Here is a 70,742-nt window from a genome sequence, read left to right on the forward strand (position 1 = left end):
TCTGGCTGACATTCTTTGGCCGGATTGACATCCGGATCGATCCGGTAACTTAGAACCGACTGTTGTGGGTAACCGATTGTCACCAAACCTGGTGATCTATCATCCTTGACCTGGATGCATTCTCTGGCTGAAAGAACTACAGTAGTTAAGAGCGCTAAATTTGTAACTTACAGAAAGTTGACGAAACTTAGAAAAGAACTTAACGACGGTAGCTCCAGTCTATTTACGCCACGCAGTGCTTCCAAGTAAGAGGACTAAAAATTACCCAAAAAATGATCCGCTATAGTAGAGTGAGAACAACACATGACGGTTTATCGCTACCGATACATCTTTTACAGGTCTTGCCTCTACATTTAGCCACGATGTGATATAACCTTGCCAGCATCAATACCAGAAAAAAGGTTCGACAAGGCACTCACCTCGCCACGAAAAGGTACATAGGAGCGATTCTTCTTCTGGCCCTTGGAAGCGATTCTTTTCAGTGTGATCATTCGTATAGGTAGTGTCAGTCCATTCTGTGGAGTTTGCCGTTTGTTTTTTTTTTTTTTTTAATACAAAGACTTTTTCTCTCATTAATTGCTGGATAAAATTATGAATTCCAAAATTAGAATTAATACCGCTTTAGTATTTCTATTTATCGGTGAACAATCAATATCATCTTAGCACTACATATTTTTTCCAACTATGAAATCTAAAAATGTATTTCCGCAACAAATTCACTACTAAAAAACTACAATTCAAAAGCTCTTCTTTCTAAACTAAACCAAGTTTAAAAGCTGAAATTTGTGGGATTAAAATTAGCTAAAAAATTCATTGCAGTGTAACTAGCACGACAGTGTAACTGGACCTTAAGAATGTAGTGCTAACTTGTTAGAGATGAGCAAAAGTACTTACATGAAGAGTCGGGTATTTGCTTTAGATGGAGATGTCGTTTTGAAAATTTGGAATTTGGTTTGAATTTTTTTTTATTCAGCACATTTTTTGCTAACTAAATTACTTGTAAACATTTTATAGCAATGTTATTACTAATTAAAAATGAATTCATGAAAAAATTATTTCTACAAAATTTTGGTTTTAAAGGTTAAGTGTTGATTAGCCAAACCATTTTGTTTTGTTTGTATTAATTTTTGATTCCGCACATTTTTTGCTAAGTTTATGAATAGGTAGTGTTTTTATACTACTATTTTCGTAAAGTGATTGTTTTGTTTCAAAATATCAAGCATATGCTGATATTTTTAAATCATTAAAATTATAATTTTTTCTATGGAATTTTATTTAAATATAAATATTTTTTTTTAATATTACAAAAAGATGCATTCGTGATATTTAGTTTACACTACACTTTTTGCATTTCTAAAGATTATTTTTTTATTTATGCATGGTACTTATATATCGAGTAAAAATTTGTCATAAAAATATATTTATTATTATCGCATTTCCAAATATCTACTTAATGTAAAAGACTACCGCAAAAATATGTAGTTAGCCTTCCAGTTTTTAGTCTAAAAACTAAATTTGAAAAATACTTTACTGAACTAAAGTTAAAAAAGACAACAGTTAAAAGAAATATACACTTAGAAATTAACAAAAAAAACATATACAATTCTTTACATATAAGTATATTCGTGCATATTTCTTAAACATAAACAAACTCTATTTAAATATTTTTTCTATAGGCTGTAGCAAAGCTAAAATTTAAATTAAGCGTAGCAAAAATAAAAAATGAAAACTACAAATATATATAAATGAATATTAAAGAATATATATATATATATGTATGTATAACTATATCTGAGCAGAGAATTAGTACCTAAACAGTTGAATAAAACATATTTCACAGAAAGCATTTGAAGCATTTACTTGAAACTCAAAATGAAAATGGCGTTTAAAAAATATATAAATTAAAAAGAGTAAAAAAATATAAAAAAGGTAAACAAATGTGCTACTATTACTTTAAAACAAGAAAAATAAAAACATACATTTTCAAGCGTTTGTTGCATAAAAACACACAGGGTTGCAAATTGTGGTAGGCCGTCGTATTTTATGCAGAATCGCATTGTTGTTTCAAAAACAGTAATGCAGCCCTGTGAATACTAAGTCAACACTATTGATATAAATTGTTTTTTAAATATTACCGTTATATATAAAAAGAGAAAGCAATTGAGGCTAAAAACTTACTTGCATATACGCTATTGAGTTGATGTTTATAGAACGCTGAGGTTTGGTTGCCCAATAAAAATTAAAAATAGCGTAAATGCACCATTGGATGTTATTACTTACATTGAAGTCTCTATATACGAGTAACGGAAAAATATTATGTTTAGAAAACCATGTGAAAATCTAAAAATAATATAATTGCAAAAAAATTTAAAAGAAATCAAAAACAAAAATCTAAGTAAAACTGTCTCGAAAACTTGACATATGTGCATCTAGAAAAAAATATTAAATATAAAATATTTAAGAAAAGAAACTACTTTAAAGTAATTAAACAAAGTTATATGGTAAGCTCTGAACCGCTAACGGTATTTGCTATAAATAAGTAAACCATTATGTATTTATTTAAATAAAAATAGCTTAGACGAGTTCCTTTCTTATTCAAATTAATAGCGCAGAAGCATACATTTAATATTAAGACATGTTTTTAGTATTGACATTTTGAATTATAGAAATTTTCATTAAAAAGAAAATGTCATAACTTCATGGTATTGATAATAAGGTTTATAGAAATATTTACTTTACATATTAGAGAATTTTTTGTATACATAAAAATATGTCAAATAAAAACGTAAAAAAAAAGATTTATTAGTTTATACTTTTAAAACAAAACATATTTCAAAACAAAAAAATCAGAAAAAAATTTTAAATTAAATTTTGAGCTAAACAACTATACAGAATTGTGTAAAAAATCCACTATTGAAATACAGTATTTGAAATATTAAAAAAATATGCAAAATGTAAACGCTCCAAATAGAGAATTAAAACATAGTAACAACAGAAATTGAACTTAATCAGTGTGCAACATATTAACATTTAAAATAACTATCATATGCTCGAAAATATAAATATAGTATAGTAATGATCAAATCACAGTGAGTGTAAACGTAAATAAATCTCTACAAATTCTACAAAAGCAAAAAATTTAATATCGTATATCATCAATATACACTTTGGTTATCGATTAAATCGAAATCAACTACTGTAGTGAGTCTCACAACTAAAACTACCGTTTTACGACTAAACCTCAAATTCATCAAAAAATAGCTCTTTCATGAAAAAGCTCTCATGAGATCCCATAAAATGTGTGAAAAATAAAACGCATTGGCTCCAAATAAATAATAAACTCAAAATCTCAAAAGTTATTGATCCCATATTAAAAGAAAAAACTCTTATGCACACATACATACAACATTCATACTAAGAAATTAAAGTATAAAAAAGAACTAGCAGTGTTTTGTTTCTGCAAATTAAGTTAAGCTGATGTATGTATATCTCAGAATACTTTATACACGCATACACTTTTCATTATAAGAAATTTAATAGAATAAAACTCAAACTAAGAAACAAAATTTATTCCAGTAATAATAAAATGAACTCTACAAAAAAAATATTGACAAGTGGTTTTAATGAATTCTAAGAGGGTGAAAGCAATAAAGCTGTACAATTCCTAGGTAGCCATTAATGAGGTAGGAGGGTTGAATAAAAATAAATAAAAAAGAAGTGATTAAGCGCAATTAAACAGAGCTTAAAGAGTAAATGAACAAATTGGAGTTTTCAGTGACAGTCAAGCTGCACTGAAGGCCCTGGAGATTGCGAAGCAAACCTCAAAGACTGTTCAAGAATGTAAGAAGAAGCCTAATTCAGTCGCAAGACAGAACAGGTTTATATTTATATGGATTCCAGGGCACTCTGGTGTTCGAGGAAACAAAATTGCCGATGAATTGGTCAACCGTGGATCAACGGCTACCCCACAAGGGCCAGAGCCAATAATCGGAATAAGTTCCGCAGGAATCATGAATTGGATCAGCGATTATGTATGCAATTTACATGCATAAAGAGCGATGGCCCGGTCTAGAATGCTCCAGAACTGTAAAGTGTTTTGTGATAATCCGAACAGAAAACTGTCAAACTTTCTACTAAAATTTAGAAGGAAAGACGTTCGGTTGATGGTCGGTATTATTACAGAACACAACCCATAGGGTCAGTATATGACCACCATTGGAATCATTGAGGACCCAATGTGCCTGACTTGCTTGGAGGAGGCGGATATCACTGAGCATTTTCTCTGTTGTGAGTGTCCTGCCTTTACTAGTGCAAGGCTACGAATTTTGGGTTTCGATGTGAGAGAATGAGTAATATTCGTTCTCTAAAACTGGAAGATATTAACAGTTTTGCCAAAATATGGAAAATTCTCACAGGACTAACTACCTTTGCCTCTGTCTCTATTCTTTCCTATCTTTTTCTCTGATACTTTTCTCCTTTCCGCCTTGACTATCTACCCTTTTCCCAGAGCTCTAAATGCAACGGGCTTTTTAGCCTGAGTGTTTTAGGAGCCACCAAATCTCTTGGTGCTCCTTGGCTTGATCTATTCAAATTGCAATCTCAAGGGTAATTCTGCGCATATCGCAGTACCGCTACTCGTCTGTCAGTGAATTTGGCAGAATCAACTGTTGAGCTGCCGTAATTGTAGATTTTTGTAAACATTTTTTTTTTTGTGTTTACATACATATAATTACAATAATTTTATTTCCTTCTATTCGCTTTGTTTTTCTCAAGATGTATTAAATAATCTTTGAGAACTCAGGGTGGCAGTTTTGTAAGAGACTATAGAGAAGTCTCATGGCCTACGAATAGCGGGAACTGTCAAAAATGAAGTTGAGCGGATGCGATCTCTACACACTTATCTCCATAGCGGGATAAATTGAGAGCTGTGAGTGTTTATTTCTATGTTCCTTTGAAAAGGGAAATTTTATTCATCCACATTTTATTACAGCGAATAAAATATTTATTTCCCAGCTTTCATCCAGCTTTTGAAATATATATTAAGTAAACAAAAGAAATATACATATACGAAGAATAAGATATATGTATGTAAAACAAAGAAGAGTAAAAACCCAATAAGCGTTGGGTTTCTAACTACACACTTTATTTGGACAAAATGTATCCCACACCATTTTAAAATGACTCCCCACGGATCTGTAGAGGGATTAAATGTGAAGGGGGGGCTTTTCTTAAGGTTCGGACTATCCACATTGTAATGGGGCGGGTTGTAAATGCCACGCACCACCTCAAAATCAATGGCTCAAATACGAAACTTTTAATGAGGCCACACGCAACCAGATTAAAAGTTGAACTTTTATATCTAACTTTCAACTCCGGAAGCTTTTGTAAATGTACGAATTATACAAAAGCAAGCCATAGGATGGCGCTGTAAACATTTCATGTCGTCAAACAAAACAGCTGATCGTCCACTTCGCTACCAGCTACAAAAATTGTAAGCAAAAACTTCGAAGACGTTATCTCAAAGGTATTGCAAATAAAAATTCCAAATTTCAATAAAAAATTAAACTGAATTCCTTCTCTCAGATGTCGTTTATCACGAAATTGGGTGCTCATGTATACAAAAGCAGCTTGGGCTTGTTGAACGCCGCACGCACCGTGCAAACACCAGCGGCCATTGCAAGCAATCGCACATATCACATAATGACCAACTGCTGTACTCCGCTCGGAGCAAGTTGGCCACTAAATACCATCAGCAGTGCTACAAACTCCGTCGCAGCATCCGCGATAAATGAAGGCGCCATTCAGCGTCTGCTCACACCATTTACTTCACTCGTAACGCAAGTGGCTGGTTTTAAGGTTAAGGGCCGTTTGAAGCGTCGTTGCCAAGATTGCTATTTTGTTGTGCGACAGCAGCGTGCCTATGTGATTTGTCCAACGCATCCCCGTCATAAACAAATGGCCATGAAGAAGCGTGAGAAGAATACATGGCTGCTAACGCATGCCACACAGTCGAAGATTAGGCCATACTAACTAAGATGGTTGAGTTACAGAAGCGATTTCCTGAAGAATATGCATTAAAGGTGGATTGTTATAAATTTGTGCAAAAAAGAAAAATCAATAATAAAAACATAATTTTTAGCAATACTATGCCGACAATTGTTAATTAAACATAATAACAGCCGCAACAAAAAGTGGTCACTCCCACTATGCAAGGTGTGGCTATTAAATAACGAAACTGATGCTGCCATGGGGGAGGTGCATATGCGCGTAACAGCAGGTACCGCTTGCTATTCAGCGGGACGCCTTCTCTTTATTGCTCCCGTAAGCAAATCACTTCGTTTATCGCGTTTTTTTTATTTCGCGTAAAATATGTGCAGAGGTTAAGTGCCAAGAATGATAAAATAGATATGCATATATGAATGTTCCTAAGCTAAATTCTGCCTTAAGCGGAGCAAGTTTGAAGGCACCAAAGTGTGGCACACGTCCTGAAGAAAGTGGCATACGAATACTCCCAGCATTGTTTCGAACAATCGGAGATTCTCATCGAACCTTAAAGGCTTGCAAGGGAACAATTGCGATCACTCGACAATGGGTTCTACGTTACCGGAACGTCACGGACTATGTATCCGACCAGGACTGCCACTTCAGCAGTTACTGCTACAACAACAATATCACGATTTGCAGCACAATTTTCCCACTTGCGACGATTCTTTAGCGCCCAATTTATAGCTTCGCTCAATCGCGAGTTGGTGCGTATTTCGATCGTTCCCACATCCTGTATATATCAAGGTGGTATATTTAGGGTGATATTTAATAAATACGAGTGTTTGAATGAAAATGCAATTATTTACAACGTCGCTAAAGTAGTTACATAGCCAGCTTTTTTTTCTTTCACTGGTTAAAAAAAAATTATTTCTCAGAGAATACCAAATATCTACAAAATATTCACCAAAATTTTAAAATATTGTCTAATTATAAGCGCTTTTATGTTTATATTTTCATTTTATTTTTTCTTAGCATTTTTTTCCTCCTTTATCTCCTTTCTTTTCTTCTGCCTTCTTGTCCGCCTTTTGCACATGCTTCACCAAGCAAATCATGCGCGATGAATAGGCATACTCATTGTCATACCAAGAGATCAACTTGTAAAATTTGTCCGTCAATGCTATGCTAGCCTTCGCATCGAAAATGGAGGAGCGCGTGTCGGTGGTAAGGTCAGAGGAAACAATCTCATCTTCTGTATAGCCTAGTACGCCCTTCATCGGTCCTTTTTCAGCAGCAGCTTTAATTTTCTCTTTGATGCAATCAAGCGAAGTTGGATTGCCTAAGCTGACAGTTAGATCGACCACTGAAACATCTGCAGTTGGCACACGAAATGCCATACCCGTCAATTTACCATTCAAGGCGGGTATCACTTTACCCACAGCCTTAGCAGCACCTGTAGATGCAGGTATAATGTTTTGCAGTGCACCACGACCGCTACGCCACTTCTTCGACGGTGCGTCAACACATTTCTGCGACGAAGTTACCGCATGTACAGTGGTCATCAGACCGCTGCATATCTCAAAATTATCATGTATAACTTTAGCCAAAGGTGCCAAGCAATTTGTCGTACAGGATGCGTTCGAAATAACTTTCATATCGGGTTTGTAACAATCCAAATTGACGCCCACAACAAACATGGGCGCATCATCAACGGGTGCTGAAACTATCACCTTCTTGGCGCCACCTTTTAAATGTGCACTTGCCTTCTCCGTCGAATTAAATTTTCCAGTGCATTCAAGCACATATTTGACGCCCGCATCGCCCCACTTGATTTTGGAGGGATCCTTTTCAGCCATAACTTGGATACTTTGATCATTAATCTGTAATTTTTTACCGTCCATGCCAATTTTGCCTTTGAAACGGCCATGTGTTGAATCGTACTTGAGCATGTAGGCCATGTATTTGATGTCGATAAAAGGTTCATTGATGGCCACGACCTGGGCCTTCCGACGTATTGCCTCGCGCAATACTAAACGGCCAATGCGGCCGAAACCATTAATGCCAAGTTCTGTCATAGGAAATGCTTTTAAATTTTTTTGCACTACGAATTTTTAACTAACCAAACGACTTGAATGCTGCAAATTTCGAAGCGCTTTCCTAACGAAAAAAATGTATATTGACAATTTATTTTGAAAAGCATTTCATTGCGTTCGAGAAAGATATGGCAGGAATAAAGTAAAGTGGACAAACTCACAGCCTGGATAAAACCGTCTGATAACACTGTGGACAAATTCAGGTTAGCAAAAATTAGGTCCATTCTGAGAGTGGCGGGTGAAAATAGAGGCGAAATTAGAAGACCCGTATCGCGCCGTTTTTTTATGTTAGTTCGAATTTTTTTTTAATCGGCCTTCGAAGTTCGAAATCGGAGCAAAATTGTTTATATGGTTTTTTGGCTATGACTCGTCGACTAATTGATATTTTTTTCAATCTGTAAAAGCCAAATTATTGCTAGAGACCTGTGCAACAATTACAATTTTTGAAAAAATTGATTTCGAAAATTTTTGTGGTACTTATGAAACAATATGCTGAAAATCGGCATTTGACTGCAAACTTCGAAGGCCGATTAAAAAAAAATTCGAACTAACATAAAAAAACGGCGCGATACGGGTCTTCTAATTTCGCCTCTATTTTCACCCGCCACTCTCAGAATGGACCTAATTTTTGCTAACCTGAATTTGTTCCACAGTGTAATAATAACGCTAAGTAATTTCAAACAAGCGCAATGCCAATACCTTTGCATGGATGCGAAAGAAAGCCGCCTCTATCCGCAAATTTTATCCGCGCCGTTTATTACAGAACAACTCGGACTTCTATCGAGTTAACGACCATCGCTTCATCGACTTGACCCAAAAATGACTGGGCAACATTCTATACTGTCACAAGAACAACAATCAATATCAGTCCAAAGTAGCGCGTTTCATTTAGGATTCAAAACAATATTGAAATTTTATTGAAGAAGGAAATATTGAGTAAAGTAAAATGCCGATAGTTTATTTGCCTTGCAATTTTGACAAAAAGTCCATTAGAAAGTGAAAACGCTCTTCTATTTCGTTCACAGAACGCTCCGGCAGCTTGGCGCGTATACATTCGAAGAGCCGCTCCTGCGCTATGCCCGCACTCAATTTCATCTCAATTAATATGAGTTTATCCTCTTCGCGCCGCCAAGGGATAGACGTTTGCCGCGGCGTATGAGTTACATTCGACGTTGAGACAGTAGTGTCCGTCGTTGAGGCGGAGAGTGTAGCAACAACATCCAACTTACAGTCCTCAGTATAGGGTTCACTTGTAGTGGCTTTATCCGGCACACTAGGCGTCAGCGTTATTATTGTTGTCGTAGCAGCTGTAATATTACTCCTATTTGCATCTTCAACAACTTGTGGTTGTTCCAGCGCAGCGAAACAAGTTTGCGAAAACGTATGCGCTACTTCTGAATTTTCTGGTATAAATTCCATATCATCTGAATTATCAGCATGCTCAACTTTAGTAACTGTGAGCAATGGTGGCGTATGCGGCGATGCTGACCTCTGCTCGAGTGCTTGCATTACAATGCTCCCATCCGCATTCTGCAACTCCATGCTAGCATTGCTGGCGTTCTTGGAGCAAGCAACTATTGAAAGGCGATCTTTATTATCAATTTCACTCTCATCAATCAATGATTGCAGTTTCTTGGCGCAAGCGATTGCTGAATTTTGTTCGTACACAACAACCATTGGTTGCATTTGGCCGCTTGCGCGCGCACGCGTTACGCCCACAGGCGATCTGCTCTTTTTGGTAGGTGATTTGCGCCGATCGCGTAATTGCTGTAATGTTAATATTTGTGAATTCGCATTGCCCTCGATACCACCCGCCGCATTATCAGCGGATGGAGCTGTTAACGCGCTGCTAAATCCTGCAACAGTATTAGGCGAAAGACATTGTGTGGGTGTCAAACTGGCGGGGTTTGCGGCGGCGACACATGTAGCACCCGGTGTTGAATGCTTGCGCGGTGATATCACTTTGCCATCGTCGTTGAAATTCATTGATTTCTTTGCGTTGGGATGGTGGGGTGCATGATAGCTATTGGCGTTGGGTGTGCTGGTAATGGATGTAAAGCATGTGCTGCTATAATAGGAGGGATTGAGGCGCATAGCATGCGCGCGTAACGCGGCGTCGTCGCAGGTTTCCACGGATGAACTGCTGTCCTCCTCATTGGCAGTATCTATGATAAGTGCTACAAAAGAATAGGCAAAACAATTTGAAAAATGTTAGAAAAAAAAAATAAATAGGATGTACCTTTAGAAACCTCTTCTTCTTCAGATTTCTCATTGTCATCACTGTTAGCATCTGCTGCGGCAGCTTTGTCTACAGCTGCTGCCAGTCGCTTCTCGCCATGCTCACGTATGCCATGCACGCACTCAGGCATTGGTTGGTCGGCCAACTCTTCGGCATCACATTCATTAATACTATCCTGCTGATAATTGCTGGCCATAAAGGAGAGTTTAGCCGGCAGTGTCATTTTGTTGCCGTAGAAGATACGACCGTTTATGTACTATGAACCGAAATATATAAATTCATTTGTTGTTGTTTTTACACGCAAGCTGTTTAAGTACTCACCCTCAGCTGGCAGTTTTGTGCTTGATTTTGTTGTTGTTGGTGCTGCTGTTGCAGTTCACAGCACGGCGTTGCAGCATCAGGAGGATCGTTTAGAGACTCATACAAATTAGATCTGATTTCAATTTCTTTCAAATTTATTTGTTCTGGTGGGGAGAATATTCTATTCATAACAAAAACAAAAAAATATATATATCTGTAATTTTTAAAGGAAACACACTTATCTTCTCCTTACCTCTCTGGCGGTTGAGCTTCAGAAAACTGTTGCAAAAACCAATCGATGAGAAATTGGTTACCTTTGAGTAGTGGTAATATTTTCGATTCCACCTTTTTTATAGTAACCTCCGGATCCTCCGCCAGTTCCGTAAGACAATTATAGATTTTTCGTATTTGCGCAGGTTGTTTATTGAAATATATATTCAATTTATTGATGAATGTTGTCATGTTGTTAATCATGAAATGCTCGAAGAATTTTCCGATATCCGCTGCTTCAGACGGTAGCAAAAATGTGAGAAATACCTGTGCTAGTTCAGGGTACTCAGGTAGAAAGAGACCTTCTAATTTCTGTGCGAAAATTAAAATAGTTTAAATAGAATATAATACAAGATCTACTCAGAATTAAGCTTTTGAAATCGTCACCCACTCACATAATACAAATCCGAAACCTTGTCTCTTCGCGGATCGAACGTTTTAAGAATGTGGTTGAATTTTTTACAATCTTCCGGACGGTTAGAAGCCTTGAATGTTTCTTCCACTTTCTCGTAAAAGTTAAAAGCGTAAACTGCGTACAAACAACAATAAATACTTTTTTCAAATGTTTCACCAAATCATACTCACTAGCATCTTTACGATTTGCATCCTCAGCGCTATCCGGCAAAAGCATGTGCTTAAAGTTTTCCTCTTGTCGACTGGCTTTTTTGCTGCGTGAGCACACACTCGACTCATCTTCGAGTGCTTGCTGCTGCGCGAGCTGAGCGCGAGTGCGTTTTCCAAAATATCCACAATGCACAAGTTGTTTCGACGTTGGTGAATGGTGCAATGAATTGTAAGCACTGTTTGCTACTGCTTGCTCATTGGCAGTAGAACCACAGCCAGCACCGTCTGTCGGAGCATTACGACAAGCCATTTTTAGTTGATCTAATAAATCGGTATATAATTCTAAAGCCTTAAAATATCGATAAACTTGTAGCACAACTGGCGCACGTTTGTAGAAAAGTTCTTTTTGTTTTAAATTAGCACTATACGTGCTTAATAGATTGATACAACGTTTCTGCAGGTGCCTTCTACTTCTGCGTCTATGCGTATATGTGCTAGTTTTCCGTCTTCTTGAACAGTAACGATAGGTGCTCAATTGGCTTCGTGAGGATAGACCAGGAAATCGTAATTTGCGCCGCAATCGTACGTCCTTTATTTCTCGCTGCTTTGGTATAATTTGGAGATTTGCAGGATTTTCAAATGTTGCATTTCTTTTCGGTTCAATAATAGGTTCCAAAGTTTTCGTATTCCAGTCGTAATTAAATGATATTGATGTTGAATTTGCTGCGGGAGGCGTACTTGCCAATGCCGTGCAGCCTAACTCAGTGGTATTTAATGTGTTTTTATTGGTAGGAGAAGTTGCCGGTAGTGCAGGTGTAGATGTAGTGTTGGGCGATATGACGCCACTGAAGTGGTAATTCACATTTATCGTCACACTATTGGCAAAATTTCTTTTCGAACGCTTTTTATATAAGATATTAGTTTCTTTTGGCGCAAACAACGAAGGGTTCGCTACCTTGTCGTCTGGTGTTGCAGCCGGAGCTGCGCTACCAGGTAGCTCTATATCTTCACCTAAAGCCTCGCGTACGAACTGCAAATATGAAGCGCCAGCTGCTGCGGATGGTTTTACTCCTTTCTTTCTATTTTTAGTGCGTTTCTATTAAATAAAAATTATTGCAAGTGATGAAACAATATTTACACAAATAAACAAAAAATTGAAGTATTTTTAGTCGTATTCTAATTACCTACACAGCTGTCAAAAATTAACAACAAATCTTTTGTGAATAATCCACACGAATTGGAAACTACTTCGCTATTGTGAATGATACGCGAGTTGTCGAATGCAAAGTGTAAATTTACTATCGATAAAAGACCAATCCATGTATTCTAATTGGATATATTTTGATATATATGATTTAGTGAATTTTAATAAACTTTGGTTAAATAAAGCGATTAACCCTTGTATTAATAGGAATATTCTGATATATACGGATTAGCTTGCAGATGGAATTTTTATATATTAAAAATATTTACAAACCCCAAACTATCGATGGTATGTGTAATTTTGAATTATCGATAGTACCATGAAGTGTTTGCAGAGTTCAAACTAGTCAAGTAGAAAGCGAATTTCTAAGCAGACGGAACTCAACAAAGTAAATAACGAAAGTTTTTGTAAGCAAAAATAGGCGTCAAACTTATTTAGAACATTCCGCTATCTAATGTTTTGATTAAACAAGTCTCCCATAATAAGAGTTGTTCTCAGATACTGCGTATTATTAGCTGTGATATCGAGTTATAAAAACTGACCACGTCACAACGCCTAAACGGAGGCGTGTCACCGCATTGAACGGTAATCAGCAGCTACATAGTAGTGAAACCTGTAAAACTACCATCATAAGCCATGAGTTCGAAAGTAACCTTCAAAATTACATTAACATCGGATCCCAAGCTACCATTTAAAGTACTCAGCGTACCAGAAGGCACGCCATTTACAGCTGTGCTAAAATTTGCCGCTGAGGAATTTAAAGTGCCAGCTGCAACTAGTGCTATTATAACAGACGATGGCATTGGTATTAGCCCACAACAGACGGCAGGCAATGTCTTCTTGAAGCATGGATCTGAGTTGAGATTGATACCCAGGGATCGTGTGGGAAGCAGATACTGAATGTTATTGGCTAGAGCAATAGATTTTTTTTTATAACTTATATGATACTAAGCAATTTAAAATATGTTTCAGAAAAAGTCTTGAATCTTTGAAAATGTATAAAATAGAACTTCTGCAAAAGGTTTCGTTTGATAGTTATTTCATGGATGAAGGTAATGACTATTGGCATTAAATCCGCACTGATTGGTTTTTATATATTCGACCAAGGGATGTCATGCAAATAAACTACGCCCAAAATATTAAAATAGCGAAATAAAAATTAATATCTACTTACTTCATCCAAGTGCGTTTGCCAGGCCAACGGCAGCTCTTCGTATCGATTCTTAGGCGGCAGCACTTTATTGTTTTCAAAAGTAATAAGCTTGTGTTCCACGGGCGGAGCACGTTTGTGATCAAAGTAATACTAAAATATTAAACAAAATTAGAACGCTCCCCCTCTTTCTAATCTAAGGCAACTTACCTTTACGGGATTATAATAATCGGTGTTTCTCAAAGCTTTTACACGAGACCATATACGTCTTGCTGATTTACCAAACACTGTGTCCTTAGCTAGACGCAACACAGCAGTCTTTAGTTCTGTGGTTTTCTTCGATACACGCTCACCCGTTTCGCGTATACGTCGTATGTGCTTTTCCAGTCCCATAGCAATAAGTTGCATTTCAGCAGGCGAAAAAACTTCATAGGAACAATGACTGGTTGTGAAAGGTATACGAGGCAAGTATTGTGGATACATGAAGACCTTGCTATTTAGTATTAGATCCATAATACGTGGCGGAAAACGTGGAATTTGGCGGCAATTGCTCTTGCTGCAACGGTAAAGTAAGATTTTCGTGAGTCAAAGGGCAAAGGAAAAGTTCTATATTAGTAACATGCTTAAGCGGCACTTACGTGTGGTCGATTTCGGTGTGTATAAATCTGAAATGAAGTGCAATCCAGTAGTATTACATTGATTCTAAAATAAGCAAAGACTTACTCCATCATCTCTTTATTTTCCAAAGTATCTTTATTTAATTCCTCCTCCCACTGTCTTATAAGTTTCAAGGCGGGTTTAAGATTCCACGCTCGGAACGATGCATCATCTAGTGCTTTTTGTTCCATCTCCTCCAACATTCCTCTCGCTTTCGGTGCAAGCTTCCAATAGTTCGGATGGGAGTAGCTTTGTATGAATGTTTGCGTTAGCATTTGTACATGTATGCGCAACTGCTGCTGCAATATATTATGTTGGAATTTTGTGAAGCCCACTGCGTTGCTTGGCAGCTCCTCTACTTGGGTGGGCTTGCTGGGCAAATTACGAAGATTCTCAAATTTCGATATATATTCAGTATAGACATGCTTCCTTATAGAAATATATTCCACCGTGAAATTTGTGTCATAAGGCACACTGTACCGTGTATCCGCAGGAGGCGGTGGAGTTGGCGGTTGCTGCTGGAGAGGTTCTGGTGCTATTTGTGGCTGTATTTTAACTAGCGGCGGTGGTTCAAGCATGTTGGCAGATGGTACAACTCGTGCCAATTGATAGGAATTATTTTGGCCTGGAATTTTAACAGCTATCCATTCAGGATTCAAATTTAAGTTAGAAAGGGGCAGCGTTACAACATGACTTGCACCTTCATTGGGAGTATCTTTGTACGCCACTGGTACTTGTAGCTGTGTTGATCTGTTGTCTATGCGGTTGGCGGGGCATGGAGTGGACATGACTTCCGGATGAAAGGTGCAATCATTTTGAGTCACATTTACTACGTTACTTAATGTATCTAAGGGAGGTACGTCGGATGGGTATCCTTGCTGCAGTTGCAGCGGATTGTAATCGACCTGCTGTATTGGCATGTCAAAATTGAGTTGTCGCGTTGCTTGACTGCGCTCTTCACATTCAGCGTTACCAACGGTCGCCGGAGGTAATTTGTCAACATCAGCGCTACGATCTTTTCCATCAGTAATGGTTGGCTCCTGCAAGTTAGTTTGCAAAAACTTTTGTGGAGTATCCAATTCGACACTTTCAAGCGATACACCTTCATTCATTAGACCTTCGAAGAGTTCCGCAACCAACTCAGTAAGCTCCTTTCTGGGTATATCAATGTCGCGTAGCTCTTCCGCATCCTCTGCAAATATGCACAAGTTTTATAAAATGTGTATATAGGAACCCATTTTTATTATTTAAGGTAACACACCTGGTATTTTATCCGCTGCTACATATTCGGGGTCATTGATGGGGTCGTCGTCGTCTGTTATGAAACTCGAGTCTGCAAATGATGAATGTGCTTGTTTTACTTTTTGGTTTGTAATCTTTGTTTAAAAATCTTTACTTAATGGCTTTGTAAAATCGTTCAAAAACTGCATCCAATCTTCATCATTCCCTGTCATATCTAGATCTTTTAAGTCGATCTGTTCCACATCGGGCGGCACGAACTCCGATTCGATATCTTCGATTGCCTTTTGTTCCAGGCATAACTTGGAGCGCGTGCGTGCCGCGATACGTACATCCTCTCGCGTATCTTTAGGTTTTTCTAAAGGTATTTTAAAACAGCCATCAGCTGTAAGCTTTACGGGTGAATCCTCGGCCTCTGCCTGAGATAACGGTGTTTGTGGTGTGCGTGGATTGGAATCTAGATCTGAGGCAGTAGTGTTTGGATCGTCATCGGACTGTAAATTAGAAACATATAATGGTAATAATTTCAAGGAAATATATGAAATTAATGTTTGCTTACAACGAAATCCTCTTCCTTAAATACATACTCCTCATCATCTTCGTCAGAATGCAGCTCATCTTGTATAAGCGCTGAGATCTCCGGCTCTTTACTTTCGTGTGACGTGGACAATGTAATTCCAGGAGTTTTATTTAGCTCCCGGGCTTTTGCGCGCGTCAATTTTGGTACAGATGGTGTATCGGTGATTATAATGGCTGGCTGTTCAGTTTCTTCTCGTTCTCGTGCCACTTCGTCTTCAGCTTGAAGAGTGACCAAAGCCAAAATGTGTTCGTTTTTTACAAATTTCTAAGAATGTTGGTATAATGAAACAATTAATTTATAATTTTTAGTATAGCTACAAATTTACCTGCAACAAACGTCGCATCTCCTCATCATTTAAATCATTATCTTTTGCCACTTTACGTAGTTTCTTTTCAAGAGCAATAGCATCTTCAAAATTGCAGTCCTCTAATTCCGACTCTAAATCACTCCCGCTAAACCTCCTGATTTCACAACGCTTTCTTTTCAAATTATGAATATGAATTGAGTTTTAGTATAAACATAACAGATCACTCTGTTTGATTTTGAGTTCCAAACAAACCTTTTGCGCGCCCTGCTACTCCCCGATGAGTTGCTTATACTTCGTCCAGAATTATTACTGCTATTCTTCTGTGCTAAATCGATTCCTCCACTTTGTTTTTTTACACTCCCACCTGGCATATTTCTTTTCTAAACTAATGCAACTTTTTATTACACAAAAACTTCTTAAAACATATTATTTTCGAATAAGAAATGCGACGAATTTTCTATCTATGCGCAACAAATTCTCTTAGCGGCAACAGTTCACAATAAAATAAATAAACGAGTAGTAAACAATGTATCGCACAGCATTCAATGGGATCATTCACAAAATACACTTTAATTATATTTTAGTAAATGCTTTGTTTGTATTTGTATTTGAGTCGAAAGCGCAACTTACGTGCCGGGAGCCATGCCGGAATGCACAAAAGCTGGCAATTTTGTACTTTTGCCGTACGTCAACTGTTCCCACGACTGTCGGTATTACGTAACCGAAACGACGCGGACTTATACACGGCCAAAGACTGCCACTTCAGTAGCTTTCCCGTAGATGTATGGGGAATTTTTATGCTCCTACAACAACAGCAGCTGTTTAAAGAAGAACAATTTTGTATAGCGAAAATTTGTATGGGTAGTGTTTTTTATTATATAAAATTAAATGCAGAAAATAAATGGAATTAAAATTAAGTGAGTCAATTCAAATGCACCATTATCTTTTTTATAAAATCTTGAAAGAGGTTGGGAAGGACAGGCTTAACAAAGTTGTCCTAAGAAATGAATGTGCGTCCCGATTTCGAAGTTATCACCCATAGTATACGACTACCAAAACACATCGACATCTACTGGACCGGACAGTGTTTAGACAGACAATAAACGACATTCACCTTCCTAAGTCGGAGTACAACCACCACCCACAGCAGATAAAAAGCTCCAGCTACCCCGAGACACCCGCGTAACCTTAGCACAATTACGTTCTAGATATTGTAGCAGGTTAAACTCCTACCTATCCAGAATTGACCCCGACATACCAAACATATGCCCACCATGTGGAGGCGGACCGCACTACCAACACCCTTTTCACGAGCCCCATCGAACACACTCATCTAACACTACTGCTACAACAACAACTACAACGTTAAATCGCTTTTTCTCTTCAAGAAGCATTCATTTTATACAAGGTGGATTTAATAAGGTGACAGCATTCACCCAGCTGAATTTTTCACCGTAGGTATGGCTTACGTCAAAATGATATGCTTTGCTTGTTTGTATTTGTATGTTTACATTCGTATGTTTACATTTTGTGGGGGACTAAAACCCAAACATATGCTTTTTATTTTATATTAACACTCTTTATTTGTGATGTTTAATTCAAGGCAGTTAAAATAAAACTAATAACTTATAAAGGAACTCTAAATTTATATGTCTTGTCGTTTGCAAGAACGCTTCTCGAATGATCTCTTTCTTAGAACGCATAACGACGTTAAAATTAAATTGAATAATGAATAATGAATTCAGTGTGGCCAAAAGGATAGGTATAGGTGTGTTCCCGTACGACACTTTCAGCTGTGTTCCCACACGACTCCCCCCAAATGAAAGCCTTATCTGGGAACCAATAAGGTTGAGTTTAATGCTTATGATTAATCCGTGGAGCGGGTTTCCACCTAGTGTTGTACGGGGAGGCTCGTTTTGGCGCAAGGCTGCTGCGAACTCCCTGATCTGATGAGAACGCGTCGGTGGCCCAGTGGTTGGTATTACAGTATTTGACGGAATGCTTGGCTGCCGTGAGGTTGGATGAATTACCCAGCAATTCCGGAAAGGCTTGAGCATGGCTGTAAATTTGTTGGAGGTGAGCTGAAGTTTGCGGGGGCGGTAGATGAGCTTGAGACTGCGAGTGCGGCAGATGAGCTTGAGGCTGCGGGTGCGGCAGATGAGCTTGGGTCTGCAGATGCGGCAGATGAGCTTGAAACTGCGGCTGCGACAGATGAGCTTGAGATTGCGGCTGCGGCAGATGAGCTTGAAACTGCGGCTGCGACAGATGAGCTTGGGTCTGCGGGTGCGGCAGATGAGCTTGAAACTGCGGCTGCGACAGATGAGCTTGAGATTGCGGCTGCGGCAGATGAGCTTGGGTCTGCAGGTGCGGCAGATGGGCTTGAAACTGCGGCTGCGACAGATGAGCTTGAGATTGCGGCTGCGGCAGATGAGCTTGAGATTGCGGCTGCGGCAGATGAGCTTGGGTCTGCAGGTGCGGCAGATGAGCTTGAAACTGCGGCTGCAGCAGATGAGAGTGGGTCGGCAGATGAGCTTGAAAGTGAGGTAACCGAAATATCCGCGCCGGTATCGACGAGCAATTTCGTACCTGTTGTACGGTGATATAGGAATCATCGACGAGGAATTGTCTTGTCACCAGTATCCACCGTGTCTACTGAGGGCGACTGGCGTTTTCCTGGAAGGCACAAGGCTGCGTGCACTTGTTGGCACGTGCGCCGAATCTCCGATGATAACAGCACGTGGATGTTGGTTTTGCATTTTCCATGATGCGTGTTGGTAAGTCGTAGGGGTCACCAATTATGTGGCTTTTTCCATGATGCGTGTTGGTAAATCGTAGGGGTCACCAATTATGTGGCCTTTTCCATAATGCATGTTGGTAAATCGTAGGGTCACCAATTATGTGGGGGACTAAAACCCCCAAATATGCTTTTTTTTTATATTAACACTCTTTATTTGTGATGTTTAATTCAAGGCAGTTAAAATAAAACTAATAACTTATAAAGGAACTCTAAATTTATATGTCTTGTCGCTTGCAAGAACGCTTCTCGAATGATCTCTTTCTTAGAACGCATAACGACGTTAAAATTAAATTGAATAATGAATAATGAATTCAGTGTGGCCAAAAGGATAGGTATAGGTGTGTTCCCGTACGACACTTTCAGCTGTGTTCCCACAATTTGCTTGCTGATTTTGACATGATGCTTGCACCAAACGCAACAACAAATACATGTAGGGTTTTACTTATATGTGTTTGCTGTCACCTGTAATTAACTCGCCTTGATTTTATAATTAATTTTTGCCTAGATTCAAAACGTGGCATCTCAGATTTCTGTTGACAGCTGCCAGCAGCTGCTCACATTTGCGGCGTCGCTTATCTTTTATATTTGGTAATTGCCGAAAAATTGTAAGTTTTTATCCTTATTATTACATTAAGTATGTATATACATATGTGAACAGATATTAATAAAATTCAAAAATTTTATCAGTTTTCAGAAATCAATAGAATTTTACCCTCTTTCGTTTATTTGCAGAAAACGTTAAAAGTTTGACAATGGACTTACCAGCGGCAGACGTGGTGTTATATAGCGTACTTGGAGTGATCTTATTAGAAAATATATTTGATATATACATCACTTTTCGTCAGGTAATAACACTTATTTGCAAGAAACGTTTCCGCATTAATCAGTTTTTTATGCAATCTGGTTGAGAAGGAACGAAAGCTCGGCTGGGGGTGACAATATTTCGGTGATGCGTCACTAGTGACTTCTAACAATATGCATATAAATTATTGTACAAGTTAACAAACTTACTAGATCTATTATTTGTAACCAAATCCCATAATTATTTAGTAAGCGTCGTTTTCGCATCGGCCTGGTTCATTGGAGTTAGATTTGATGCGCAATTAAGATATCAAGATCAATTAACATATCGTGGTGTATTCTTTTAATTACAGATACAAGTTTATAAAACTGCTCTAAAAGTACCCAGGGAGCTGAAAGACTGCATGAGCGATGAAACATTCCAAAAAGCGCGACTGTATGGTCTGGATAGAGCCAATTTCGGTGTCTTTAGTGCCATTATAAAAGATGTAATCCTAATGTGCTTCGAACTCTATACTGGTTTTATTGCCGTACAATGGGCCTGGGCAATAGACTTAGCGAAACTTATGCATTTAAACAGCGAAAATGAAATAATAATCAGTTGCTTGTTTGGATTGGTCACCAGTGTAATAGGGACTTTTAAAGATTTGCCATTTAAAATTTACTCTACATTTGTGCTGGAGGAAAAACACGGCTTTAATAAGCAAACCGGTGGTTTTTTCGTGTGGGATCAAATAAAGGGATTTATTGTGACCCAAGTATTGATGGTTCCTATTATCTCGGCGACCGTTTGGATTGTACAGAATGGTGGCGATCAATTCTTTATCTGGCTTTGGCTCTTCACAGGCGTTACATCATTGGTTTTGCTCACAATATACCCAATATTCATTGCACCACTTTTCGATAAATACACCCCGCTCGAGCAAGGTACACTACGCAAATCAATTGAGGATCTAGCCGCTACGCTAAAGTTCCCACTGACCAAACTCTACGTTGTAGAGGGTTCAAAACGATCGTCGCACAGCAACGCCTACTTTTATGGCCTATGGAATTCCAAACGCATAGTTCTCTTTGATACCTTACTACTCAACAAAGGTAAACCAGATGATTCTGAACTGAAGGAGGAGGACAAGGGCAAGGGCTGCACCAATGAAGAAGTACTTGCCGTTCTGGGCCATGAATTGGGCCATTGGAAGTGTGGTCACGTAACCAAGAATATAATCATTGCACAAGTACATTTACTGCTATTATTCGTCGTCTTTGGATATTGTTTCACTTATGGACCCTTCTATGAAGCCGTCGGCTTCCAGCCAGGCACGCGTCCCATCATTGTCGGCTTGCTAGTCGTATTCACATATGTCATGGCACCATATAATGCTATTGTAAATTTCGCCATGACCACACTTTCGCGTTACTTTGAATACCAAGCCGATGAGTTCGCACATGGACTAGGATTCTCGAAGCAATTGGGTCGTGCTTTAATCAAATTGAATTTGGACAATTTGGGCTTCCCGGTCTATGATTGGTTGTACTCGGCCTGCAACCATTCACATCCAACACTCTTGCAACGTATGGATCGTCTCAAACAGTTGGATACAGAAGATAAAAAGGAAAAGAAGGAGAAGTAAACGTGAAGATGGCATTCGAGCTGAGTTTAATTCGAAATAAAGACGTTGTTTGATTTAAGAGCAGACGCTGTCGTCATTATACTCGGTAGAAAATGCTGCTATCAACAGTTACAGTATCTATGCTGAACTAGTCTCACGCCGATTTCAATTACATAATCATTAAGCATCCTTTATATAGTTTTTTTTATTGTATATTTGTATTTTGCCAAATTTTATTTCATATAAGAAATAAATCAGAAAAGGCACACGCTTTTAAATATGTAAAAAAAAAGGTATTCCAAAATATTTTTATAAAAGTTTGAAGGCGGAATAGTAGTGCTTGGACTGTGGATTCAGCTTTGATGTAGCGTTTTTATGTGTCGTAGACCTGGACATATTCGTGTTAAAAATATTTGGATGCGCAAGTGTAATGCATAACAGATGTATTTTAATTTTTAAGAGATACTCACATTTTACCACATGCACACATAAATGCATATACGTACAAACATACATACATTCAGAAAACATTTATTACATAGAAACACTTGTGTTAACTTTTCTATTAACTTTGGTGTGCCAACATAGTTGTCCCATTAACGCTAAGCATAGTGAAGAAAAATTCAGAAGACGTTTTAGTTAGGTCAGACGTTCGTTCGAGTAGTGTCACCGAAATAATTAAAAATGCGTACGCGTCGATTTTTCTCACTAATTTCCAACTTAATTATTTTATTAAAAATCAATTGTAATGCTTGGGTTATACCCATGGAGAAGTACGATGTCAATGAGGATTTACTTGCTCTGCAAACTCAACTACTATCGGCACAAGTCGAAGGCGCAGAATTTGGGGATGACGCAGCTGCAATAGAAATTCCCAAAGATGTAATTGGCATAAAGATAGCTAAATTCACACGTCAAGATCCAGTCATGCAAATTTTCGATTACGACATGGATTTGGCAAGGGAATTTGCCTACAAGCAGTGGCGGAAGTTGTTCAGCGAGTATATACCTGCATTTGATCTTGATGTTAAGGTCGTAACTGTAACAGTGCCCGTGCAGGATGGAGTACCAGAAGTCGTGACAAAATCATCGAAAACTGACAAAGAAAACAGTTTGGCTAACGACATACATACTGCAGTGACAGATGTTCCCGGAAAGCTAATAAGCCGACCAGTGGCGGCGAAACTAGAGCATGATCAGGATGCACAACAACATAGTGGGTTAAAATAAGACATTGCTTTAACAATCTCAATTATAAAAACACATGCATATGTATATACATATGTATGTTTAAACATTTATTGTTTTTAGTTTTCTAACTTTTGTAGCATATTATAAAAGTGGTCTACCTGCAACACTTACATGTTTACATATTTAATAGATCTCTTTACTATTTACGCTACCCATGCAAATCGTTTCAAATAGCCAACGAATGTCTCTTAGCTTGATGTGGCGCTGCTGTACTTTCATCGCCATGCTTACCATCCTCCTCTCCGGTTTCCTTTCTTCTTCCACTTGTAACGCTAACTTGCAGTGCTAGGTTATCAAATGCATACTCGCCAAACGAGCTCGAACGCTTCCAGGTCACATCCGTAGTCCACACTTCGCACTGTTCATGCGAACCACGCTCACTTCCAAAACCAGAATGATTCGGCATATGTTGCGTTGTTACACTATTCTGCCAGTAGCGACACAAGCTAAAGCCTAGCACGCCGGCGGCTTCGTCTGGCTCAGTATCCCAGTTGCCATTACCGCTATCGCTGAGGGATGCACTGCATTGTTCAACCCTTTTGCGTACACTCTTTCTCGATTCTCTCGGTTGTGATTCACACTCGCATTCTTTACGCGAGTGTGTTGGTTCGCACCCGCAATCCACTTCATCATTCGCACTTTGTTTGTTAACATTTTTCGAGCTGCAGCAATTTCTGCGCATACATCGAATTAACGGCGCCAGGCAAAGTATATTGCAGCAAACATCGGAGGCACCGCGTAAGCAATCGAAGAGTTCGGGCATAAAAGATGGATTTATGAACGCATACACAAGTATATTCATACTAAGCTGAAATGAATTTAGTATTAAGCATATCATTTCCAGTCGCGCCATCACAATGAAATCCACACGGGATATATCGCCGCCAAAAAGTAGATTAACGGCACTTTTACGTGAAGTCATCGCTGCCGGCAATTCGCCGATCAAATAAAGCATGATTAAAATGATGATGGTGACAGTTAACTTCATTTGGTGCTGTGCGCCAGAATAGAAGTGTTTGAAATGTAAAATGTAAGGGGAAACGGAAATATCGATTAATAATAAGACGATGGTTTTAAAATATTTAAATTCGGATCACTCTGTGCTTACATGATAACGTTTCTGCGTTGTTTTTGGGTTGCCATTCCCATGGCACTTTTTGCTTTGCTTGGTCCAACGACGAAAAGCTATAATTATAGCGATGTTGCCGATCACGAGAAATATAGCCGGAAGAAGTGTTAACAATATGAAGGAGGCCCAATTATGGATTTTGTAATAGCTGAAAATATAAAAATTATACTGATGACAAAAGTAAGTTTTTGGGAAAATATTTCAATAATTTTCGTACAAGCCATGTTTAGCAAAAGTAACAAAAGTATACATGTATGTGTATACATTTTTGATATGCACGTATGTATGTATGTGTTATGTATGCATGTGCCTTTGCTATTCATTTTCCCGAAAACTAATTGAAAGGCAGATATTACAACAACTGCAAATCGATCACAATTCACGTCAGTCGAAATAACTTTGTTTAACTATGTTTATAGTTACACTATTCTGCAAACAAAAAAACTTCGAATGTAGAACAAATTTAAACAAAGTTTTTTTAGTAGAAAAACTTCCCCGTACTAGAAGGTGTTAAAGATTTTGAATTCTGGCAAATTCATCAATATTCAAAATACCTAACAGTGAGTACATCTAATTTTTGTGGATCAAATGATTTACAGATTCGTGTGCCCCTTAGTAGCTCTCTCTATTAGTGGAAGTCTTTGCCTTGGCTGTGTTTCCGTCCGCGAACTATGTTTTGGACATCACTGCACTAGAATTAGTCACATTAATCTCACATGTTGATTAAAGTTCGATAAGGGCAATTACATTAAGAATTTTTGTTAAAGTGTAAATGGTTATCTCTCCCAACATTCTCACGTCTTTATTACTTGCAGCTTATAGTCGTTAACCGCTCCCCCATAAAAAATTAACGTCTATTTTATTCACAACTTGGAGAGTGTGGGTAGAGCAGAATCTAGGCAAGGCCCTTAATGACTGGAAGCATAAAAAAAAACAGTTTTCGCAGAGTTGCTTTGGCAGGGAGAACCTCAGCAGACGCCTGATGGAAGCTGAGTTGCCTCCTACATACTGAAAAAGTAAATGAGATCCGCGCAACACTGGCTCAACTACGTTCAGGTTAGTGTAGCAAAACCAACTCCAATGGACTTCCTTTAAAATGAAGTCTCCTCAAATGAAATAAAAGGATGCTCCCTTAAGCACCTTCAAATTTCTTTATATATGTATATTTGAGGCTCTTCGCGGGCATTCAAATGAATGCGATTTGGCTACGCTACCAGTTGCATTGAACGTTTTAAAATTATTATTAGTTTTTCTGTGTTGTAATATTATAAAAAAAATGTAATAAGAATATAAAATTTTAAAGAATACTTTTTTTATTAAGAAAAAAGAACGTTCAACAAACGTTACGTAGATGAAGCAACATTAATTCCTGCGTATCGGTATTTTTGCCATCGAGTAACTCTTTGTTTTTAATATTTAATATTTGGATGTGATTAGCTGCTGTTATTTGAAAAATGTAGCCATATCGTAATTATTTATAAATATTAATATATTTTTTTCTAAGCTGGTTGTAAAAAACCGGTTGTTGTTGTTAATGTTGTTGTAGCAGTCTAATTTAATTACAGTTTATGATAACTCAACTTTAATCCAAACAACAAAATCAATATCTATTAAATAACAGCTTAAGGGGTTAAGGGAGTCAGAATTTTCAAAAAATTGGATTTTGTTTTTATGCATTTTCTTAAAGTATAATATCTTTAAAATATTGTGTGAACATTTGAAGTGAATTCGACAAATACTTTTCGAGTTATTCGACATTTAACAAAGGAGATTTGGGCGCTTCGGAGTGTTCGAGAGCAAGTAGCAAAATTTTAAATGCGTTTTTCTCAAAACTATGTTTTTTGAACTGGTGATCACGGTAACTTAAAAACTGCTTGGTAGATTTCAATAAAATTTATATTGCTTTTGAAAAACATAAAAAACTCGTGCCTGATCGAAAGATTTTTTTTTCAAAAATTTCGATTTTTTTTAAATATTAAATAAAAAAAAAATTAAATAAAAAAACCGACAATTTTTCTCGAAAATCTGAAAAATATTTCCTGAGGCCGCCATATTGTTAATCTTAAAAAAACAAAAAAGCTTTGATCAGGCACAAGATTATCTATTAATAAAACTAATTTGTATTGTCTGACTGATTTTAGATGAATCTTCAAGGACTTGTAATGATCACCGCAAGGGGCTTCTGGAGAAACGAGATCCACTGAAACAGCATTAACTTTTACAGTTATAAATTTTTTTTTGGAATTTTTCTAAAGTCAAGTCGAAACATGATGCAGTCGTTTTTTTTTTTTTGTAAAATAAAGCAAATAAAAATTATTGAAAATCATCATTTTTTCAGGCCTCTGACTACCCCTAATCGCATAATTGCATGTGCAGAATGACAGGGATCAAGAAAATAATAGGCGGATTTGCAATTGAAACGCTAAAAACATGGGCAGCTGTCAAAAATGTGATTGTCCGCCAAAGTTAGTTCAAATTTTCAATTTACTTACGTGCTGTAGTACAGTTTATGTGCCACAATTGTGCCATCGTCATTGACGACGAAAATAAAAAAATATGGAATATTCAGCAGCACCGCAACAAAAATGATCATTACAATCACACGACGTGCCACTTTGCGTCGACAAAACCGTGGTGGGCCTGTACCATTTGCAATCCCATGTCTCAAGTAAATCCAACGGTCACAGCTGACGCTGCCTAGCAGGAGGTTCGCCGCACCAGTGCTAATGCCAAATAGCGGTGTCTGCCACTGGAAATCATACTTCGTCCAGAATGGGCTGTAGAAGAAAATGCTACGCGACAGCGCGGTGAACAAGATGAGTAAGCAGGAAAAGCAGTCAAGGCAAGAAAGTGCCGCAAGGTAAGAGAAGGCAGATGGTGTCATTTTAGGACGCATAAACACTATAGCGTTGATAAAATTGGCACATAAACCGAAGCACGAAAGTACAGGTACGATAAATGTGTAAATCACGTACGATGTATTTGTCGGCCTAAGGCGTTTCCAAACGCAATTTTCGGGCGAAATGTATATCTCATGGATGGTGTGCTCAGTGGAATCTAGCGAAATAACTGCTTCTGCATAAATGGTGGTATTGACGATTCCCGCAATGCATTGCATACTTTGCGGTGCCGTGCAATATGTTAGCACTTTTCCAATCCTTTGCGAAGCTGTATGTGTGATTGTGTGTATATTTAATTTTGGCGATCTTCACTATTTGTTTATTTACTTTCCGTATCGCGTTCGCACACTTTGGGCGCTCTGTCAATCAACTGATTTCCAATGCGTTGACGATGAGTGAGAATGTCCATCACTTTCGAGTAGTACTGTTATCTGCTTGATATGGTTGGCAGATAAGAAGGTTTGTAGAGCACCTGGCGAGCGCCTATTGATATGCTAATTTGATTATAATGACAAGTTATAAGTGTAGTTGGCCGATGGTCGATGCGCCTGTGAGTATGCTGCGAAAATTGTGTTGATGGTTCTGCTATTTCAATTAATTTTGCTTGCATAGTTTTCGCGTGCTTGTTGAGATAGCATACCATTAAGTAGCTAATTATGTATGTATACGCCAAACATGAGAAATTACAAATATATTGGCCTTCCTACGGCAGTCGGTTCTACGTAACCCGGATTTATATTAGGTCAAGGACTGTCACTGCAGTAGCCTTTCCAATATATATGGGAGGGTAATGTTTATGCTGCTGCAACAACAACAACAAATATATTGGCATTAAAATTGTACGTACATGACATTTAAATATTGAAACTTAAAAAAGTTACGCTTTTTTGGTTGTTTAATATTAACATTTATTGCTGATTATTTTAATTACTCTTACTAAATTAATATCAGTATGCTCTTAGTGCTAATATTCGCGTGGCTTAGCGGTAACCTAATGACAATATGTTTAACGGGTTATACCTATACAGTTAGAAGGCCGAAAAAAAGCGATTTTTTTCTGAGAAAACTTTTAAATTTATTGATCTAAAAATTTGTACACATATTATGTTATCTCTTAACTGTATTTTAAGACTCAGTATCAGTAAAAATATTTATTTGGAAAGGAGCTACAGCTGATTTATGGGAGCTCCTCTCAAAAAAGACGTTTTGCGGTGATCTCTATATCTCTGAACTGAATTATCTGAAATTAAAAAACCAAACAGATTTCGTTAAAGTAATGTTAAATTTAGTAATTAATCGATGAAATAAGCAAAATAATTCTTTTTGACAAAATGGCGGTTTCTCAAAAAAAAAAAAAATCGATTTTTGACCAAAATTTTGGCGTTACATTGTTTATAAAAAAAATATTTACTGCTGAAAAAAAATCTTCGATTAATTACTAAAAAATGTATTTAAGAAACTCGTGTTAAAATTTGAGACTAATCGGTTTAGCCGTTTTCGAGTAATGTTGGTCACCGACTTTCAAAATACCATTTTGAGAAAAACGCGTTTAAAGTTCCAAGTAAGCGCTGCCCCTCCGGCCTAGTACTTTCAAGCACTCTGAAACGCCTTTTCTAATTTGCGTGTAACTTCGAAAATATTCACCGGAACGATATTAAATTTTCTGTGTGTATTTTTAAATATATGTATCTACATTAAACGATTTTTTTAAAATTCTAACTGTATATAACCCCTTAATTTTAACAGTATTTATGTATATACATATGCATATTACTAGAATTAACGTTAATTTATCAACTATATTAATTTCTGAAATTACACTTGCATACTTGCATTATGCACATTTTTTAATGCAAACCTTAGTCTTAAAAGTATTAAATTCCCATTTAGTACCTAAATTTCTACAATTGATAATTTTGGCTTTGAGCGGGAATATGAGATTGGCGCTGATAAGGAATGTCATATAATATTTCGTTAGTTTCTTATCATACTTCTGCATAGTATTTCTTCTTTAATGCATTCAAGTGTCAACTTTGCCTTCTCGCATCCTTTCATTTTGGTAGCAGGCGCCTTAATGCGCTAGTCAGGTGACGCGCACGCCCCGCATACTCAAGCAATCAAACAACATTTGAATTACTTTGAAATTGTACCGATGAAATACTCATTACTTCATTGTCTTCACCGTCAATATCTTCGATGCGCACAGAGTCTCTAGCACGGCTTTCGCTGCCACCTAAATTATCAATTTCCTCATCCTCCTCGTCATCTAATGTAGGTGTTTTAATGCGATTGCGAATTATGATATCCCGCTCGGCCGCTGGTTGCAAATGTAAAGGATTTGGAGCTATATCTACAGCATCCATGTCACGTCCCTGTAGTCCTAGTGTTAAATTCACTTTAGATTGTTGTCCTACAGGTAAACCCGCATTTGTCGGTAGCTTAGGTGTGGTAGCAGGTGGCCGTAATCGTGCCGGATCTAGTAGTGAATGCATTTTAGTTTGTTTTTTGGGCGTTCGTGCTGGTGAAGTTTTGCGCGAGCTGATCAAGGACTTCAGTTGCTTAGCGCTAGTGATGGAAAATTCACACGTTATTCATTTATAAGTTAACACACATCAAAGTCTTTTATTACTCACGCTTCAATCAGTTTTAGTAACAAACGATGATAAGATTCATATTCCTCACTACCGAATTCATTAGGGTCGTGACGTGCATGTTCGTACATATCGCAAAATTGATGTATCATGCGTTGCTGTCCGGAGCCATTCAGTGTGGTAGCGGCCAGTGTGGTGAGTAGAAAAGCACGCAAACTGTCATACGGATGCCGCATACTACCATCGCTGCGCATAATCTCGGTTTCTGCATGAAAATAAAGTTTTTTTTGTGAATATCTTTTAGAAATAGCAATTATATTATGTACCTAATATTTTCACATCATCAACAGCTTTCATGCGATAATAGTAGGGTGGGATAGGTTGATCCGTGCGCAAAATATACTTGTCATCATTCCAAAGCAGTCTGGGTTCTTGCGTTATTTTTTGTATACAATCAAGACGGCGTTCGATCTCCCTTCGCAGCGTCTATAAAGCACAAGAAGTGGATAACATAACACACTCGTACACACATTCTTTTCCAATAACCTGCAGACTGTATACCAACCTTCTTCGCATCATTGCCTATAGGTACATGTGGTCCGCGTCGACTTCGCAAGGTAAATCGCATTATTTGGCGTTTTGCAAAAATAAATAGCATCACAAAAGTCAGCACACCACCACCAATTATGATGATAATCATAACACCAGATAGTTGCTCCATTTTACTTTGTGCACCTATGCGGAAATACAAACGGCGTATAAGGACTTTCTGTATGTTCCACGTTATTTGCAGAGTTTAGTTTGTGTTTAAGTGTGTTCTTATTTTAATAATTAAGTGCCAACTATGTTTAATTTACTAAAAATCAATCGTGCAATACTTTTCTCTAATCAGCAATTGATTTGTTTTCGGTGAATCAGCTGTCAATTACCAAACAAATGAAGATGGAGTCTATTGTGAATGGAAATTGACTAACACCCTGAACAGAATTGCAGCAGACAGCAGGTAACGGGTTGATGGGTATCCGCTGTCAAAATTAGAACACATCTAAATCATGAAATTGCATAGAATTGCGGAGGGGACCGATTTCTTGCTGTCAGTTATTTTTACTATTATTTATTTAGACTCATTTTACTTTCTGTGCCGAGTCCAAGATGCAGGGTTGCTTTTCTGATCACTTGCTGTCAATTTGTTTGTTTCTAAGCAACAACAGGGAAATAACAAGCAAATAGTATTCAATTTGTACAAAAAAAAAAAATATCCGTAATTAGAAAGTTGTGTTTTTGTAGCAATAAGCTTCAACGAATGCTTCACAAATATACCAAACGAAAACATTTCACTACAAAATTAATTTTATCATAACCACAAAATTACAGCCGTGTAATTGCAATCGTGTTTTATGTCCCCATCGCAATTGTGTTTAACCGACTGAATTTTCCGACATAAATAGATCAGCATTTAACCTGTTATCTGGTGTCCAATCCAATTTCAGACCTAATGGAGGATTGTATTTAAGTTGGATTTATTGGTAAAGTATCTTATTCGATTCAAATGAAATTTCGAAGTTCGAAATATGAGACATGATGAAAAAATTGTGTATAAAATTTATTTGAATACTATTGTAGCACCTCAAAGAAAAAATGTTGAAAATAGTAAACGAACAGAAAGACAGTAAAAACTTGGAAGTTTCGCGTCGTGCTAATAGTTTTTTTACATTAAAAATTAAATGTTCAATAAGAAAAATTGGAAAATTAAAGAAAATGTTCTCTGGGCACATTCCATAAGGTCCAATGAAGATTTACTTACTTCTTTCATGGCTAAATTCATTATATTATACAAGGTGAAGTCCAAAATAAATAAGCCTAGCCCCATAAAAATGTGTTTGAAAGCTTGTTTACATTCGGTTCAGTGGAAGCGAAGTTATTGCGTCTAAAGTGTCAGTATGAGTTTCGAACAATAAATTTTTTTTTTTAATCGGTAAAACGTTTACTGAAGCATTTGAATTGATGAAAAAAGTTTATGGCGATGATTGTCTATCTCGTGCCAGAGTTCATGAGTGGTTTATACGTTTCAGAGATGGTTGCGAGGACATAAATGACAATGAGCATATGGGCCGCCCACAATCAATAATCACCGAAAACGTTATCGAAATTTTTCGTAAATTTATCAAAAAAGAACCGAAATCATCGTTGAAATTCATGGAATCGGAGTTGAATATCTTCAAAATATCGATTTATCGCATTTTAACTGATCATTTGTGCTTACGAAAGGCTTGTGCACGTTTCATTCCGCACAAGTTAACTGAGTACCAAAAATAGCTCTGAATTCAATTGAATTCGAAAGACCTCATTAAAGAGGCGAGAAAATACGAAATTACAAAATTGGAACTGGTGATGAAACGTGGTGTTTCCAACATGAACCTGAAACTAAGCGTCAAAGTGCCCAATGGAAGGCCTCAGACGAGCCATCATTCAAAAAATCGCATTTGGACAAGTTAAACATCAAGTCGATGCTCATTTCTTTTTACGATTCCTAGGGAATTGTCCACAAAGAGTTCGTGCCAACGGGCCAACCGTCAATGCAGTTTTCTATCTTGGCATTTTGAAGCGTTTTTTGCATTGCGTTTCTCGAACTCGCCCTGAATACCGCGAAGGATGAAGCTGGCGCTTATTGCATGGTAATGGACTATCTCACCATTTTTGACTAGAAATCGCATTTTAACCATCAATCACTCATCGTATTGGCCTAATATGGCTCCCTGTGACGTCTACCTATTCGGAAAATTGCATTTGGCCATGAAAGAAAAACGTTTTGCCTCCATAGAGGCCAACCAAGAGGCTTGTACCGACATCCTGAAGGACATTCAGGTCAATGACCTGAAACACTCTTTCGAAAAGCTTTTAGATCGCGCAAAAAAGGGTATCGAGGCCAGAGGGGACTTTTTTTGAATAAATAAATTCGAAGTTATCAGGTCACAGCTTCTGTCGTTTCTATTTGAGCTCAGTTTTGTTTATTTTGGACTTCATCTTGTATTTGCTATGTGGGAATTTTTGTGTTTTTTTATTTATTTAGAATATTTTTGGTGTGTTGCTTTTCTAATACTACACTACGCTAAGTCCGAGCTGTACAGTAAAAAATCAACTGTGAAATAATACGACTCACTGTTTAGTTTTGGTTTCTTTTATTTAAATTTAAATTGTATGTTTTATTGTTTACATAAATTTAGTTTTATATATTTATTAGTTGTGGCATAATTGTGTTTTCGTACATTCACAACATATCAGCGAATTCAGCATTTGTTTTGTTATTTATTATTTGTAGCACATACATTTATTTATTTATATAATCATACTTCTTTTACTTAAGATTTTTATATTTTTTAGCAGCGCTTATTTGGCTTTTTGTGGTTCTTCCAATGCATACGTGTTATAGTTTTAATTTATTAGTTTATCAGGGCATATTTTTTACCAATTTCAGAACATTTCAATGTCAGGTAAAATTTTTGAGATTTCGTTTAGATTAATTGAATGTATATATGCATATTATATTTTAGCGGTGCAAAGTTAATTGTTTTCGATTGTAATAAAATTTAGTCTAAGGTGTTTTACTACGTTAATTAAAAAGTTCAATAGCGGATAGCATATTTTTAAAGTATGACGCAATATATATTTGTAAAGTTTAGCAAAATGTGGCTTTGATGATGTGACTTTGAAGAGTACATAAAAATATGTTAAATAAAATATCTACTACGAATTTCAAATGCATAACGAGATGCATACATGTTTTTGTGCCCTCATTTGACTTAGCGCAAAGCTAAATTATCGATTGCGCGCGCATCGTGCCATCCCTATTTGTGTATGTCTGCCTGCCTGCCACCTTGCTGTAGAAAGTTAAGTGCAAGCTGCGCCTAATTTCCGCTTCCTATCGTTTGTGAACAATTTCAATTGCGGTTAGCTACAATTTGTTGTAGTTTAAACTAGTTTGGGATCAATTAAAAATATGCGCAAGCTCTTTCAAAGTTCGCATGCAGTGCTCAAGGCACACTGGGTGGGGGCAGCACATGCAATGAGGCTGCATGACAGGACATCGGCATGCCGTCATTTTAGTTATTGCATTTGCGTTAGCAAGCTAAGTCGAAATCAGACGTACATATGTCGGTGTGAGTTTAATAGTTTGAAACATATCTTTGCTGTTAAGATGATAGATAGCACCGTTAGAGATACAGTTCCAATTTACTTTTACAATTTAAGTTTACATATGTATAAGTTAGGTTAGTTTTGTTTTTCATTAGCTTATTGACAGCTGTAGCGTAAAAACTTGTTAATTGTGATTTTTATGGGTTTTTTATGAAAAGAAATAACAACTGAGGAATTATAGATTATTTAAATTTTTTTAATGCGAAGTGGCAACTTTTTAAATGGCTGCTTATTTCAGTTAATTTTACTTAAGTGCAGTAGTTCAAATTATTTTCATAGTTATATATAAGTATGTAAATATTATATCTTACTCTTTAATTTTATAGCGTCATTATTAGCTTTTTTTAGATAAAATAGCATGTTTTGTTATAGCATTAACATTTATAAGTTTTACAAGTTTTCTATATTTTTGTATTTTGGAGGCATTAGTTTAGTTTTGGAAAGTTGTTGTTTATTTTCAACATTATCTATTTATTTTGTGAATATGTACTTGTTGTTTTTGTCACGCAATTCATATTGTAAACATTTTTATTTAAAGTGCCCATTTTCATAGATTTAACTAGTTTTTGTTTAATAGTAAACAACATTTTAGTTATAGTTAAGTGTTTTTCGAATTCCCTTTTATTTTTATCTTTTATATATGAATGTATACCTATCAACATGTATAGACTTGCACAAAAATTCAAATAGTTTTCTTTTTTGTTTTTTCGTTTTTTGGTTTTAACTATAGCTAAATTTAGCTAATTTTGTAAATTGTATTGTTTGTTTTAAATTACTTTAAGGTAGCTTTCTCTCGCTCAATAGTTTTACTTAGCAAATGGTAGCATAAAATGTGAGTGTGCCAGTTTTTGTAGTAATAAAATGGCTATGTTGGCTTCTTGAACCATCAGCTGGAGTCATTTAAAGTCACTATGCATTAACCTTATGTATTTGTTATTAATGTGATTTGTGTGTAGGGAAGCATTGCATTAATATTAAGTACTTAGCATTACCTGCGTTGATCTTCACTTTGAATTGTCATTCTACGTTTACATTTTTCTAACTCATAACTATACATTTTTCTACCTTTCTCAAGTGTTTAGCTCTAAAACAACTTAGTCATGATTCTTACAAACTCAAGTGCTGTGCGCACATTACCATACCATACAACTTGAAGTGAAATTAAACGCTGTTAGTACACCATTACACAACAACAGTTGGCTGCATAACGGACTCTTCAATATCGCATCAATTGCATTTATGCTTTCAGGTTGCCATGGTTATCGTGCCAATAGCATCAGCGGCGGCGTATGTCAATCAAGCACCTAGTTAACTGTTTAGCCAACCGGCAGCATTTGCATAAATTCTCCACTTACTCAATTTTTTTTGCTCCTACAAAATATGTGCGCGCTGATGATGATTGAGTAGCCACCGGCAGCAGTGCGCTGGTTATTGCCTGTTAATACACCACACCTGTAACGGTATCGGTTACCCTCTCCTCCGCCAGCAAACTTGTCCGGTAATGAGGTCACCGGCAAGTACACCATCTGTCACAACAACAAATGGCATGCATTTCGTTATTGGCATCTACGTTTGTCGCTCTATTGTTTGTGTTTGTGTTTTTTTGTCTGCATCCGCAATCCTTTTGTCTGACTCATTAAAAATCTATTTATCCAACCTTGCTGTCGATTTTGACATCGTTTTTAAATTTCTTCTAGTATTGATTTGCATTTATGGCTCATGTCATCATCATCAGCATCATCAGCTTCATCATTGCAACATCATCACTTAAATGAAATATCACATCAGTGCCGTTAGCTCGTTTGCTTGAGTGTACGTGAGTACTCTACTCATCGCCGCTTTCTTGTTTTCGTTCATGCGCTCTCTGCTCAATCTCATCTCCTTGTCGGGCACTTTGTAACGAGGCAAATCAGTGTCGCAGTCTACTAGTTGGGTACTTTTTTATGTTAAAAGTTATTGTTAAGTGGATACGAGCATGTGCCGGATGTCGAAAAGCAAATCAACTTCAATCAAATTGTTACATTTTGTGGGTTAGATTTTTTGATGGGAGTCTAACAAATTGGTTCAGTTTGATGAGCGACATCAAAAACTTAGCCAATATTGTTGTTTAGTGGGTTTGAGGATGCTTGGAAAATTACTTTTGTTAAATTTTGCAAGTCAAAAGTTTAATTGAAGAAGTTTACTTAGTGTTTGAGTTGCTACTAACTGAAGCGGATTGCAAAAGGGTCAGTTAATTGCTTGAATATTTGTTGTTTTATGCGTGTTCGAAGAATACTTTTGAGGAATTTGTAAAATTTTAATATATTTTAGATGCCGCACTAATTATGCCTTCCTTTCTATGCATCAATCCGCAACCATTAAACTAGTAAACTGCAGCTTCATTTACCATGAAATATCATCTTTGTAATCAAGAATAACTCCCATTGTGAATCAAAAAAGCATTAAAAAATACTTAAAAATGTTGAATAGTAGAAACATATTTTCTAATCTATTCAAGCTCAACGAAAGAATCAACAAAGGGTGTTTACTTTGCGTCCAATTGGAGGAAGAAAGAGAGGCCGGTCAGGAAAGAAATGGCGATGAACGTTCATAATTGGAGAAATGAGGCAAGATAGAGACTGCATTTGAGGAGGATTGTTGATGATTCTATGGTCCACCACAGACTGTGAAGCTAAGAGAGAGAGAGAGAGAGAATCAAGCTCAAAGCATTCTGAGAAGAATTGAAATGCTCTTACCCAATCAAGAGGACCCCGCATTCTGAATCAAAAAAGCATTAAAAAATATTTAGAGATGTTGAATAGTAGAAAAATACCTTCTAAAAAGCTCAAAGCATATTAGGAAAAATGTAAATACCGTTAACTGGAATGCCTTAGCTCGTAATTGTTGCATTGAAGTAGTGGTGAAGGGCAAGTGAAGTGTTCAAATTCCTGCTCAATTAGAAGTAGTAGTTTTTATCGATATTACTTCATATTTTTAGTTACTTATTTGAAATATCATATCCATGTATAGGCCTATAAGTAAGGCAACTTCTACCACTTTCCTCTTGGGCGTGTAAATGCGACAGTTACTAAATCATGTTCACATTAATATGGGTTTCAAAGACTTGCAACAAAGCGAAGGTCGCGAAATATCACTAATACCTAACTTAACCAATTTTGGAATTTTCCACTCTGTTAAATTTTATTGATGTTTAATACTGTGCCACGTGAAAACCGGCCTTCAGAAATCAATTAACCTCTGTTGTGGATGAATTTCACAATCAGCTCATTTTTTTTTTCTCACTTGTGTAGATTGCTAACTGGTAATGGTTTAGAGGAAAGCAAAAAAATTTTGGAAAAATATTAACGCTCCATACCAATTTTATTCAAATATATTCTCTTTTATATAGTCAATTTCAAATCATCTACTAATTGAGTTTCGAAATATTGGCAATTTACTTTTCTATAGAATTCATGCTGATCGCACTTTCGGTCAGTGTTTTTGCTTGCTTGCGATACTCAAGTGTGAATATCCACATCAATTTTTTAGCCAAGTGTATCTTACAATGACAGGTACACAATAGAACATCAAAATACTTAAACTTTTATGAAAAAAATATATTTTAAAATGCTTCTCAACTATGCTGAATCTGAAAGTAGTTATGTGTGTATGAGATTTTGTTTTTAAATTCATTTTAGTTTTTCGCATTTTGCTTTTTACGAAGTCGGATGTCATTAGCAGAGTAAATAAGGATAAGTTGGTACATTAATACAATTTTTTTTAAATATATTTTTGACTTTTTGTATTATTTTCTTTTATTTTTATTTTTATTTCCATTTTTATTTCTTTCAACAAACTAACATACATATCTAAAAATTTCGTTACTCATACATATGCCACATGTCATGCTATAATACTCATAAATATCATTTGTATGAATTATAAAATATTTATGTATAAACTAATACACATTAAAATACATACATATAAATTGTTTGCAAATACAATATAAGTTTTTAATTTGTTTAATACAATTAATAAAATCGATGTTTATTTATTTTCTCGCTAGGACATACACATTTATTGGCTGGTTTTTTGTTCGGTTATTTTATTCAAAATTTCTTTTGCTATTTTTTTTAATCTGCGCGCCACACATTTGCAGGTTCCTGGTAATTATAAATGTAGTGCATGTGGATGGAGTTAAAATATGGGGTCCATAAGCATACTAAAATCGAATTTTAGAAACAATTTTAATTATTTTCAACTAATTATAAAATATATTTAATAAAAATTTAATGTTCTCAATGTGTGTCAATGCTGCTTTATAAATAAAATTAATAATTTTATAACTTGCAAAAAAATTCCCATTCACCATTCGAACTCGAAAATATCCATTACTAATACTAAATTGGTGACTGGTTGAGTTCCTGTTTAAAACAACGGAAAAATGCTTCAAATCAATGTACTCAAATTTTGTTTGTTATTTTATACACTTATTTGTTCGTTTTTATATTTTTGAATGTTATCGCTTAGCCTCCAAATTTGACACTTGATATTGTTTAAAATTTTAATGCCTTTAAATTACACATTCACTTTATGTTATTATTTCATATTTCTTTTGCATCACTTGCTTCGGTTTTAATATTCTAAATATATTCCATTGACTGCTTTGCATCGGCAGCATTTTAAAGTAATTAATTTCCCTCGATGAATGTTTTATTGTTGTATTCTTGTGTGGTTTGTTTGTGTCGCTTTGTCGCACGAAATTTATTTGGATCTCGTTCAATATTTTTGCGTCTCGACGTGCAATTAATTCTCAATTTCATACTTAAAGGTTATGATTTTATTTGTTTTTTAAATTAATTAATTTAGTTGTTCAATGTTTTTGTTTTTTTATGCAAATAATCATTTTTTTGAATACAACAATCCAACAATTGCATTTTCATACAATTAAATATATATATATTTTTTAATTTATTATAATTGTTTTTTAGCCATTTTTTCCTTATCGCGTGCCACAAGCTATAAAAAATGTGGTTGCGTGTGATTTTTCGCAATTTTCTGGCTTTTATCCCTTTCTGCTCATTCTTCACCGTTTTCCCTAATACTTCATGGATTTTACTATTCTTTTTTCTATTCCCTTCATTTCAACTGCTAATACTTCAATATTTTAACATTAGTTAAGTTTTATATTTTATTTTCACACTACATTCAAATTTTTTTATTTGACAAATTCTTTTTATTTGTTATGTTGTTGTTGTTGCTGTTAGTGTTGTGTGCGCTAAAAATTTATTGTTCATCCTCTGGTGGCATTTTGGCTAAAGTCAGCAGAATCATTGTCAGTTCTTTGCGTGAGATTTTACCATCCTTATCGTAACCTACGCCACGCAATATGGTCTCCTCGAAGGCCTTCAAATCTTGAGCATCATAGTCATCCTGTGTTTGTGCGAAAAGAAAAAGTGTATAAAATTAACTTATCATTAAAGCAACAATTGGTTTTGACAGCTAAGAGAAAAGTCTCGCTCTGCCCTCCCCCTTGTTTCAACTTTGTGACTTGCTTGCTCTCGCATTCATACATACTCGTACATACCTTCTTCACCAACTCAAGCAGATCCTTCAGAAATCCTTTAAGCTCTTCGTTTTCTATTGAGCCACTATTATCCTGCAAGTATCGAAAAAGATAAAAAGTGGTATAAATATAAGTTTTTGTATACATATTTATGTGGCGCCGACATGTTGTGAGACGTATAAATCTTGCCCAACAATTTTGCAATAAATGAAATGTGATACACAGTGCATGCCAAATTGCACAAAAAGATAAAGCGAGTAAACATAATGATATCTGATGCTTATGTCAACGTAAGCTCCAGTAAAGATGGACACGCTTACAACATATTTGTTATTGGTTTATTTGAAAACTGGAAATTTGTTGAAATTAGCAGTGTGTAGAGAGTACAAAAGTGGCGCCATACCAGTGCCGCTACTTTGTTCTTGGCGAATTTGACAGCTTTGATAGCACAGAAAATGAATAAACCTTTGTGTGCAAGTTGCTTGCGTGTTAGTTAATTAATTAGTGATTATTTTGACCTATTAAATTAAACAAAATAATAAAAAGGAAGTATACAGCCGAAATCATGCGAAGCTTATTTTATTTAATAATTTTTTAAGTAAAAAAAAAAAAATAAAAAAAAAAACAAATGAATTGCCGCGTGCTTAATTGAGCAAGCAGGAATGATAATAGAGCCGCTTTTTTCTTGCTTTAACTTACTTTTCCTATTATTTTCCTACATTTTTTTTCTGTGCCTTCTAAAAAAACTGGCCCTTGTATATTGAAGAAAATTGGCAAAAGTTTAACTTTGCAAAGGTCCATCTACAAATTCACTAAAACATGGTTAGTTAAGAATATATAGAACAAAAACAAAATCAGATTTTTTATTGCAAGTACTTTTTAATACTCAAAACAACCATTTCGCAAGACCGCCTCCGCTATGTATGTAGATATTTTGCAATAAGCCAAGTTACTGCTGTGGTTTGATTGATATTGCAGTGATTGGATAGAATGTAAATAAGATTGCTTATACGAGGGTTGCCTTTCATATTTTGCGCCTTTGCAATACTACTTGTGATGGCCTACAATTCGATATTTTTATTGAAAAATTTGTTATGTTTTAGCATAAATTTACATAGAACATTTTCATTTACGCGCTTATTTGTTTTGTTCTTTTTACAGTGAGTTGAAAAATTCATCTCGCTGCCTATCGAGACCGGAGTGCATTGAGCAACTTACTTCGACTTTGACTATTGTGAAACGCTGACACAACGAGTTCCAATTGGACCGTCGATCCTTACAGGATGACTTTCGTGAGGGCCGTATAAAAACGTTTGCTGTGCTAGAAACACTCGATGCAGTGCGTCAATTGATAATGCAAGATCGTCATGTGACATATCGCGAGATAGAGGCATCCTTAGTGGAAACTTTAAGTCGTCAAGAAGATTCGTTTTCGTTGGATACCGCATAATTTTAGAATTGTTGTAAAGACATGTTGAAAAAACTTAGCTGCAGTGATTCAAAGCACGTCTATGACTTTGTAACAGGTGACGAATCTGGGTATTATGTATATGAGCCTGAAACAAAACAACAAAAAACAGTGTGGGTGTTCCAAGACGTGCTTAATCCAGCAAAAGTTGTACGCGGAAAAAGCACCTCAAACCAAATGGTTGACTGTTGCTTCGGAAAATCTGGTAATTTTCCAACTGCACCACTACAGAAACTTAGCACAGTAAATTTTGCGTGGTACCCAACCTTTTGTGTGCCACAAGTTTTCGGAGAAGTAAGGAAAAGCAATCGCCGAAAACGAATCATAGTTCACAAAGGCAATACGAGTTCTCATGTAACGGCTTACTCAAGAGAGCTTTTGAGTAGTCCAAAGATCGAATTAACGAGTCATCCGCCTTACAATCTTGATTTGGCACTTAATGATTTTTTTTGTTCCTAAACATTAAAAATTAAATGCGAGGCCAACGGTTTTTTGACACCTGAAGAAACTATCGGATCCTTTAAATAGCTAATTTTGGAGGTATCTACTTCTGAGTGACGAAAGTGTTTTGAAAATTGGTTCAACCGAATGCAGAAGTGTATTGACTTCGAAGGATAATATTTTGAAAAACAATACAACTTTTTTCATTATAAGTTTACTGTGTTTTCATTATTGGGTGCCAAATACAAAAGGTAACCCTCGTACCAAGCCGATAAAACCAACAGCAAAAAAAGAACAAATTTTCTATAGCTCTGCATAGATTTCAAATAGAATCCCTAAGTTGAGCATTTCGCTATGTGCATACAAGTGTGAGTGCAATGATAGTGTGATTGCCTGGGCTGTGGCCTAGTAGATTTTAAGGAAAAAACAACTACCTAATCCAATAAAAGTGAGTGTGGGTGTGGAGTTATTTCGTTCTTGGCAATACAGCAAAGCTTTCGACACCAACTAAATCCTGCTGTGGTTGTGGCGATGACTCTGGTGCTCAATGCACCACTCAGATTGTTTGAATGGCAAAACAATTGACCGCACTCAACTCAACACAAAGCAACGCAACACAACAACAGGAGCAACAACCAAATCACACAATAAAGCATGGCATAGCACATACAATACACCATTCTATGTAGGGAGTCATGTATGTACTTATGTATGTGCGAAGAATTTCCATTGTTTGTGGCCGTAGTGTAAAAGTTTTGTGCTACTAGTTCACAAATTGCGAAAATGCTGTTATTTTTTCGCACTTTATTTTTCAAAGTGTTTGTGTAATCGTAAAATAAAAATTTTGATGTGTTTTTGTTTGTGCATATATATGTAGATATGTATGTCCAGTTAACCCTGAGTGCAAAGTGTGGCAGTCTGTGGTTTTAAATTTTAAATTGAAATTACGAAATAGGAAATTAAAATGTCATTGTCTTCATGTGCAAAAAGTTTGTAGTACAAATTTCAAAAGCATAAAGCATTTGCTGCTTTGCCGCTGAATGCTCCACTGAATCAGCTGTGCTATGTATTATGGAAAGTGCCTGTTGTAGCATGAGAAACAGCATTAATTGTAATTTTTCTGGGGGAAAGTTGATATATAAAAACAAATTATTTTTCATGAGACTTGGAAATCGTATCAAAATGCTTAATCTCTAATAGCAAAGGTAAGCTGTACAGGGTCCGGCCCTCGAAGTGTAACCAACTTCAGAAAGCTCGCGCAGCTGATGCACGGACACCATCTATCCGTTAGTTGGCTAAACGACAGTCCTGAGTATTGTTTACAAGCGCACGGAAGCATTTTGCTGGGGGTAAACGCGGAAAAAGAAAATCAGTAATACCTTTCAAACGTAATAGTGTGATTGCATTATTTTTGGCTGGAACATCACAAGCAGTGATTGTTCGTGAGCTCGAGTAACTTAAAGTAAATAAAGTTTTTGTTTATCGCACCATTACTCGTAAAAATGATACTGGTAGCATCGCGAAATGTCATGGAGGTGGTCATCAAAAGACTAGAAGGTCACGTGAAATGCTTCAAGAGTTAAGAAGCGACGAAGTGTCAATCAAATGGCGAAAGAACTGAAAATATCTGACCGTAGCATCCGCTGCATACTGAAAAGTGATCTCAAAGTCAAGCCTTACAAGAACCAAAGGTGCATGATCTAACACCAAAGCAGACATGAGAGTGTAAAGGAGTTGCTTCGCTTAGCCGAAAGCGGTCAATTTCCGAACATTGTGTTTTCTGACGAAAAAAGGGTTTAATTTTACCGACCGTTCATACGAGAATTTGAGTCATCGATTGGCCACTAGGAGGCAGCACACACTATAGGTAATGGTTTGGGCTGCTGTAACCACAGATGGGCGCTCTCCAATCGTTTTCATCGAGTCTTGCGTCAAGGTATTACGAAATATTGTCGGAAAAGTATTCTGGAGGTTGCCTTGAAGCAGTGGCAGACAAAAATTTCGGTGGCAGATCATGGACGTTTCAACAAGTGCCGAGTGTTTCACAAAGCTCGAGTGAACCAAGAATGGCTAAAAAACAACGTTCCGAACTTCATAACGTCCACACAATGGCTCTCAAATTCACCAGACGCGAGTCCGATGGATTATTCTCTTTAGGCTATTTTAGAGAGCTAGGTCCGAATTAGTGGGCCAAAATACCTACAAGTCAAATTCAGCTTCCGATTCATTTCTGGACCGCCTCAAGGCCATAGTCAAGGCAAAAGGTGGTCATATCGAGGAAAAGTAAATTGATTCTTAATTTTGTTTTATTTTCAAATATATTTAATTCTGAATTAAATGAAAGTAATTTTCCAAACTAAATTTATGACCCTTTTAATTGGTTCACTTCAAAGCCGGACCCTGTAATACTTTTTTTCTAATGGAAAATATATACAAAAATTAAGAAATAATAGCGAAATTATTATTAAAAGTTGCACTGGGAATAGCTGAATGGCTATGAATCGATTTGTAAGAATTAAAAATTCTAAGTTTTTCGGATAGATTTACAGCATCGACTGCTACGTGGATCTGTACTAATAATATAGTAGCACGACTTATTCCAATGTTTCAACTATTTATTAATTTTTTATTTAATTTCTTTTTTATTTTTTTATAAAAATATATTTATACAACAGGAAAACTGTATAATTTCTAGTTTCACACTTATTAAAAAAATTCAAATTTCACCAATTTAAAAAATTCAACAAATTTTCATCAAATGTCAAACTTTTTGATCAGAACCTTTAGAAAACACAACTCAGATAAGAATTCCACAAAATGTTGCAACGTGGAAGCCTAGTGCTATGTTCAACCATTTTCATCATATCAAAACTTTTCAGCATATTTATGTATACTTTGAAAAGTCTTGACATACCCGCTGAGTTGTAAATCTCATGTCATATTGCAGGATAGTTTTGGGAACGATGAAGGGTGTATGTAGTGGTTGAGGACATGCATGTATGTGGCTATAGTTTCCCGAAACCATTATTTTTCTGTTTTGCTCTGTTTCAGATAAGACATGGAGGATTACTACTTAACTCAAGTAATGAAGAGACAGTTATCGTCACCATATTGTCCAAATCATATCAATTTAGAAATCTGTAATATTCTTAAGTGCGCTCGATCATTCGCTCATAAGGTTTGCCGTGGTTTGAAGGCACCAGACGGCGATGAAAAATCCGTTGAAAAACACAAAAAAACGAGGAATGGTCTAACAGTTTCCGACCTGCAGAATTTATTCAACAAGTGATCAATGACGAGGACCCTTCAAAAGTATTCATAGCCCTTGGGAGAGAGTCTTATGTTTCAGAGGGTTTTATCCGTTGTGTTGTGCATGAAGATCTCCGGTATAAATCCTACGTTATTCGTACAAAAAAAGTGTATGGCGTAGCAAACACGAGGACAGAAGTTTATCGGATCAAAAGAACTTCTAAACATAATCTAACCCCCTCAAGCACGGAAAACTTATGTTTTTTTGACGAAAAAATATGTGACCAAGGCCAAAAGGCCAACCGCCGAAATGACAGATAGCTATATTCCAATTCTACAGAGGTTCCTATTGTCATGTACATTAAGTTTCCAGCCAGCGTTATGATTTTAAGGGTTGTGAGCAATAAAAGAACAAGTCATGCCACCACACTTCTTTACTCAAGAATTTCGAGTGAATTCTGCTGCATATATCGAGATTCTAGAAACCGTGGTAAAACACTGTATTTATAGTGTTTGCGGTGAAGGCCCATATATCTTTCAGCAAGACTCTACTTCTTCACTCAAAGTGATGGTGACACAAGATTAGATGGCTAAAAAGGTCAGGGACCACCGAACTTATGGTCGTCTAACTCCACAGACCTTAATTCCTTGGATTAGCACGTAAGGAGCGCAGTTGAGCGTGAAACCAATAAACATTCTCATAACACGGGGTCTTCGCTGAAGGCTGCCATTTATACCGTTAAGGTCAATATATGTAAATAAGAAGCATTTGATTCGGGCATGCAATCGTTTCCGGACCCAGAACGAGGAAGTTCTTGCAACTAATGGACATTTTTTATTAATTGATTTCATAGATATAAAAGAAGTTAATGTTGTGTAAAAAGTTCGCGAAGTTTCAATAAATTTCGTTCAAAATAAAAGCTAATTAGTTTTACCCTCAAGTTGTTCTCAAATACCGTACACACCCTGTATTTAATATAATATGTTCCCTTATTCCGTGCAAAATTATATTAGAAATTGTATAAAGCAATAAGCGCACAGTTTTATATGCGTTTATGAAATAGTTGCACGTTATGCAACCTTAAAATGAAGGAAAATATAGAGTGCGTCGATAATATTTTCATGTGTCCTTCCCTAGTCTTGACGTATTGTGAAAATCTGGTCAATTGCGGATTTTCCAGGTCTTAAGTCAAACTTTGTTTATTTAGGAACCAGCCTTAATTGGAATCCAATCGAGAATCTCTCTCGTCAACAAGTAATACTTTGGACTAAGTAGGTAATTCAGCAGTAAAATCTTCTCCCGACGAACAAAACTAATACTCTATAAGGCTCTCATCATGTCCGTCCTAACGTATGGCACAGAAACGTGCACGATGACAACATCTGATGAAGCGACGCTTGGAGTGTTTGAGAGAAAGATTCTGCGCCAGATTTTTGAACCTTTGCACATTGGCAATGGTGAAAATGGCAGGGGATGGAACGAAGAGCTGTATGAGCTCTACGACGACATAGACATAATGCAGCGAATAAAGATCCAGCGCCTACGTTAGCTGGGTCCTGTCGTCCGAATGGATACAAACGCTCCGGCTCTGAAAATATTCGATGTGGTACCAGCTGGTGGTAGCAAAGGAAGAGGAAGGCCTCCTCTATGCTGGAAAGATCAGGTCGAGAAAGAGCAACACGAGAAAGAAAATGACTGCCGCGCTTTGTTAAACTCAATCAAAATCCCGTAAGCGGTTATCGCGCTAATCAATAAGAAGAAGAAATCCATACTGATAAGGACAGGTCGTTGATGGTGGGCTTCAATTTTTCGCACAACACGCTAGAAGGAACCTTGCAGGCGATACTTAAAATACCAATTTCGCGGTAGCTGACACAGATGGCTGCAACACCCTTCTTATGGAATGGACAGAGCACCTTTTAATTTCAATCGCCAGGCATGCATAAGACTATATTTTGCATAGGAGCTGATGCATGCAGCTCACCAGCTGCTCACCGCCATGCTTGAATAGCTCAGTCGTCGTCTTTAGTTTGGTTCATTGGGTTGGTCAATGCTTCAACTTCTTGATACTCAAACCTTTCCATATCTTCACTTAATTTTAGGAATAAATGTTTTGATTTGTGCGAACATTTCAAGTGTTTGCTATTTTGAAATCGCAGCTGGCATTTCACTGAAGCTTTACTTCATCTTATTTTCGCGCCTAAGTGTATTTGGAATTCTTGCCTGTTTCAATGGACGTTTCCATTAAAAGCCTACAAGAAGTAAGAGATAAGTATTTGAACTGTCATTGACAGGATTTCTTTGTTTTTTTTTTCACTCATCTCAATTTTTTCTCGAGCGGAAAATGTACGCTTTATAAATTTATCGACAACTGCTGACAACCGCACATTTATGTCCTTGCCACAACGGTCTTGTGGCTTTGGTTTTATTCATTCGATTTATTATTTATTCATTTAGTTCATTTTATTTATGGTTTTTGACACTCTTACTGAAATAAGCTGCATTGAAGTGCAAAATTTCATTAATGTGCTGTGATTGTTTAGACGACGCAGATGCAATAACAAGAATTTAGTAGAGAAAATGTAAAATAATCCGTAGTAGGCAGAGTGCGAGAGTGTGAATGAGAGTGTTAGAAAAGTGTGTTTTCTTTTTCAAAAATTTATGCTACACATAAAATTCATTTCATTTACAATTTAAATGGGCGCTAAAAAATAATATGCTGGAAAATGTCAAATCGATTGAGTTATACAGCTGGCAGTAAAGCTTGTTTGTATGCCAATCCAAGTATGGGCGCATTGAGTCGTGAAGAATGATAATGGATACGGGAGATATTGCGGGATAAGGGGAAGATGAGCACTAAATTTTTGTTTTATTTCGGTTGTTAAAAGTCTGCTTACTTAATTCGAATAAATTCACCACCAACCAAATGAATTTATCGAGTTAGTGAACTTATTTTCTATAATCGGTAATTCACTAATTCATCAGCTGTGGTGTGGAACGCTAATGCAATATTAATGCAGCTTCTAACAAAAAGTTGTCAAACATGTTTCAGTTGACCGCAGTTAAAAATTAAAATAAATATTTGCACTTCTAATTATCATTAATTCAATGATTTTTCATTAATTTTTAATTTTGTTTTGCAGTATCAACAATTTGGCTAATGCAATGGCCCCATTGAACGACTCAAATATTTAAGTATGCATTTCATGCTTGACTTGACAACAAAAAGTGTGCAAGGCACAGAAATGATGTACATATTGAGTGTAAGTAAGTGGGAACGAGGCAAAATATATATCAAACATTTGTAAGATATAAAAAATATTTTTCTCTTTCAGTCGGCGCTCGACGAGAAAGGACAAAAGGGATTCAGCACATGCGTTATACTCCCAAGACTTGCGAAAGTTAGCGTGGGCATTCCACATTGTTTTGTAGACAAAAGGGATTTGCTTGCATTCAACAATAGTTCAGAAGTTGGAATATGGGCAGCAAATTGGATCTGTGAAGCATAAAAAATAAATACGACGACGCACAAAGAAAATAACTTCAAGGGAGAAATAAACCAAATCATTAGAAATGAAACTACAAAAAAAAAAACAAAAATATGCACGACATGAAGTGGCATAAAAAGCAAAACAAAAATATATATAAAATTACTAGACATAAAAAAAGAAAAAAAAGAAAATAAACAGAATTAAAAAGAAAGAAACCAACATCAACCAACTTGAAATGCTGCCAACTTAACGCTAAATAAATATTATTTGTACATAATTTTTCTTTCAAAACTTTGCGTCAAAGTTATGCAATGCAACTTACCCGATCGTACAGTGAGAAAACTTTTTCGATGTCCTCTTTTGTTAGCTTGGCGGCGCCCTATTATGTACAATTGTATGGGGATATGTTACCAAAGCGCGGCAGCGTCGAAATTTGCATAGAGTTGAGTATCAGGGCAAAATGAGAGAGGGCCAAAACGGCGTAAAGTTGAAGAAAAGAGCAAGTGACGCAACAGAGTAACGCATCAGAGAGTTGGCATATAAAAAGAAAAATGTTACGTATGCAATAAGTATTTGTTTCAAATTTATATTTATATTTATATTTTTATATTTATAATTGTTATTTTATGAATTGTTGAAATACTTAAATTTTTAACGAGAGGAAATGTAGCAAAAATTTAAAAAAATTTAAAAAATTTAAAAAATTGAGAAAATGTGAAATATAATCTTATTACTAACTAAGAATGTTTGTATAAGGTGGCACAAAATTAATCATCCACATCGTTTTTTTTTGGAAATTTTTATTATATTAATTAAAAAAATGCTTTTGAGTGATGAAAATCTTTATTTAAAGCGCTTCAGTGCTAGTCTGTTGGTGTAATGCAGCTGTCTTGTGTACAAGTCAATCAAATATGATTGACGCACGACGCCATTTGCAAAAAATATAAATCTTGCTATGGGTGTTTAATTTTGCGCCACCTTGCATTTGTCGAAAACAGCTGCGCAGAAATCAAGTTGTCAACTGGCAAAGAAGTACAGGGTGGGCCAAATAAGACCTACTAATGTTAAGCACAAAACTCTTTTCTATTTTTTGACTTATTTATTTTTCGTAGGTTATAATTTTTTGTAGGTTATAATTGAATTGTTGGAAATTTATTATGGAACCCTACAGTATAACACAACGCGTTAAAATTGTCGAGTTTTCCTATTCTTGTCAACGATCAGTTGTTTTAACGCAGCGTAAATATCGGCATACATATGTCGGATGAAGCGCATTTCCATTTAAATGGTTATGTCAACAAACAAAACTGTAGATTGTAGGGCTCTGAAAACCAAGGGCAACACACCATCAGTTGCACCCATCTAAATGTACTGTTTGGTGCGGTGTTATGGCCACTAGAGTCATTGGTCCATATTTCTTCGAAAATGAGGATGAAACGCCGGAATCGATTTCAGGAGCTTCTTACAGAACATTGTTTGTGGCCAATGGTGGAGCACTATCCTAATTTGTGGTTTCAACAATGCACATACTGCTAGGCAAACTATGGGCCTGCTGCTACGTAGTAGTAGTTCTTATTTGGCCCACTCTGTATTCGAAATATTGAATATAAAAATAAGTTTGTGAAATTCAGTTTGATTCGAAGTACCTTGAAAAATGTCACTTACTATGATTTTATTGAACTATAAATTTACATTCTTGTAATTTCGTGTGCTTAAAATTATATTCTTTTATGAATTTGTGCACGTTCGCATTGATCAAAATAAAAATTTACAGCTTTTTTAAACCTAGGATGTTTTAAATTTATAAACCCCATCATTTGAATTCTTGTTATCTAAAATTTATCAACATATGGAAATTCCCTACGTACATAAATTATCCTAAGCATGTAACGGTATGTTCGTGTAGGTATGTATTTTTGTATTCATTTTCCCAAATCTGCTATCTAGTGACTGTCTGGTGAAATGACAAAAGAGGATTCATTTCACTTGCTGTATCTAACTGTACTCTTATGTATGTCTCTATAAATGCGCACAATACAAATATGAAATAATATGAAAAGATGACTTTGAGTAGCCGTATCTGCCTTAACTTTAGCGGCTGAAAATATGTTTTTTTTGCTGAAATTTTTACGGCATATACATTTCTATTTAAATTTATTTTTATTAACAATGAAGGTTTTAAGTTTTTATGTATTTTATTTGAATAAAATGTTGAAAAGAATTTAATAAAAGCAAACACATAAAACTTAGTTTAACATGCGAATATTATGTAAGTCGCATAACTTATTTAAAAATACATATTTATTTTATAACGAAAATGCACAAAAACATGGCACAAAGTTTACGGGTAAGCAACAGATAAGCCACAAACTTTGCCCATTTTCTCAAATAATTTCTTTTTTTTAGTTTCTGTGCTACACATTCAAATACATACACATACAATACAATACATATACTTATACATATACATAGGCTATTATAATTTCCATGCATAATCTTTCTAAGAGTGTGCGGGGATTCCATATTTACACACTCTTTGCATGCATTTGTGCTTGTAATTCGCTGCTTCGAAAACACAAAAATTTACATTTTAAATCAAAAACATGTCAAGTTGCGGCGAAAATTACACATAAAAATTAAATCCAGCAAACCACCCCGATTACTTTCATTCGTTACCGCATTTCATGACAACTAAATCATACTCATTTAGTGATGCTCTTTTTCTTCTTATGCTTTTAATTACATGTCCCCTATGCATACTTAAATTTGTCATGCGTGGCGTATACGTAATTAATAGTGGTGGATTAAGTGCCAGAGTGCTGTACTTGGAATAACAGAGCGAATGCGGGATTAGTTTTAATGGAATTATTGTTTGATGTAGTAAAATGCAGATTGGTTTTTTGCTTAATGGCATTGAGGAATTAATTTGTTATTTAAATTTAATACTATGTAGAAATCCTGGAAAAATATTATATGCTGTATAGCGATCAAAGGATGACAATCGTTTAGTATTCAAGTAATAATACCTATGTGGCACATTCTATTGGGAATTACTACGTTTGAACTTCTTTTATTTTTGGTGACCCGCGTTCTAGCTGTAGATGGCTTTTATTCGAGATATTTTCATGTCGAAAATACAGTCATCTTTCGAGAAAGTCTGAGGAAGGGTGAGCAATGATAACTAAAAATTTATGCAATAACTATTTACGAAACTTTAACATTTAGTTCTGGTAGCGGCAGGCTAATCACCCACCCTACCAGAAAGCAAGATAGATTAACGAAATCAACGCAAGATGGAGTCTTGTTGAGGCCATATGCTCCGGAGTAGAGTGAATAGGGGAAAACAAAAAAAAAAAAAAAAAAAATAAAGATTTAGCCAATTTTTGACCTCTCAGTACTAACAGAATATTGGCTTGAGGAATAAACTCATAGCGTTTTTATATTTTCTTTTATTTTAGAACTATATGTTTACTGTTTGGCATCTATCATTCGATAGAACTCCTTCTGCTGTACAAAACTATGTTAATTGAATTTTTGAGTTATTTAATTTTTATTAGTTTTGAGACTTAGAAATGGAATACCTAGGAGGTTAAAATCAACACTCTCGACACCTGCTCTCTTTGCGAGGTCAAAAAGCTGCCGAAGCAGCCCGGAACATTTGCGACGTGTATGGAGAAGGTGTTATAGGTGAGTCTACAGCACGGAAATGAATTCCATGGTTTCAAAAATGACGACTTTGACGTCGATGACACGTCCCGCAGCGAAAAGCCTTCTGAGTTCAGTGAATAACTTCTCAAATCACTTTTGAAGGAGCGGAGGAACGGTCGCCAAATAAGTCAGTCAAATTGAGGGAAAAAATGAACTGCGATCATAAAACAATTCTCAGTCACCGAAATCGAGCGAAATTGGGCGAAAAATTGGGTGCCTGGAGCCTCACGAGCTCAACAAAAAAAAAACAAAGAAAGTCGCCTTCAAATTGCTTCTCAGCATCTCAGGCGCCATCGAGCAACAAGCGGTCATAAACAGCGCTTTTTGTACTGCATTGTCACGGGAGATGAGCAATGGTGCCTATATCTCAATATGAAGCAAAGAAAGAAGTGGGTGGCTTCGAGAAATACGCACAAGCCGAGAGTCGAGCCGGATCTTCATCCAAAGAAGATTATGATATGTACTTGGTCAGAGTGGGAAGCCATGGTGCACTGGGAAATGCTCGAAAAGAATGTCACGATAAAGAAGGAGCTTTACATTGCCCAGCTACACCGCATGAATGAGGCTATTCGACTGAAAAGACTTGATCGACATTGTCAAGCCATACTTCTTACGACAACGCCAGGATCCATGTTGCACAATTTGTCAAAGCCGCACTCCAAGAGCTCGAATGGGAGGTCCTTCAGCATCCGCCTTATTCTCCGGACCTTGCACCGACCGATTACCATTTTTTCCCCTCCCTGTCAAACCATATAAACGGCGTTACCTTCGATAACAAAGAAGCCCTTAAAAACTGGAACAGCAACTTCATTGGCATCAGCAAACTGGTCGGGAGGTGCGGGGAGGCCTTATGAGTTTTCTTCTACTTGACTAAACTTAAACGTGCACACCTCGAAAAAGTATGCATATTTAAAAATTGGTTTTTTGTCCCACAGTTTAATTGTCAAGTATTTATTAGCGAAAATACGAAAACGTAAAACAAAATAATAAATAAACTTATTTCAAATTATACGAATTTATATTTTAACCCTTTGCGGTCGTATTAAATTTGGAAATGATTGTCGTACTGGTCGGAATTAACCGCCGTTGAAAGAGCAGCGATACATAACTGTGAAGATGATGAAGCATAAACAAGATTTATTAATTCTATAAATAAATACAGCATAAAATTAGTATCGTTCCTTGATGTGGTGACTGAGAGTAGACATACGAAGGCAAGGGGTTAAAGTAAATCATTCAACATTGAACTTTTCCCCAATCCCATCAGACATCTCAGATCAATCCCATCATCAGAAGACGAATACCCCCATTCAATCACTTTGCAAATTCTCTAATTAATCTTTTGTGTCTTTGACATTGTTAAACCAGATCTCGCTTATCAATTCTATCCATTTTAGACCTCCTCTATTTAGCTTTCTCAAAGTGATATTATCACTTGTAGCTTTCAACAAATTAAAATTTAAGATACTGCGTATCTAAACAACAAAGACAGATATTCAACCGTGGCCAAGTAATAAATTCTGCAGCCAATTAAATAAATGGGACAGCAAAGTCTCTAACAAAACTACCAAAAACGATTTCTAGTTTGTAGCAGCAAAAACGGCACATAAGTCGATATTTTGGAAAGTATGTGGCTACATATGTATGTATATATGAGAGCCTATGTGTATGTGTGAACGAACTTTTGACCATACGGTTTAATTTAATGTAATTATTGCAGTAAAATACATTTTCATTGTAACGAAACTCTGTTAGCTGTAATGCTCGAAAATGCCAAGAAATGTGCCTTAGGAGGAGAGAAGTTCATTGTGACGATACAAATTAGGATCATTAAACTCAACTTATTGACAAATTTATAAATCCTTTTTACACAAAAAAGGTTCTTGCTGCATATACAATCTATGAAATCTTCAAATAGGAGAGCTTACAATGTGTGCTACTGCAATTAATTAATTTTCCAGGAAGGCTAGCGAGATGTGTGAATACATGCACCGATAAGAAAGGTGCAGGATTATAAATTGAAATAAAAAATACAAAACTAAAAATGTTAAGGGTAGGCATTTTTGTTAACCGGTGGTTAGGGTTAGGTAACGTTGAAGTGGCTGCCGTTAAACCTATATTAAAAGCCCGTTCTGTTGCCACTATTTGTCTAACTTCCTCTTGAACCCTCCAGTGTGACTGATAAATTTCATCAGTATTTCTATCAATATATTTCTCAATAACCTCCATCTGTAACCGGTGGTAAGTTTCCATTAGTTTACCACTATTTCTCTAACTACTTCCTCTTGAACACTCCCGTGTAGCTATAATCATAAATCTCGACGGTTTTTAATCAATACATTTCTCAAATATCTGCTACCTGTAACCGCTGGTTAGTTTCATGTCATTTTTGATGTGAAAACGATAAACATTTTAAAACACTGAAAGCGTCATCATTATACAACACCAACTCTCGAATACTTGGGCGCGCATTTGACGCCAAGTGTTACGAATAAGCACTCATTATTTATTCCACGGCTGTATAAAGGCTGATTGGTTCATGTATACTAATGACTTTATTAAGTTCTTGAAAACAGTCAAAAACGTCAACTCATACGATCTAGAAATAAAGTGTACAGTTCCATTTCTGCAGTTAATTCCACTAATGAACACTTCCCTTAATAAATCCACTATTTCTCTGATACCAAGCTCTTACTCAAATCTTATGTATTCACACAGAAATGGGAAACCAAAAATGGTTGAGCATAGCTCTATAGAGGTCACTTCTAACAACGAATGCTCGATATTTTTCGTTTTGAAGGAGATTGACCCGATTATGTTCACAGATCTGCAGTCTGCACCTACGGATTAAATCAGTAGACGAAAAATCTTCCTTGGATTAGCGAAACAGTTCCACAAGGAGGCATGATTTCTCGGAGCTTCGTTGTTGGTTTAAACTGCATAGTACGGGAACTAAATGAAGTAGTAGTACGGATTTGGGGTTCTTGTAGTATCATAAATAGCCAAATTTCAGTCCTTTGTATGCAGGCAGAATTATCAGTGGCTAGGTCAATCTAATCAGCTACTTTCAAACTTATTTAATAAAGAAAATATCAACATGGCTTTGCGATGGGACGGTTCTAGCTTAGGCGTTAAGATGAATGGAAATCGAGAAAAATGGGTTGCGGTATCTTGACTAGAGAAGAATATGATTAAGCTTGGTTTGGCTCGCACTGAGTTATGATTATCTCTCCACCGGGCATCAGAGCAAAGCTGCTTTGCTGGCTTTCACAGAATGCATTGCTGAAAATTTTCATTGACTTGACGGTGCTACTGTGGGCAATACGAATCAGTAGAAAACCTCTCTTGCGTCCATGCCTACTGCGCAATATAGAGATGCGAAGTTTTTCAGCAAAGAAATCTTGAAGGACAGGTAATGGAGGGTGTCGACTGAACTTAGAAATACGACTTGCATCAATTTACTTCACATTTGACCACACAGGTTCACCTCCGTGCTTGGTTTCTGCTTTTAAACGCAATAACAATTGTTTTTCGTGACAGCAAACAAAGTAAGAATGAAAGAACGCACGCAGAGCTGCGAGTTACGCATCGATAAGCGGCCGGGCAACGCTACCAGCATGTCTCCACAATTAATGTTCTTCATTATTGTCTGTGACACCCACATCTCACCATCACGCTTTCCAACCACTACGAATAAATGAATGTGTGTTACATGGGTCCCTTTGCGGCTGCAACGGTGCTGGAGATTAAAACTGGGGAAATAGTTGCTTGCTCTGAATTGTTGCAGCGCCGCTATGGTCGGTCTTGTAATTGGAAATTTGATAACAATTTTGTGTCCTACATTATATTCTCACTGCTGGCGCGGCCAACGCAACTTCTCTTACTTATTTTGGTATTTTAGATGGCTTTTCCTTTCACATTACTCTGGCGTGGTGTGTAAGCCTTGGTGGCCTTACGTCGACCGTTATCTCTGCTTTGTCCTGCTGTGCCGCAACATGAAATCGCTGTGGTCTGTCGCGGTGGCCAACCGCTCTCACCCGCTGCCCCGCTGTTTGTGTGCGAATTTGTAAATTTTCACAGCCAGCTGTACAGACCTACCCACACAGAAACAACCACACACATAAATAGATAATCGCTAAATAATCGTGTGTCACATGCTTGGACTTGAGTCGTAGGAAAGTCCGCAGTGAAACAAGAGGCGAATAATAATTGCTTTTAATTAAAGGAAAGGACGAAAGTGAGTGTCAGTGAAGAGAGTGGGAGAAAGAGGTGGAGAAAAGAAAAAAATTATATAAATAAATAAAATATGTTCGGGTATGAAAAAATGTCGGTGACTGAATTTGAGAATTTGGGCTTTATGAATGAAGAATAATTGTTATTGTTGTTGCTGCGGATTAAATGTTATAGTGCGTATTTAATTTATGACTGGTGAGAGAATGAGAAAAATGTTAAATAAAATTTAAAGAGAGAAGGTGAAACAAATTAATGTATACAAAATTGAGAAAGCTCGAGAAGAATAGAAAAAAAGGAGTTTTAAGGGTGTAAAAATAAGAGCGAAATTATGAAAGCAACAGATTTTGACATATTTTGACTAATTATTTATTTATTTTTAAATTTGAGTAATAATTTTTTTATAAAACACAATTCATTAGAACTTTGTGCAAAATTTATAAAACTTCGTCAAATTTTCATCCAAATCAAAACTAAAAAAAAGCATAGGTACGCAGTTTTATTGCGCATTATATTTTAGTACAATACATTTTGAGTTCTAAGTGGGTTAACATTTTCGTTTATTTTTTGATAATTTAATCTTTTTGCAGTTTAAATTTTAAAGTGCAAGTTTTGAAGCGACACAAAATTCTCCCTGGTTTTTTATAATACTTTTCCTAAGCGGCGTTGCTAATTTTTTCCGCATAACGAATGCACATTTTGTGTTATAATGCAACTTTGTAGTGGTTCTGTTCTAAACAGACATGTAAATTTGGGCAAATTTTCATCAAATTTTAAAAATTTTCCTCAGCATTAAAAAAAAATTACTGTGATTTTTATATGAAAAAAAAATTATAAAAAATTAATGAGAATTTTGCGCCACTTCAAACTTGGTCTTTACTATACTTAAATTGAATGGGCTATAAAACTGCGTTGGTTGGTTGGTTAAAGTGGTGATTTTTCCAGAATCCAACTAGCGCTTCCGCGCCATTTTGTTGCCACATCCTCGTTACCAACTTATTTAACGGTTATTTACAGCATAACTATATCCAGTCTGTGCGGTTAAGGAACCTTATTAGGTTGTTAACTTCTAAGCCAGATAGTTGTTCGAGATTCTCGAACAGTGGTTGGCCCAGGGTTAACATTCTGTCCTTCCATAGGGCAGGGCATTCACAGAGGAAATGGAAGATGGTTTCCTTTTTCTCCGGTTGTTTGCAACTGTGACAGTATGTATTGTGAGGGATACCCATTTTGGCTGCTTGTTCTCCGATAGACCAGAAGCCAGTTAGGACTGCCGTTAGTCTCCAGGCGTCCCGTCGTTTCATTCTTATTAATGCCGACGATTGCTTGAAGTTGTAGGTGGGCCATAACGTTCTGCTATTTTGCATTTCGTCTGGACTTTCCACCTACAGTCTGCGATTCGGAGGTATTTTAGGGAAATTGTGCTCTTGACTGCAGCTAATGGTGTGAGTACCGATTCTGCAAGAGCGTTATTCATGGCAGATCCCCCTCTTGCCAGTTCATCTGCTTTTTCGTTACCTTCAATGTTCCGATGTCCCGGGACCCAGATTAAGGTAACTTTATGGTTTTCACTCAATATGGTGAGGCTATTCCTACTTTGTTCCACCACTTTGGAGGTTGTTGTGGCCGAACCCAGTGCCTGGATTGCAGCTTGGCTATCCGAGAGAATAGCGATATTACCCTTAAAAGATAAATCTGGGATTAGTAGCCTACAGGCTTCCCCAATTGCCAGTACTTCCGCCTGGAAGACACTGCTGGTATTAGGGAGACGCACAGATTTCTCAATTTAAAGTCTGTGAGAATATATACCAGCTCCAACACCGCAGCCCATTTTACTTCCATCCGTATAGACTGTAGTGTCGAAGTTGTTTAGAGAGAATCCCTTATTCCATTCTTCCTTAGTTGGAAAGAGAGTGGCAAAATTCCTATTGAAAGTTACTGTCGGGACGATGTAGTCAGTTCTCACCGAGATTAACTGAGTTTGTCGCAATAATAGACTAGCATGACCATAAGTTTTTTCTCTCCAGCGGCCCGCTTCGTTTAACCTAAATGCACTCATGGTTGCCGTCTTCTTAATATGTAGGTCTATTGGAATAACGTGTGTCAGTGCATTGAGAGCCTCTCTAGGACATGATCTGATTGCACCGACCGTTATTGCACATGCTGATCTTTGTATTCTGCCGAGTAGTTTGGTATTGTACTCTCTCCCTAGAGCCTTCCACCAAACTACCGAACCATACGATAGAATAGGTCGTATAACCGTATTATACAGCCATAATGTATGTATGTAATCTTCTTCAAAGCATACGTTTACAGGCATATAAAGCAATTTCTGCCTTCCTTACCCGTTCTTCAACATTTAATTTCCTGCTTAGTTTGGAGCCCAGAATTACCCCTAAGTACTTTGCGCTGGGTGATAGTGAGAGAGTTTGTCCGTTAATATTTGGTAGGGTAAAAGTTGGTACCTTATATCTGGTGGTGAAAAGCATAAGCTCTGTTTTACGTGGGGTTAAACCTAGGCCACAGCCTGTGGCCCAAGAGTTAAGATCGCCTAATGCCCTTTGGATGATCCCACTGATCGTATTAGGACACAGTCCTGACGCCATTAACACCACATCATCAGCGAACGCCACCGCTTTTACCCCACCTCTATTAAGTTTTGTTAAGACTTTGCTAATAACGCATAACCAGAGAAGTGGAGACAATACTCCCCCATGTGGGGTGCCTCTGTGGACCTTCTTGGTTATACTGCTATTACCCATATTAGTTTTGATGATCCTGGTTTGTAGCATAGAGATGACCCAATTACTGATGCAATTGTCCACCTCTAAGTCTATCAAGGCCCGTTGGATCGCATCTGTACTAACATTGTTAAAGGCGCCTTCTATATCCAAGAATGCCGCCATGGTATAATGTTTGTTCTCTAGAGAGCCCTCTATTGTTCGGATTACCTCGTGAAGCGTTTTCTCCGTAGATTTGCCTTTAAGGTACGCATGTTGTGCAGTAGATATACCAGAGCTCTCCAAAGAGCTTCTAAGATATATAAGATATATAAAACTGCGTACCCAGTTTTTTCTTTAATGCTGATTAAAAGAAATTTTCATGAAAAATTTTCCAAAAAAATACTCAAAACTGGTTCAAATGTTGAGACTATATTTTTTTCTCGCCGGTTGTATTTAGATAAACAGACATCGATTTCTCACTGCCTTATATAAGGTGGCACAAAATTAATCATCCAATTTTGTGTTTGAATAATTTTTTTACTAAATAAAAAAAAATATATTTTATTCTATGAAGATCTTTATTTTGATCTTTACGCACTCCATTGTTTGTTTGTTGGTATAGGGCAGCTGTCTGGTTGAAAAGTGTCAAATATGATTGACGTGCGGCGCCATTTGCAAAACTTATAAATCTTCCCTTAGAGTGATTAATTTTGCGCCCCTTGTACATTTGTAAATGCACCAAGGAAAAATTTATCAAAAATCAACGAGAATTTTGTTCACTTCAAAATTGCGCTTTACTTTAATAGAATTAAAAGGGCTGCAAATCGATCTACCCAAATGTTTTCTAAAATTTCTGAATAAAAATTTAAAATTTTGATTGAAATTTATGAGTGTTTTTAGAAATTTTTGTAATATACAAAGTTTGAAGCTTGGATTTATGTGGTTTTCATTATAGTTAGATTGAAATATATTTCTATAAAAACATTTTTTTTTAAATAATTCAGTCAAAACTTTTCAGTATACGAGGGGATTTTATCATTATGTAAATCTTTTAATATCTGCATTTTAGGAATCAGCCATAATTTTTTTAACTAAAACCGACAAAAAAAATCATTACAATTTAAGAAATTGTAATATATTTATAAAAATTATCCTTATATTCGAGATGCACAAAATTTATTTCTTTTAAATAAATGTAAATATTTTAATGTCAATTGAAAAATAGTTCGCCACCATTGGTTGAAATCAAGTTTGGTTGTTCGTCTCTTTTTAAGGCACTCCGAAATTCGATAAAGGTTATTTTACTACTGTTTCAAAATCAAGTTGAATAGGCGTGGCAATAAGCCCACTTATACGAGTACACCGTACCTTAGTTCGATTACACTTGAACGCACAGTGCATGACAGTGAGTGATATCTTCACATAATTTTGGGACATTATATTTATTTGTATAGATTTGTATATATAATATATAATATTTTATATTTTGATATTTCTTTTTTATTTATTGTATTTTTTTCTGAAATTCCTACCTTAAGAAAAAAAAAGAAAAGTGGAAGTAAGTGTACAAAGGCCAGGTTTGCCCACACGTAAACTCGAAGTTATTAGCCACCTAAATTTAGTGAATGAAAATATTTCATGAAAGCGATTTATTAGTGCTTAATGAACTACAAAAGCTGGTCCTAAACATAAACCTCTCCCAAAGCAAAATTAGAAGATCATTGATTTGTTTGTGACAAAGTCGAACTTATTGTTGGGTGAAGCTGAAGCAGTTTTATGGACAAGTGGTGTTAATGTATCCAAATACGCGATTTGAGGATGTTTACGTGCCGAAGACCAAAAATCCCGGGGCACCTTGAAAAAGGACTTTCATGGGCTAAGGCAAATTCAGAACGGAATTGGACAAAATGTAATATTCACGGGTGAATTATTCTTTTGGATGATTTGATGCATACACCGGCCCTGGTATATTGCTGATAATTGAAGACTTCAGCGAGCTGTTAAAAATTCCGTTAAAGTTCATGTTTCGAACTGCTGAAAAATAAGATTTGAATGCAATTTTAATCAATAAAATTTACTAAAAAGCATCATTGCCATCAGCTGCTAAGATATTTATAAGAACTAGCCAATCTCAGATTTTACAATAAGACAACGAGCAACCAAGTATCGACGCCGAGTGTGTTTGTTATAGAGTAGAAACAGCAACATGGAATTGATATATTGTATTAGCCTTCCCAGTCGCCCGATATCAACCATATTGAAAATGTTTGGGTTAGAAGCAAAAGCTCAAAGCAAAAAAAATATGGACGCCCAAACAGTTATCAAGGCAAATTCGAAGTAAATAAGAGAATACTGAACTTAAAGATAAAACTATTTGCAAGTATGATAATAACTGTAGTATGGGCCTGAAGGTGGCCACAAATATCGCCTCCAATGGTAGAGAAAGTTGCTGTACACATTGGAACCAAATTTTTAAATTCAGGCCCATTGATTCACGATCTACCATCTTCTAATTTCGACCCATCAGTACACCATATCTGTGAGTCAAGCTTGAGGGTGATACAATTACTTCTCCGGGCCGTTTGTTCATTAATAAGAACTTGAACGTTCCTGAAGAGAATGGGTATGAGTTGTGATGTTTCATCCCTATAAATAATAGTATTATGTCGAAAGTCTTCTTTAGATCTTTAAATCTCAGTTAAGATATGCCTTTTAATCTTAAAGCGCTCAAAAGCTAAAATCAAAAACATGCATTAACATAAAAATTTGTATACTGTCTTTCCGCTTATTTGCTCTATTTTACCTCTCATACTTCTAAGAAATCACCAAAAGGAAAGATTTTTGTTTCGTATTGAACAGCTGTTGCTTCTTACAAATTAAAACTTTGTTTTCAAAGCTAATTAATCTCATCACGAATTTTTCCACAACCCTTGTGATGACACTTAAGTAAATGTCTGCCACAGTCAGCTTAAATTAAATCAAATCAATACTTAACACTCTGTTAAGTAAGTAGCCCGAAGCGCCCAAAAAGAGCGAAAAAGAAAACCAATTTAAGTGGCGTAAATTGTGAAAAAAATTCAAGTTCTAATTGGAGCATAATTGGCAAAAGTACATATAATCATTTTGGAAAGGTAGCTTCCCGATATCTACGATATTTGCATAATTAATTGTACTCCCTTGTCGCTGTGCTAATAAATCTCTTATCACCCTCTTGAATGTTTCAGCTCTATTGAGCAGCCTAATTTGATTATTCAAATACTCAGGTAAGTTAACGAATGATGAGGTAAAGCATAAGGCATATAGAAGTAAGTGATAGAAATTTTAAATTAATGTCTGCTGCTTCTTTATCCCTTTTGGATGCCACCGAGACTTAATTGGGACAGCACGCATTTTGTTTTTTTTGTCTTTTTGTTGCCGTAAAAGTTTTAGCAATTTGTCCTATTATTTACTTTGTCGTTGTTCTTTTAGCGAATTAAAACTTTTTGATTATTCGCAACGTTTAAAAATTTAAGCCAAATCAAGCCAATGAGCCATGAGTAACTTTGTTCGGGAAGGTTTGTAAGAGCTTTGATTCACTTTCCGCGCGAAGGTTTATGAGTTTCCTTTGATTATGAGAAAATTTCGCAGACAGCTAGAATGCTGGCCCAAAAACACTTCAGACGTAGTAAAAACGTCAGCTAATATGCTGAATATTAGAATGAATAGAATAGTAAAAAAGGAGGTTCTCACTTCGACCTAAAGATCTTTTGTGCCCTCTAACCATCACAATAACTCATCCAAAAGCAGTTCTCTTAGTAAAGCTAAGATGGAGCTGCGTTAAGCTTAGTGTGAATGCATTCCTTCTGACTCTACTAGGCCGATATGTCTACACCCTCTTCGAGCTGTGGCATCGTTTTCAAAAAGTATGGGTGTTGGAGCTTCTGGCAATTGTTTGCGGAAATGATAGAAGTACGAGCCTGTGTAGATGGCTGCGCTATTTGTTGTGACCTGAAAACATCCTCAGTTTGTTCTTAGGGTCCTTGAAATTGACATTTGAGACACTCATAGAGAAAATGCTCAGTGCCGTCCGCTTCCTCTAAGCAAGACAGGCAAATCGGGTATTCAATGATTGCACTGGTGGTCATATGTTGACCTCATTGAATGTGCTCTGTAATAATACTGACCATCAACCGAGCGTCTTTTTTTCCAATCGTGATTTTCTTCTTCTATTCGGGCTTATCACAAAACACTTTGCAGTAATGCAGCGTTCCAGACCAGACCATCGCTCTTTATGTAAATTGCATACATCCAATCCAATTCTTGATTCCTGTGTAGAACTCTGTCTTGCAACAGAATTAAGCTTTTTCTTACACTCTTGATTAATCTCTGAGGTTTGCTTTACGTTCTCCAGACCCTTTAGTGCAGCCTGACTGTCACTGTTTGCCGCTCCATCTCCTTTAAATTATTCATTATGCTGCTTTCAGAATGGCAAAAATTTCCGTTTGGCAAACGGTTGTCACTCGTCCCAAGGGGAGGCGTCTTTACTATTAGCCTCAATAAACCAAAATATCGCCGGAATAAATGCTGAGCTGATTCTTGCGCCTCGTTCCACTGGCAGATGAACTTGAAAAAATGTTCAGTGTCACTGAATGAATACTCATGGGAAAGTCTTCGATTTAGACATCCATCACTATTGAAAGTGGCTAATCTCCGATCTATATGTGATCAGAAGGACTTTCCGATCGTGACTTTGAGTTCTTGTAAGGAAGGATTTGTTCGCTTGCGATTTATTTAAGTAGTTGATCATATGTTTTTCCATCTTTATATATTTCTGTATATAGGATACATATCCTTACTAAGTTGATATTTGAAATACTCAGCCACCTTACTTGTGAAGAGCGGCAATCGGAGAACTCAAATTGAATCTTGAAAAAGGCGTTTCACTGTTGCAATGACATTCTGGAATTGTAGCGGGTTAAAATCCTACTTATCAAGGACATATCGAGTCATAACAAAAGGATACTAACCAATTCTTCACATGTTCCTCACTCAAACGAAGTAATCTAAAACCCCTCTGCCTAAGTTCTGTTATACGGGTGGGCCATATAGCGTTTGCTTTTTGAACCACCTATTTTTTTGAGAACGGTAACACAAATGACATGTCAAATGTATTCTTAATTTACTTAAAGGTTTGACATTTACGAAATGGGACGCTGTACGCATGAACAAAATGGGGAAATATTGAAAACCTATTTCCAAAGTGGTGAGTCTTCTTCTTGTTTTCTGATTTTTACATCGGTGGATACGTTAATAAGCAAAATTGTCGGATTTGGGGCTAAGAAAATTCACACTTTACTGTAGAGAAGCAAATGCATCCACAACGAGTCACTTTTTGGTGCGCTTTTTGGTCTGGCGGCATCATCGGGCCATTCTTTTTTTTCGAAAATGAGCGAGGAGCCGCGGTTACAGTAAATGGCGAGCGTTACCGTGACATACTCAACGAGTTGTTTCCAAAAATTTAAGAGGATGACATGGACGACATTTGGTTTCGACAGAACGATGCAACTTGTCACACTGCCAAAGTTACACTCGAACTTTTGGCTACCGTTTTTGAAAACCGAATAATCAGCCGAAATTCCGATATCAATTGGCCGCCTCGGAGCTGTGATTTAAGCCCGTTGGACTATTTTTTGTGGGAAGCCGTTAAGGACAAATGCTATGCGAACCATCCAGAGCCGATTGATGCTTTAAAACACGAAATCGAAGTTGCCATTCATGAAATTGGAGCCCAAACAATCAAAAATGTGCTTACAAATTGAGTTGATCGAATGGCCTACTGTAAAGCCAGTCGTGGCAGTCATTTGAACGATATTATTTTTCATTCATAAATGACAATGTTCAATCTTCAAAATAAAAAAAAAGTTTGAAAAAATATTAATTAATTTTTTTTTTATAGGCGATTCAAAAAGCAAATTTTACATGGCCCACCCTATATGTGCCCTATCGAAAGCGCATGTTTTTACCGTTAGATGACCTCGATGACAATATTGTTTTGGGGAAAAAGAAATCCATTGTTTTTATGTAAAATTTTTGAACAAATGGCTTTAAGCTGTTTTAGTCGATCTTTAGCTCCTGGGCTCCTTACAAAAATTAGTGGAATAACGACGTAGCCAAAACTTGCTAAGCATGATACCATATAGCAGAGGTCTGAACCTATTTTAGATTCAATTATTCAGATATAAAAACCCCCCGAGTATTTTTCGCTATTTGTATTTAGTAAGCCACATACGTATATATCACGATTTATACACTGCATCGGGTCAAAATATGCAAAGATTTAAAGAGTATATTATGCTTCTTCGAGCTATTCCTTCCTTGAAAGCTTTTCGTTCAGTGAAACCACTTGTATGCTACAGCACTCAAAAAAAGAAAATAAATTAGAAAACTTGATACATTATTTAGTATCACTAAGATTAAAGTGGAAAGTTGTAAAAAAATATGTGCTGACGAAGGAACCAATAAAGTATTGAATGTAGAGCAAGTGTTTTCTGCAAAGCGGTGGTTCCAGCAATTCCATTCTGGCAGGCCAATAATCGTAAATATTGATGAAGTCTTGAAAATCTCCGTGTTGAATCGGCACGTAAACACTTATTGTATTTCTCAAGAGCAGAAGATTAGCCAGAAAACTTTTTGGAACTATTTGCATAAGTATAATTCCCAAATAAAGTCAACTGCGTCATCTAAATAAAGTTAAGAGTTCACAACAATTTTTACTTCACCTAATTTGTACCATTTTTAAACTTAATCCTCTTTACTGCCCATGAAGTAGCATCGAAAAACCAGGAAACGCTTGTAACTATTATAATGCTTCGCCTTTATCTTTTTTGTGCTTCTTATCTGCCATTCCATCCAATACAAATACAACTTTGTCTAGCAAAACAAAAACAAGCTCTATAAATTACCAAAGATTATCACCAAAATACGAATTTACATTTTCACAAATCACATTATCTGTCACTTTTTGTGCTGCTCTTCGCCTATTCTGTTTTTGTGTGCATTCACTGCCAACGGGCTATTATCCACTTAATTTACTTGTCAGCTGCGTACTGTCATTGGTTATTTCCGCGCGCCAAACAATGATAAATCAGCCAAAGAGTACACCAGACACCAGTAGCACGCACACACAGCGCCAGCATTGCTATCAACAGTAGATATTTTTGGAGATTTTTTTTTATAGAAACTAATTTTCCATTCCTCTAATTAGCCATTCATTGCGTTGGTATTTCTAGGATTTATTACATCGCAAACAGGCATTGCAAATATAATCAATTATGTGAAGCACCCTATGCGGTGCTCTCCCACACAATCACCTTAAGTTTGTTTTTGCTGCTGTTGTAAAATGAATTTCGTTGACAAAAAAGCGAGCAGAGCAAAAACGTTTTGTTATTTATGGCTTTTTATGCGTGTGACGTCCGCAACTTCATACAAAAGTGAATGCAAGACAAGCAATTACAACAAACAAGTTATATTTTAAATTATGCACTGAAATTGACTTAATGTCTGTCAGCTGATTTTATTTTCATAGCGTGCGTGTATTTTGCGTCATATCAATAAAGTTAATGGTTACTCATACGCCACGGCACCATGAAATTATTTTTATACTGAATTATGGGTAGGAGTAACGCTAATTGAAATTGTTTTTATTGGTTTTAAGTGATTTAAATTTATTATTATTGCATAATATAAAAACTTTCGGGTAGCTCGCAAGAAGCAGACAAATTTAATTTTTCATTAACCCACTCATTTATTTGCGCAATTTGCTTTTATTGGTATTATTAAATGATGTAATAAATTTAATATTTTTATGCAGCAATTGAAGCGTGTGAAAGGCTATCAAGGAAGGCTATTTATTATGGAAAAATTTGTGCTGCGATTTTATGTACTTTGTTATATTTTTTAATTTTTTTATATTTTGCTCTTCATTAAAGTTTGCTTACTTATATGCAAATGCACACATACCAATGTATATGGTACGTTCATAAGTTGGTAGTTCAAGGCTACGCCGTAAATTTATCTGCATTAATTTTAAGTATATTAGTCTCGTAGTTTTCGAGAATCTGGCAGTCTCGTAGTTTTCAAGTAAATTGCGACTATTTAAATTGCTATACAATTTTTTAACTAAAATGAAAAAGACAAAAAGATTTAAATTGGTGCGAGAGCATGAATAGCTTTCCTAGATCGAATGTTTGTTTGGCCGAGCTCCTCCTCCTATTTGTGGCGTGCGTCTTGATGTTGTTCCACAAATGGAGGGACCTACAGTTACAAGCCGACCCCGAACGGCAGATATTTTTTATGAGGAGCTTTTTCATGGCAGTAACTCGGAGGTTTGCCATTGCCTGCCGAGGGGCGACCGCTGTTAGAAAAATGTTTTTTTTAATTTCGGTGTTTCATCGAGATTCGAACCGACGTTCTCTCTGTGAATTCCGAATGGTAGTCACGTACCAACCCATTCGACGACGGCGGCCGCCGTTCAGAATACCAAACTCTATTATTACTATTTTCTGTGGTTCCAGGGAGGTACAAAGGGCTACAACAAATTCCTTCCTGCACCAGATCTGTTCTGCGCCTGTCTTTTAGCTTCATTCCATGTTAAATTCATGGTATTGGTTTCCAAATATAACAATCATCTCCAAGTCTTCGATAGTCTTCCTCATCTACAGCTGACGAGCACTTAACATAAAAAAACGTTTACTTCCAGCTTTGTGGTAACTCTGATAAAAATAGTTTTTAGTTAGTTAAAAGTTTAGCTTTGCTTTTTATTATTTCGAATATCAGTTTAAAAAAATTTAATTTTATTCGTTCTAAAATGCAAATTGGTTGCGGTAACTCTGAAGAACAAAAATTACTTAAATTCATATTTTCCAGTTACTTTAGGAATTTTCGATATTAAATTGAAAGAAGTTGCTTTTATTTTTGTTTTTTATAAAAAGCAGTGGTTTGCTGTTTTTGAGGTGACTTCGTTAAAAATTAATTAAATCCGTTCTTTGAATTGCAATCATTTACTTTTAATCCTTAAAAAAGGAATTTTCCACTTTGTTTGTGGCAACTTGTTTTAATTTTCAGATATCAGGCTAACAGAATTTACTAAAATTCCCCTAACTATATTTTTTTCTTTGGGGGAGACTCTGTTAAAAACATTGTTGAAATTTATTCTTTTGTTGCACTGGCATTTTTTTTATAAAAAAGGAATGATTTTCCGTTTTTGTGATAACTCTATTAAAAATAATGCCGAAATAAATCTTTTTGATTTTTTTTTAATATTAAATTGGCAGAAAACACTTCAATTCCTATATGAATAACATTTTCAATTTTTTCTCTTTTATTTTGGGCAACTCTGTTAAAAACAAAGTTAAAATAAATCGATTTGATTATATTATAAAATGATCGGATAACAGATTAAAATTATTTAATATTTCTTTTTAAACAATAAATTATTTTGCACAGATTTTTGTGGCAACTCTGGTAATTTTATTTTATAAATTAATAGTTTTGAGTTTCTAGTGAAATTTTCGAATATCAGATCGAAATAATATTTTTTTTAATTATTTAATAAAAAGCCAATATTTTTCGGTTTTCGTGGCAACTCTGTTAAAAATAATCTTAAACTAATTCTAAATCAAACGAAATTTTAAACTCGTGGTTATCAGATAGGAATAATTTGCTTTAATTCCTGGAAAAGAGCTAATAAAATACAAAACTATTCTTTGTGGCAACTCTGTTAAAAAAATTGTTAATTACAACAAAAAGTTCTGAGTTAGTTATAGTTATAAAATTGGAAGAACTACCTTTAGGTCTTTTAAAAAGAAAACATTTTTATTTTTTTGTGGCAACCCTTTAAATAAATTTTTCATTCTTTTAAATAAAACTTTGTTTTCCCAGATTTTCCTATTACTTCCCATAAGCAGACTACGCATATAAAATAATACTACATATAAAATTCATTTAAAATTTTACTCATTAAATTTTTATCTCGCTGTGATTGTACTCATGCGAGCATAAAATTTGACGCAACAAATGCCATAAAAGCATATAAATATAAATTAAAGCACATGCGAATGATGCTGGTTTGTTGTTGACTTTATACCCTTAGTAACTGTGTTACTGTGTGGCGATTGTGGTGTGTGGTTTTGTTGCACGGTCATGTGTGTGTGAGAAAGTTCGTATATCCAGTGGATGTAATTTTACTCATTCATTTTTAATGGCTTTATAATAGAACTCATAAAATTTAATATCACTTCGTTTATTCTTCATGATCCAGTACTCGTTATTTTATGCGCACACATACATTCACCCGGAACTGTACAAGCCATTTATATAGCGAGCCTGAAGACCAGTGAAAAATGTGGTAAATTGGCGAATAGAACAAAGAAAGGGAGTTTGTGCATGAGTACACAATTTTATGAAGAAAAAGTGGTCGTTGCCTGAATCTCCAAAATATAGAAAAACAATTTTTGGCCGTGTGATTTCGAAATAGATTTTCAACGCTTTATTGGCTTGTTGACTTTGTCAATTCTGCTGCAAAACAAGACTGGTGAAGCAAATTTTTCTTCAAAACTTTTGTTTCTTTTTTTCTACTCAGACTTACTCCATTAGTGTAGATTCCATCGCGAATGCTCATTTTTCTGATTATGATCCAAAATATCACTTTCTTGTGTGTTCGTTGTAGTTCGATTCGGCGTGACGGTGGCAAAAGGTCATAATTACGCACCAAATGGTCATAAAAGCACTTCTTGATTGTTTCCTTTTCTGTCAGCATGTAGACGTAAATGACTGAATCTGCATTCACCTGCTGATGGTGCCTTTTGACGAAGTCTCCCTTCTACCACAAGTGCGACAACGAATTTGAGTTCCTTTTTTTTTGAGCTCATTCACTTCGTTTACTTAGTAAACTCGCAAAGTCGTTTGGGCTTCGTATTTTACCTCATCCGTCGCATGTCTCGTGTTGTGGTGATATCGGCGCTTGCTCTTGCGAAGGCATCAATTAGTCGGGTAGAGTCACCTTCTGCAGTAAGAACCTGGATATTTCCAAGGTTTCATATGTTCAAACCATCATTGAATTATAATTCGATGAATTTGCGATATTTTTCATTAGAAGTGGTTTTTTCTTAGCGCGGTGGTTTTAAACCAAGCGCAGAAATAGGTTCTAGTGTATGATTTTTAAGGACCTCTTCATATAGTGAGAGACAGATATGCGTTTGTAGCTCCGAAAGTTATTTTTTCACTTAAGCTCGCTCCAGAACGGTTGCTACGCATAGGAGTGAAGTCGGAAGTTGTAAGCTGCTCATGTTGTGGGTAAAATAACTCCTTCTGACCCCTAACGAAAGTGTCTGTTTAACAGTCAGAAACTTCCTTTGTTTGAAGTGAGTTTTCACCAACATAACAATATTTCAATTAAAAAATTATTTACTCAAAATAATGTTTCAACAGCATACATCCTGAATTTGTTGCCAAGCACACTTTTATAACAATAACAATTTGTTTATTTTTATTATGCTGAAGCGCTTCTGTGATGGTGCGCACTTTTTCATTTTCAACACAACACATTGCAAAAACAAAGGAAATTTTTTAAATTATTATTTTTCATCATTCCGTCATTTTCTTCTCTTTTTTCTATGTGCTACCCTTTGTTTTTTATTTTGTTTTAATAACGCACATTTCCGTATTTCATTGTTGTCGCCGCATTGAGGAATTCACCAACACTCAACCACACTCAGTTTACAGTCCGCTTACTCCCATACGCCCGCTTGTTTGAAAACTGTCTTTATTCACACACCGCCTATTTAATAGGCTGGCTTACTGCTTGGGCATGAAATGACTGCTGAAATGTGCTTTAAATCCAACTCTCCTTCCATCAAAGTCCCGCCTTTTCAACTGAACTTTTTTTTAGGCTCACCAGCCATAATTTTGTGATGTTCTTTGTTTGGTGTCGAAGATAAATGCAAGGAATATGTGCTAATGATATTTTCATAGCTGGAAAGTTAATATAATA

At 36.2% G+C, this 70,742-nt stretch overlaps 9 protein-coding genes across 9 annotated transcripts; 4 read left to right on the forward strand and 5 right to left on the reverse strand.

Moving 5' to 3' along the window:
• Positions 1-5,414: 5,414 nt before the first annotated feature.
• On the forward strand, positions 5,415-6,144 carry LOC128868458 (uncharacterized). The gene is made up of 2 exons (XM_054110560.1): positions 5,415-5,524; positions 5,584-6,144. Exon 2 carries the CDS (start codon positions 5,584-5,586, stop codon positions 6,028-6,030), a length of 447 nt encoding a protein of 148 aa, XP_053966535.1. The 5' UTR covers positions 5,415-5,524; the 3' UTR covers positions 6,031-6,144.
• Positions 6,145-6,803: 659 nt separating this feature from the next.
• Positions 6,804-8,251, reverse strand: LOC128868457 (glyceraldehyde-3-phosphate dehydrogenase 2). The gene has a single exon (XM_054110559.1). It carries the CDS (start codon positions 8,055-8,057, stop codon positions 7,014-7,016), a length of 1,044 nt encoding a protein of 347 aa, XP_053966534.1. The 5' UTR covers positions 8,058-8,251; the 3' UTR covers positions 6,804-7,013.
• A 706-nt stretch (positions 8,252-8,957) lies between these two features.
• LOC128868456 (uncharacterized) lies at positions 8,958-17,097 on the reverse strand. Its single transcript, XM_054110558.1, has 15 exons — positions 16,838-17,097; positions 16,604-16,757; positions 16,258-16,542; positions 15,856-16,192; positions 15,721-15,792; positions 14,526-15,651; positions 14,441-14,467; positions 14,013-14,358; positions 13,827-13,955; positions 11,470-12,544; positions 11,280-11,413; positions 10,868-11,196; positions 10,636-10,795; positions 10,315-10,570; positions 8,958-10,252 (listed from the first exon to the last, which is right to left on the reverse strand). The coding sequence occupies exons 1-15, from the start codon at positions 16,954-16,956 to the stop codon at positions 9,033-9,035; spliced, it is 5,769 nt and encodes a 1,922-aa protein (XP_053966533.1). The 5' UTR covers positions 16,957-17,097; the 3' UTR covers positions 8,958-9,032.
• On the forward strand, positions 12,974-13,674 carry LOC128868459 (ubiquitin-fold modifier 1). Its single transcript, XM_054110561.1, has one exon. It carries the CDS (start codon positions 13,289-13,291, stop codon positions 13,550-13,552), a length of 264 nt encoding a protein of 87 aa, XP_053966536.1. The 5' UTR covers positions 12,974-13,288; the 3' UTR covers positions 13,553-13,674.
• Positions 17,098-18,606: 1,509 nt separating the features above from the next.
• Positions 18,607-19,185, forward strand: LOC128867232 (paraneoplastic antigen Ma6E-like). The gene has a single exon (XM_054108334.1). The coding sequence runs from the start codon at positions 18,607-18,609 to the stop codon at positions 19,183-19,185; it is 579 nt and encodes a 192-aa protein (XP_053964309.1).
• A 695-nt stretch (positions 19,186-19,880) lies between these two features.
• On the forward strand, positions 19,881-22,086 carry LOC128866671 (CAAX prenyl protease 1 homolog). Its single transcript, XM_054107573.1, has 3 exons — positions 19,881-19,987; positions 20,115-20,227; positions 20,537-22,086. Exons 2-3 carry the CDS (start codon positions 20,135-20,137, stop codon positions 21,809-21,811), a joined length of 1,368 nt encoding a protein of 455 aa, XP_053963548.1. The 5' UTR covers positions 19,881-19,987; positions 20,115-20,134; the 3' UTR covers positions 21,812-22,086.
• Positions 22,087-22,823: 737 nt separating this feature from the next.
• On the reverse strand, positions 22,824-27,479 carry LOC128867233 (uncharacterized). Its single transcript, XM_054108335.1, has 4 exons — positions 27,398-27,479; positions 26,663-27,338; positions 24,150-24,318; positions 22,824-24,035 (listed from the first exon to the last, which is right to left on the reverse strand). The coding sequence occupies exons 1-4, from the start codon at positions 27,477-27,479 to the stop codon at positions 23,208-23,210; spliced, it is 1,755 nt and encodes a 584-aa protein (XP_053964310.1). The 3' UTR covers positions 22,824-23,207.
• A 1,245-nt stretch (positions 27,480-28,724) lies between these two features.
• LOC128866672 (protein C1orf43 homolog) lies at positions 28,725-30,595 on the reverse strand. The gene is made up of 4 exons (XM_054107574.1): positions 30,227-30,595; positions 29,988-30,147; positions 29,704-29,926; positions 28,725-29,635 (listed from the first exon to the last, which is right to left on the reverse strand). Exons 1-4 carry the CDS (start codon positions 30,380-30,382, stop codon positions 29,188-29,190), a joined length of 987 nt encoding a protein of 328 aa, XP_053963549.1. The 5' UTR covers positions 30,383-30,595; the 3' UTR covers positions 28,725-29,187.
• Positions 30,596-32,821: 2,226 nt separating this feature from the next.
• LOC128867235 (calbindin-32-like) lies at positions 32,822-52,393 on the reverse strand. Its single transcript, XM_054108336.1, has 4 exons — positions 52,376-52,393; positions 48,376-48,432; positions 39,425-39,496; positions 32,822-39,270 (listed from the first exon to the last, which is right to left on the reverse strand). Exons 1-4 carry the CDS (start codon positions 52,391-52,393, stop codon positions 39,124-39,126), a joined length of 294 nt encoding a protein of 97 aa, XP_053964311.1. The 3' UTR covers positions 32,822-39,123.
• Positions 52,394-70,742: the final 18,349 nt, after the last annotated feature.

Source organism: Anastrepha ludens, chromosome 6, assembly GCF_028408465.1.
Source record: "Anastrepha ludens isolate Willacy chromosome 6, idAnaLude1.1, whole genome shotgun sequence".
Classification (NCBI taxonomy): domain Eukaryota; kingdom Metazoa; phylum Arthropoda; class Insecta; order Diptera; family Tephritidae; genus Anastrepha; species Anastrepha ludens.

Excerpts from the sequence above, each read along its gene's own strand:
- LOC128868456 (XM_054110558.1), bottom strand. The coding sequence starts at position 16,956 with ATGCCAGGTGGGAGTGTAAAAAAACAAAGTGGAGGAATCGATTTAGCA. Across the intron at positions 14,359-14,440 it reads CACACCGAAATCGACCACAC|CAAGAGCAATTGCCGCCAAA; the intron begins GTAAGTGCCGCT and ends TTACCGTTGCAG. Across the intron at positions 10,796-10,867 it reads GAAGCTCAACCGCCAGAGAG|AATATTCTCCCCACCAGAAC; the intron begins GTAAGGAGAAGA and ends TGTTATGAATAG.
- LOC128868459 (XM_054110561.1), top strand. The coding sequence starts at position 13,289 with ATGAGTTCGAAAGTAACCTTCAAAATTACATTAACATCGGATCCCAAG.
- LOC128868458 (XM_054110560.1), top strand. The coding sequence starts at position 5,584 with ATGTCGTTTATCACGAAATTGGGTGCTCATGTATACAAAAGCAGCTTG.
- LOC128868457 (XM_054110559.1), bottom strand. The coding sequence starts at position 8,057 with ATGACAGAACTTGGCATTAATGGTTTCGGCCGCATTGGCCGTTTAGTA.
- LOC128867235 (XM_054108336.1), bottom strand. Across the intron at positions 39,497-48,375 it reads TTTTCTCACTGTACGATCGG|GATAATAGTGGCTCAATAGA; the intron begins GTAAGTTGCATT and ends CGATACTTGCAG. Across the intron at positions 39,271-39,424 it reads TGCTTGAGTTGGTGAAGAAG|GATGACTATGATGCTCAAGA; the intron begins GTATGTACGAGT and ends GCACAAACACAG.
- LOC128867233 (XM_054108335.1), bottom strand. The coding sequence starts at position 27,479 with ATGGACATTCTCACTCATCGTCAACGCATTGGAAATCAGTTGATTGAC. Across the intron at positions 27,339-27,397 it reads GTGCGAACGCGATACGGAAA|CTTCGCAAAGGATTGGAAAA; the intron begins GTAAATAAACAA and ends TCACACATACAG. Across the intron at positions 24,319-26,662 it reads CATAAACTGTACTACAGCAC|CTATTACAAAATCCATAATT; the intron begins GTAAGTAAATTG and ends TTATATTTTCAG.
- LOC128866671 (XM_054107573.1), top strand. The coding sequence starts at position 20,135 with ATGGACTTACCAGCGGCAGACGTGGTGTTATATAGCGTACTTGGAGTG. Across the intron at positions 20,228-20,536 it reads TATACATCACTTTTCGTCAG|ATACAAGTTTATAAAACTGC; the intron begins GTAATAACACTT and ends TTTTAATTACAG.
- LOC128866672 (XM_054107574.1), bottom strand. The coding sequence starts at position 30,382 with ATGGAGCAACTATCTGGTGTTATGATTATCATCATAATTGGTGGTGGT. Across the intron at positions 30,148-30,226 it reads TAGGCAATGATGCGAAGAAG|ACGCTGCGAAGGGAGATCGA; the intron begins GTTGGTATACAG and ends TGTGCTTTATAG. Across the intron at positions 29,636-29,703 it reads TTACTAAAACTGATTGAAGC|CGCTAAGCAACTGAAGTCCT; the intron begins GTGAGTAATAAA and ends TTCCATCACTAG.
- LOC128867232 (XM_054108334.1), top strand. The coding sequence starts at position 18,607 with ATGAATTACCCAGCAATTCCGGAAAGGCTTGAGCATGGCTGTAAATTT.